The 72,089-nt window shown below is 34.7% G+C and overlaps 1 long non-coding RNA gene across 1 annotated transcript; it reads left to right on the top strand.

Moving 5' to 3' along the window:
- The first annotated feature begins 33,204 nt into the window (after positions 1-33,204).
- LOC118500437 lies at positions 33,205-50,284 on the top strand. Its single transcript, XR_004902997.1, has 3 exons — positions 33,205-33,216; positions 33,827-33,828; positions 50,198-50,284. It is a non-coding gene; the product is annotated as an uncharacterized LOC118500437 (long non-coding RNA).
- Positions 50,285-72,089: the final 21,805 nt, after the last annotated feature.

The raw sequence follows: 72,089 nt of genomic DNA, 5'->3' as shown, positions 1-72,089 counted from the left end.
TGTTACTTATTCTGAAGCCACCCAGGCTAAAAAAATAAAATAAAATAAAAAACAAAAAAGCAAAACAGAACACCACATTTCTACTGATTAGATAAGACAGAAATTCCACCTTTGGCTTCTTTGCTCCTATTCTTGTCTTTTAAGCACAATAATTATGTAAGCATTATCAAATTCCTTGCTGATTTGAAAAGCACTGCCAGATATCAGGATGTAAAAGTAGGGCAAGGGGTTGCATTTTATTATAGTCTATTATAATCTCTTTGGGGTGAATGGCAACCTTTCAATGCCACATTGTATAAGGCTCTGAAAATTTTCTTTTATTTGCTGAAAACGGCTTGCCATATGTTTTAAAGGTCTAAAAGAGTAAAAAATATGCTTTCTTTCTATATGAAGATAGTTTATTTTCCACTGTTTTGCCCAAGTGAATGTTCACTGGCCAAACTACTTAGATATTATACATTTTCAAATGTTTTATCCTCAAACACTTGATTGCTATAAATACAACCCCTACACTGAATCACCCCACCTGAAAGGCATTCAATTGACCAGAAGGAAGAAATGAGAATGTTCTGAAACCACTACTCCAGGAACCTGACTAGTTTACCACAGGTAGACAATTTGTGTTATTTTCTCTTTTTGTGGAGTTCACCCCATGCTGCTCCTTACAATCTGAAGTAGCGTTTTCATTTTTTCTGATAGTGCTCCCTGATGGATGCTGAAACACTCTGCCACCTCCACTCTCCTGATGTGTGGATTTTGCACCCCCCTGTGAATTACCTGTGTTGAATTTTATTTTGCTTTTTTAAGGCTCCTGCTGACAAAACCTGCAGACAGCAATGTACATCCTTAGCAGACAGAGCACCCTGCTCCCAGCAGGGCAGCCTGGCTTCACAGCTCATACACGCTGTTCATCAGGTGCTCCATAGAGAGCGTGGTGTGTGTGCCACAGGCAGAAGGTGAAAAACCTGCCAGATTCTCAGAGGACCCACACGCTCACTTCTGCTTAGTTTTTCAAAGTGGCAAAGAAAGCATAAAATCCATGATATTCTAATGTAAAGATCTATTCAGAGACTTTGATTCTTTAGGCTAAAATAATTTGCGTTTTAGGGTGAGGCATTAAGAACTAAAAAGGCTTAATACAGTATAAATTTTAGTTCATACCTAATTGCATCCCCACTCTATCATTCATTGGACAAGTATTTTTGAATCCCTACCTTCTGTCAGGTGCTGTTTACACACCTAATCTGTCTTTAAAGTTTGTCCTGTCTTCTATTTTTAAACATGTTAATTTTCTTTCCTGTTTTACTATACGCATCTCCAGAAAAACAAATGTAATTGATCACATGTGGTATTTGTTGTGGTGTGGTACCTCTGAGAAGCCAACCTTGAGCTCTCTGACTTTTTCAACAGAGATATTCAAATCAAGAGTCCTACATAGTGCTGAGTGGACTCACTGTAAATACCCATGACCCACTGCAATTTAGTTTAGTGTCCCCTCAACTCAAAAGTCTACTTAAATGATGCAGGAATTATCTAATGGACCTTACAGAAACAGAAATAACTCATAATGTGTTCAAAGATTGTTTATATAGATTTATTTAAATATAACTGTATTTTAAAGCAAAAAATAATACACTTATGTTGGCAAACATTATGACTGCAATTTGCTATCCTGCTTCTTACTTAAAGTTTAGTTCAAACGCTAGGATTGTTTACCATTGCACATTTTTATATGGCCTCTGTTTATCATTATGGGTCTGTTTGCATAACACCAAAACCACCTATTAACACATTGGGAAAAAGAAAAACAGGTAAAATAGTTTTTTTGCTATGACACTTCTTTCAGAAGAGCTATTTGAACTGTTTTGACTTCAAATAGGAAATTGAAAAATCTACTAATGCTATAGTGAAAGACCCAGGTTACAACACAGTAAGACGATGTAGAGTATCCTTTTGATATTGCAGAAAAACTCAGACTTTTGACTTTGCAATCACACAAAACTGCTGGAGTACAAATCCCCGTCCAAGAAGGTATTGAATCCATTGCTTTGATCTATCAGATTATGCATCCTTGCTTTCCTGTATATTTAATGTATCCCCTTCTACATTGTGTGAGGTTTTAAATGAGATATCATAGTGAAAGGAGAAGAGCCGCAAGTTCAGCTACACCACAGAAACTAGAAAACGTTATTTTTATGACCTCATTTAAGAAATAAAATAGTTTGTACTTTTATTTAATTGCTCTCCTTTCCCACTCCACCATGAGTTTTGTGGCAATAACATCTATGTCACCATAAAGCACAGTGGGACATTATCTTTCCCAGAAGTCTTGTATAGGAGGAAGTGAAGGCATCGTAATTTTTATTTTCATAGGTGAAGAAAACCAAAGGCTAAGAAAATGACGTCTTCAAGACCGTGTAGCCAGAAGTGAAACTCAGATTCAAGCTGCCTGATACCTTTCTTCACCATTTTATGAATTCAGTTTTGTGAAATTGTACCCTTAATCACTTTCCAAATTTTACTGCTTTTAAATATTCAGATGATTTATTCAAGGATGATTGAACACATGTCTATTTCTTAATTTACTCATACCATCTTAATGAAAACTCAATTTATGTTTTGTGATTGAATGGATGATAAAATTAGATCTTAAACAAAACAAGTTAGTTCTTTTTCATTTGTTAGGAAGAGCCAAAGCCTTTGTGTGAAAGTACATATCCTTCAGCTACAGAACAAAACAAGGAGTTTGCATCTTCATGGATTCAGTCAGAGATGGAAAAAAATATATTTTCATCTGTATTAACTCTAGTCATTATCTGTTTTGCTTCTAGGTGGCAAGCTTCTTGTTAGATACTCTGCTAGCTACTGGGAGAGTACTAATAATAAAATGGTCTTATTATTTTATTTAGTAAACACAGGGATATTTGTGATGGTAAAGTTCATTATTTACTCTCTAGATGGTTGAAACAACATAAGATGGCATGTGTGATAACTACAATATGCTTCAGGCTAAACTGAATGCAACAAAAATATTTAAGATAAATTTGTGAATTTAATCCAGTTGTATTTTAAAAAGCTATATTCTTCAGCTATGATGATTGGAAAAAATGAGAAAGTAGCTCTTTAAACTTACTGTGAGAAGTTGTCTGGAAAGTCATTTGCATTCAAGGGGATCTATAACTACTTATACAGAAGCATTGAAGGATATTTCCAACAGGCAGAAACATTCAGCCAAAGTATTTGATCTACATTTATGTTTTTTTCTTCAAGGATTAATTGATAGATTTAACATTAAAAAGGTTAACCTAAAACAATATAAAATTACCTAAAATTAGGGAAAATTCTCAGATGTGAGTCTGCTCTGTTTAACTATCTTGAGCACCGACCTAGGATTACTTCAAGAAGATATCATTAATATCCATTGTGGTGGCAGAGGCAGGTGGTCTGAATCACCATAATATTAAAATGGAAGGTAGTACCACATATGGAACTGTGTAGAGTTTATATCCTTCACATTGAGAAAGATAATATTAAATTAGAAGGATTGAGAGAGACTGTGAATTCATGTGACATAAACATTCATTGAAGGAATTAGAGAATATTTGACCCTGAATTTTAAAAAAAACATGGTTAGAGATGGCAATTGAATTCAGACATTTAAAAGTCTATCATGGGGAAGGAGTAAATATTATGAGTGGTTCCAAAAGATGATCGGTAAACATTCTGAAGAAGGCAGTTTGGGGTCAGCATAAGAATCTTTTAATTAAACATGTTGAGTCAATGACATGGGATACATGGTATTTTTACATCCAGAGGTAGATTCATGGTGACACTAATCAAATTACATTTCACTCCTCTGAACTTTATCTATTTAAAGAACCTGAAGTTAATTGTTTTTACTTCTAATTGTATATTTATTACTTCAAAATTGTTATTCAAATACTGATGTTTCAGGTTGAACAAAACTTGAATCATTCTGTATTTGGGTTACAGTGAGTTCTTCATTTTCTGTATCATCTTGTCCACCTGTAAGTAAATTTTAAAATTATGCTACTACTCCTATTTATTGATTTGATTTATTCTCAATCATGTATTGATCAGACATTATTATACATAGAATTTTAAGAATCAGCACAATTAGTATATTTTGCCTCCATTTCATTGTAGACCATGCACCCTGACAGAGAATACTGGAGAAAGACGCTAAAAAGGAGCAGAGAGGTAAAATTTGACAGCTCTCTCCTCAAACAGTATCTCCCTGAGTATACACAAATAATGATGAGAACCACATTTACTTTAATCTAGGCTTAATCAAGAATTTTAGACAACTGTGAAAACAGTGAAGACTATAGCAGTAGATTCTCTGGGGTTTGAGCATAATCACAGATGCATTTGCATAGTTTGCCTATGGACATAAAAGGGCACAATGATGTTCTGTATGTTTTCATTAATTTTAGTGCATTAGATGACTTCATTTTATGTCTGCTATAATTTTAGAAAGAAAATATTGACAAATATTAAAAACACAAATCATATTTGTTTTCTAAATAAGACTTTTCAAGTCTTCCTAATGTTAACAAAGTACACCAATGTACTTTAGAAATTAAAGAGCAAAGGGAAGGCTGTTAAATATGTTGAAGGAGTCTGATAACTAATTCATTAAATTTAGATATAATTTAGAGATGGATAGAGTGGCAAGTTGAGTTCATCACAATATAGCATAAGAAATCAATATAGAAAATTAGTAAGTTAAACTTAAAAGTGCTATTGAGGAATATAGCAGTAAAAAAACTAAGGAAATGATATTGGGGAAAGTTTTATTTCTATATTGCTTTACAGTATAAAAACACATTTATAAATATTAGATAATAGGAAATGTATTAGAAACAAACACTAACTAGAGCACATTAGATTTGTGAACTGAAATTTTAAATCCTTTCTTACTATAGACTTCCAAATAATAGACCAGCATACTCTGTATATGGATGAGGTAGACATGTGAAGTCTGCATTAGACCAATGTAATAAATCAATGGGCACCAATAAGAAAACATGATGGCTGGTCCATAAGGCAGCAAACTTTAGGTTTCATTTATGCATGATTGGAAGCAATGAATAACATGGTTCTGCCGAGCAATGTTTTGAACAAATAATGGAATATCCATGAAAATGGAATATACAAAATCATTTCTAGTGAGATAAAAGTATGATGTAAATGATTAAGAGGTATGAGTGAATATGATAACAGAAATTAAAGGAAAAAAGGTAAAGCATATCTATTTTTAAATTTATTTTTATTGTATTTTTCATTACTGATTATCCCCCTTATACCATATTCCACCTCCACCCACCTTCCTCCCCACCCAATCACTACACTGTAGTCCATGTTTGTGAGTCCATTTCTTATTGCTCAATCCCTCCACCACTTACCCACTCACTCCCAAAGCTGTCAGCCTGCACCCTATCTATGAGTCTATCTCTATTTTGCTTGTTAGTTCACTTTGTTCATTAGATTCCACATATGAGTGAAATCTTATAATATTTGTCTTTTTCTGCCTGGTTTACTTCACTTAGCATAATGTTCTTCAGGCCCATCCATATTGTTGCAAAGGGTAAAATTTTCTTCTTTTTATGGCTGAGTACTATTCCATTGTGTAAATGCCCCATAGTTGTTTTATCTACTCATCTACTAATGAACACTTGGGCTGCTTCCATATTTTGGCAATTGTATATAATGCTACAATGAACATAGAGGTGCTTATATTCTTTCAAATTAGTGTTTTGGGTTTCTTCAGATAAAGTCCCAGAAGTTGAATTACTAGGTCATAGGCAATTCTTTTTTAATTTTTTGAGGTATCTCCACACTGCTTTTTACAGTGGCTATGGAAAGTCTACTAACCTACATTCACGCCAGCTGTGCAAAAGGGTTACATGTTCTTTCTCTACATCCTTGCTAGCACTTGTTGTTTGTTTATTTGTTGATGGTAGCTATTGTGACCAGTGTGAGGTGATATCTCATTATGGTTTCAATTTGCATTTCTCAAATGATTAGTGACATTGAGTATATTTTCATATGTCTGTTGGTCATCTATATGTCCTCTTTGAAGAAATGTCTGTTCTGGTCCTTTCCCCATTTTTATTAGATTGTTTGGTTTTTTTGATGTTGGGTTTTATAAGTTTTATAAATTTTAGATATTAACCCTTTATCAGATGTGTCAGGGAGTATGTTCTCCCATTCTGTGGATTGTCTTTTTATTTTGTTGATGGTTTCCTTTGCTGTGCAAAAACATTTTAGTTCAATCATATGTATTTCACAGAACTAGAATAAATATTTCCAAATTTGATATTGGAGGGACTTTTGGTCCAGATGGAGGCATAAGTAAAAGGATCACAACTAACCTCAAAGCAAAAATCCCCCAAAACTGCCAGAAAATTGAACTATATGGGAGTCTGACAACCAAGGATTTAAAGAAGGCATATTCATCCAGATGAGTCAGAGGGGTGGAGATGGAGAGCCTGGGCAGAGAGGATCAGGTGAAGTGGTGAGGAAGAGGTGTGGTGGTGGCAAGGTTGTCGTGGAAGATGGCACAATAGGAAGTTCCACGTCCATAAAAATTAGGAAGGACACCTTGAGAGCAAGCAATCCCAGGCCCAGGCCAGACCACAGCCTAGGAGTTCTAGTACCAGCGAATAAAGCCTTATAACTTCTGGCTGTTAAAAACAGTGGGGGTTAGGATGTCAGGAGAAACTGCCAGTTTCTCAAGAGAGTCCATTTAAATGGCCCTCACAGTCCTAGAACATATGCAAACCCACACACTCTGGCAACCACCACCAGGGTGGCAGCTAGAGAGGGTGCCAGTTGCATATGAGAAGGGGGTGAAGTGACTGGAAACAGGACAAGTGCTGAACAAGCTTCTAGCAGCTGGCAGAAGCACTGCCCCATCTCTGGCCCCTTCCCCACATACAGAACCACAAAGTGGTGAAGCAGGTTGCTCCACCTAGCAAATACCTAATGCTCTGTCCCATACAACTTAACAGGCGTGCTAAGACAGGGAGTTAAAACATCTCTACCTAATACATAGAAACAAACACAGGGAGGCTGTCAAACCAAGGAGACAAAGAAGTATGGCCCAAATGAAAGAACAGAACAAAACCCCAGAAAAAGAACTAAGCAAAATGGAGATAGCCAACCTATCAGATGCAGAGTTTAAAACACTGGTTATAAGGATAATCAGAGAACCTGTTGAGTATGGCAAAAGCATTAGGGGAAAATGAATGCTACACAAAGTAAAATATAGAAAAATCCACAGGGAACCAACAGTGAAGGGAAGGAAGCCAGGATTCAAATAAATGACTTGGAACATAAGGAAGAAATGAAAAATCAACTAGAACAGAATGAAAAAACAAGAATTCAAAAAAATGAGAGAATAAGAAGACTTTGGGACATCTCTAAAAGTGTCAACATCCAAATCACAGGGGTGCCAGAAGGAGAAGAAGAAGAGCAAAAAATTGAAAACTTATTTGAAAAAATAATGAAAGAAAACTTTCCAAATTTGGTGCAGGAAATAGACATATGATTTCAGGAAACACAGAAAGCCCCAAACAAGTTGAACTCAAAGAGGACCACACCAAGCACATCGTAATTAAAATGCGAAAAGTTAAAGATAAAAAGAGAATCTTAAAAGCAGCAAAAGCAGAGTGTTATCTACAAAGGAGTTCCCATAACACTATTGGCTAATTTCTCAAAAGGAAAATTGGAGGCAAGAAGGCACTAGCAAGAACTATTCAAAGTGATTAAAAGCAAGGACCTACAACCCAGATTACTCTATTCAGCAAAGCTATCATTTAAAATGGAAGGGCAGATAAAGTGCTTCCCAAAGCAAAGCTAAAAGGAGTTCATCATTACCAGGACCTTACTATATGAAATGTTAAAGGGACTTATCTAGGAAAAAGATAAAAACTTTGAACATTAAAATAACAACAAGCTCACAACTATCAAGAACAGAATCTAAAAAATAAAAACAAACAAAGCAAACAACCAGAACAGGAACAGAATCCTAGATATAGAGATCTTGTGGAGAGTTATCAGTGGGGAGGGGAAAAAGGAAGAATGGGAGGGAAAGGTACAGGGATTAAGGAACATAATTTGTAGGTACAGGATAGATGAGGGGATGTTAAGAATAGCATAGGAAAAGGAGAAGCCAAAGAAAATATATGCAGCACCTATGGACATGAACTAAGGGGTGGGGGATTGCTGGAGGGAAGTGGGGTACCAAGTGGGGGAAGAAGGGGGAACATTGGGACATCTATAATAGCATAATCAATAAGTTATACTTAAAAATTTTGTATGGAACCACAAAAGGCCCTGAATAGCAACAGCAATTGTGAAAGAAAAACAAAGTTGGAGGAATCATGCATACTACCTAATATTAAATACACTACAAGGCCATAGTAATTGACACAGCATGGTACTGGCATAAAAACAGACACACAGATCAATAGAACAGAATAGAGAGCTCAGAAATGAGCCCATGTCTTTATGGTCAATTAATGTTTGACAAAGGAAGCAACCACATGCACTAGAGTAAAGATAGGTTGTTCAATAGAAGGTACTGGGAAAATTGAACAGATACATGCAGAATAATAAAAATAGACCACCTTCTTATACCACACATATGAATAAATTCAAAATGGATTAATAATTTAAATGTTAGACCCCAAAGCATAAAAATTCTAAAAGAAAACATAGGCATAAAATCTTGGATATTGCTCATTGCAATATTTTTTCCCTGATATATCCCTTCAGGCAAGAAAAACAAAGGAAAAAATAAACAAATGGGGAAGTTAAATGTATTAATGAGAAAGAATGCTCTTTATAGCAAGTATTTAATATTTATGAAATAGGGAGAAAAGCTCATGAAGGACAAAATTTCTCATTGAAAATGCCAAGATCTGATATTCAAAGACATCTTTGAAGGTGTTCTGGTAAATTAAATCAATAATAAAAGTTTTCAAGACAGTTGACCCTATTTTGAATGCATTTTAGAAGTATTTATAAAATTAAGTGCACCTATTATTGTCACAAAAGATTTACTTGAAAATGAACACATTTTATTTCATCCTAAATAGAAAATTTCTTTTAAAGCAACAACTTATGATGGAACTTTCATATTTAAGTGCTTAGTTTCACTTATTTCAATATGTTTTAGAAGGCTATATACTGTGTTTGATTTTACAAATTTCTTATGATGATCAGTATAATGAAAGGCCTAAAATTAAGGTGCAATGCCATGTACTACCTTGATGTGTGGTAAAATGGATAGGATTGTGCTTGTCTAACTGCAAGTTATGGTCCTATAGCCAAACTACCCTTTTATCAAAGGGAACTTCATAGTTGTTGTTTACCACTGAGTAGTTGGCTTGTAGTTTCTTGCCAGCCCCCTGACTTGTTGAAAAAGGCCAATTAGGTCTTCCCTCAGGAACCAGGGTGTCACCTGACTATTTTGATATTCTAAAGCCTGCTTGCCACACCCCCTGGTTGTTTACTCTGTTTCCAAGGACAATCACTTTGTAGTCCTTTATGATTTTCAGTGTCCTTCTCTGTGGCTTGTGTGTGGATGTGAGTAATAAGCTGCTGACAATTCCACCTATTTTTCAGGTGTCATGTGTTTGGTCATCTCCATATCCCTAGGGTAGAAATCATTCCTTATCAATGGGGTGGGAAAAAAGGCTATAAAATCAAATAAGAAAAAATGAAGTTATTATTTTCATTATATAAATTTTATTTTAAGGTATAGAGCCTCAGTTAACAACCTTATGTATATAGGATAAGATTTAAGCTTATTTTGTAATTTGTAATCATTCTCTAGAAACTATTAGACTCTAGGGCATGGGATGCATTTTATAAATGGAAGTACTGAGGCATAGTTAATATATGAGATCAAGTCACTTACAAAGTAAATTACAGAGAAGGACATAGATAACAGGTCTCTTCAAAGTTTGTTTTCTGCCTATCATACTGAATTGTCAGAGTATTATAAAGACTTAATATAAGAATCTATATTTGATAATAATTCAAATCCAAAATGTGTTCCACATGTTCCTCTAATGTTTTATCCTTCTTTTAAATCTTCTCAACATTATTCATGGAAAATTCAACTGCAGTTTTGTTTCATTTCTAAACTTATATTTATTTATTTTTAGAGAGAGGGGAAGAAAGGGTGAAAGACTGGGAGAAAAACATCAATGTGAGAGAGTAACATCAATAGGTTGCCTTGCACATGTGCCTCAACCAGGAAACAAATGTGCAACCCAGGCATGTGTCCTCACTGAGAATTGATCCAATGACCTTTTGCTTAGCAGGACAATGCCTAACAGAGCCACACTGGCCAGGACCAATTGCAGTTTTGTTTTAGTCAGGAATGTCTACTACATATGATTTTCTTTAGACAAAGAGTCAAATGGAGTCTTGGTATAGCTATGCTCTTCTTTCCACCATCTCTTCATTATGGCTTCACAACAGTAGCATTGGTTACCTTTCAAGTATTCAACCAAGCTATACATAGAACAGTCAGTGTCGAGTGCAAACGACTCCTAATCCTAACTCTGTTTCCGTGCTTTTCCAGTATTTCAGAATCCAGTTACTTGAAGGGCAGAAACTAGAAATGTAGCTTCTATTCATGACACACACAAAATGTGGAGTGGCAAATCAAGTATACTAGTTACATCATCTAAACAAAAAGTTTGAGATATCTTAAGTTTTCATTCAAATGGAGCACTTGTTTTTTGCTTTCTTTGATATTGATGTTACCCAGATATTACTGTGAAAGTCAGGGTAGAAAAAAAGAGCAATGAGAAAAAGACACAATTAAGCAAAATGCAACTATTTTTTGCTTTCTCTATTAAGAAAAAACGTTGTGGCTTTATGATTGGATAATATTATAGACTCTTTTGCTTGTATGTCTTTCTGAAATAATATGTTTTTTATGAATGCGAATAGATCACTTGGTTATGACATTAGAATTTACCTTAATAAGTGTTTGTTTGCTAATAATAATTTATTTGAAAAATGTTATTAACTAGTCTAAAATTAACATTTATTGATGTATGATATTCAATATTTAATTATTTATACCAAATAATCATAGATAATCAGAGTAAAATTATAATTACCTAAAAGTACAGTTTATATATCCAGTTCTGATTATGGAGTTCCACATACATTTAGGTTATAAAATGTGTTATATTATTGTCTTTTTTATAGTTGCAATGGAAAACTCATTATATCTGCTTTAAGTATTTCCAGCATAAAGTTATTAGAGCTATTCCTAAAATAAGAGTCTTTGGTTGTTGAATGTCCATTTGCCAGTGTGTTAGACTGGACCCAGAGCAGTTATCTGAAGCAAGTTTCTACTTACTCATATAAATGCTGTGTGTACCTCCTTGTGCAAAATGTTGGTTGCTTTTTATTGAGGCACCTGTTCTAGCTAGTGTTCTCTTCAAGCACAAAGTAACACCTCACCTAGCTGTCTAACCATACAAATTAGCAATTATTTGGTTAAAGAGAAATTGTAGACTCCAGGTGCTTAGATGATATAATCTTGACTTCTCTGCTCTTTAAGTTTTTCTTTTCAAAAAAATTTTTTGTGAGTAATAACATTCATGGAGTTTTCCAAAGTCATATGTACTTTATCCACTATTTTATTCATAATATTTATCCTAAATAATGTCAATTCTTTAGAGATTTTGCATATTTAGAATAAATTATTTTGAATTTTTAAGAACTGTTCTTTGCTATGTAATCATAGGGCTATGGTATGTTGATGAAAATGTGGTGATTTACATAATACATGCTCTCATAAGGATCAAACATTTTTAAAAATTGTTTGCTTTTCTTGTGAATGTGATTTTTTAAAACACTGCACATACTTGCTTGTATTCTGTCCTCTTAATTATGCACCCACAGAACTGAGTTCTATGCCTGCTCTCCTGACTATATTGACTAGGTCCTGAAGCTCTATTTTGATATACTAGTCACACCCCTCCCTATGAGGTCTAACATGTCCTTGTGTTGGCCATGTTGTTGAGACTTAACCTTAGTTATTGACCGAGGGCTCAGTGAGGAGGTAGTGGGTGCATCCTGTGAATGTTCTAGCAAATGCACTGGTAACTTATGCCTGGGGCTATTCATGTTACCCTCACCACCAATGATGGATTTTTTTTCCTTTTATTACCAGCCAGATGGCAGACTAGTTCCCTTATCCCATTCCATTATCTCCATTCTCAGACCATGATTGACACCCACTGTTTCAGTTGAGTCCCTGGAAGCAGCTAGAGATTAGAAAACAGGAGTTGTATTAGGAAATTACTCCTAATTGGTTCCACTGAAATCTAGGAGAAATATACTTAATCATCCTGTTTAAACCATTATACTATACCCTATCATGTTTATAAACCTTTTTATGATTATTGGCTATTCAGGTACTTTTTTCTATAAATTATAGTTTGGATTTTTTGCACATTTTGAACTAGTTTCTTTTTTTCATATTGAATTGTAGGAATATATACTATCTCTACATTGTCTCTGCAGTATTTATGTATTACCTGTCAATTCTGATTGTGTGTCTTGTTTCTCACTTTGACTTTGTTAATTCATTAAACAGTTTAAAGAATTTTTATTCTACATCTATTAATTCAACCATCTAAAACTCCTTAGGAGCTGAATTCTGTTACAGTTCTGTTGAATAGCATTTATTGTGACATATTTACTAAAATGCTTTATAATTTGGGGCTTTGAATGTAGTTTGGTAGTCTTTTTCTATGAGAATCACATGGAACCATAGTTTGGGCTATATTTTAAAAAATAATATTTTAAAGCATATGGCCTTTGGAACTGTCTGTCCTTAACTCATAATTATATTAATTTAGCTGCATACTTTTCTTCAAAGTACATAGAGTAAATTTGATCATCAAAACCCTGATGTGAGAGCAGGCTTCTATTTATGAGTTTTTGCAAACTTTTTTTCTACCACAGCACAGGCCAAGCCAGATAAGTAGACTTGTCATGTTTATTTATTGTCTTTTCTTTTTAAAAAATCTTTCTCAGGATATATAGCTCTTTCCTGGTCTGGGAAATGGGGTTATGGGGGTGTTTTAATTCCACCATCTCCCCTCTCCACCTCGCATTCCAATTGCATAGGCCAAAGTTCATGCCTCTTTTCCCCATTAACATTTGATTTCTGACATTGATGGAGATAGAGCTTTTAGCTTACTATTCTGGCTTTCACCTTTCTCTTTTACTTGGGACCTTAGATTTTTTTTTAAAGTAAGGTTGGATTGGCTTAACTATACACCTATACATTTAAAATAATGTTTATTATATGTTGTCCAGGATTTCTAGCTGTACTATAACGAGATATTTTCAAGATATTTATCTTGCCATAGTGCCAGAAATGTAAGCATGCAGTCCAATTCATGTTCTCTTTTCTTTATGCGCTGTAGTCACACTTTATGTCTTTCAGTGACTACAAAATCCTTATTACTTTCCACCTCACACTGTTTTAGTTAGGGTAACATTAACCACACTACAGCTGTGAAAATAAACTCTCAGGTTTTAATGGCTTTAAAAAGAATTGGTGCCTCTTGTTTACTCATCTAACAATCTGAGCTGGTGTCTCTTGTAGACTAGTGACTTCTTCATGTGCTACTTCATGTATCTAGCTCCTTTCATCCTGGGGCTCAATAAGGGAGGAGGGATAACACACACTACTTCTGTTCAACTTCTTGAATGAAAATTAGTCACGTTGTCACCTGTTGATGCAGGAGGAGGATAAGAAACAATCCTCGTCTGGCCACAGCTACCCCTGGTGAAGACAGCACATTGCAATGGAGGAAGCTTTCAGTGTTGGTGTACAGATGCTATTTCTGTCACAGATGCTTCTAGGTATGATCTTCCATGCACCTGGATGTTTTCTCTTACTTGATCCCCTTTAACTCACAACCTTTTGCATATTTGCTCTCAATCTCAATCTGGGAAAGCCTTCCCAGACAAAATCAGGGCCTGGTTTTATAAGAAGGGCCTAGTAAATCCTTCACTCCTTAGTACTTACAAAGTTGTAACTGATTTAATATCTGTGTAATTGTTTTCTCAATCTCTAATTCCCACACTAAAACATTATCTCTGTAAAGGAAGAACTCATCTTCTTTCTTTCTCCATGATATTTTTAGTTTCCAAGTGTCTGTCAAATCGTGAACACAATAAATATTTTTATTGAATAAAGGAAATATGTATGAAAGAATCATCAAACTTATAGTAGAAACCATATTATTTAGTATCATCAAACTTTCAAACGAAGAGCTTTTTAAAGTTAATCAATCCACAAGGTATTTATGAATATTCACTCAACAGAGCAGGTTTTGTAATATAGTCAAATACATAATTTGGGGCATTTAATACCTAATTTGGGGTGGGAAGCAGGGAAGCATCACCAAGCTGGATCTAAAACTCTCCTGTAAAAAAAAAGCAAAATTAGTAAAGTATAAGTTATGTTTATGCCAAGATATGCTAGTCTTGGTGTTGCCACCGATGATTATTTTAGCTTTCCTATCGGACACTCTGAATATAAGATCCTCGAGGGTAGATTCTATCCCCTGAAGAGTGTTTTTTCAGCAAATTACTCAATAGTTTGCTGAATAAATGGCATACTATTGGAATATACTCTTACTTTGTACGTTAGGGCAGCAGGGACTTGTCCTGTGTTAAAAAATTAACCATAGCTGTTGTAATATGTGTTTCTTCTCCTTCTTTCACAGAATAATCGCTGAGGTCAGTGCTGCTAAAGCCACAGGCCAGCAATTCATATCCTGAAAAATCTACTTGCCATCAGTAAACCAGAAGGAACCTGTGCTTTATAAATAGCTGGTGGCATTACCAACAATATCACAAATATGATGTTAGACATTATGACAGTGGTGAGACTCACAGATCAGTAACAGCTAGTTAAGAATAGAAGTTAACTTTGACAGTTTGGTAAAGGGTGGCTCACATGAGGCTGGTTGGGAGGGGAAAGTTGGTATCCATCCTGGCTTTCATTTTCGCTGCTGTCAGGACTTAGCTGTCAAAGGAAATTGGACACTCTTCTTATTTACAAATGAGTTTTCTTGAAGACATTTCAGAGGAAGACTGATACTAATAACCTTATAATAAATCATCATAAGGTAAATTTAGGTGCTGGACATACACGTTTGTTTTTTCTTACCCACTTACTCTGAGAACATATTTCTTGCCTTATTTAAAGAATAAAATTTATTTCATCTAGACATCCTGCACAAGGAATATAATACAATTAACTATGCACTTGTTCCCACAGTCATTATCTAAAATGATCCAGCTGAGAATTTTTATTTGCCCATTGATTCTAATTTTAAGTATTAAGTTCTAAATTTTTCCTGTAAAGTAAAATAAAATGAAATTTCATATATGTAAAGCAAATTAAATGAATGTTGAAGTGTGTTGTTTTATTAAAGATAGTCACATTTTTGTTGGCTTTTGTTTTTGACATTCTGAACTTTTTCTTTCGGTCATTTCTTTTTTCAGTAGGTTTCCTGGCTTCTCCAAGAAGCTCCTTAAGTTCATGCTGCTATACTCCAAACCAGATAAAAAGGAGGCAATAAACTAATTTAAACTTTCATGGTAAAAACTTGGTGGCACTTGTAAGCTGAAACATAAAAGCACATGCTGTCTGGATGCTCTACATACATTAACCACTGTTTACCAGTGTTCTTGTCTCCACCTTAAACTAGTCATTGCATTAGTGAATACATGTTCATTGCTGCTTCAGTTTTTCACCTGTGTGGTTTTGCTTCAAATGCTTTCTCTCTTGCTTTTTTTTTTTGCTTTAATCATTCAAATTGTGCTTAAATTATATTAGGATGGCAGCCTTTTAATAATCAAGGTCAACAGGAATCTCTAGTTCTAATAAGTCATATAAAACCTTTGCTGCATGCCAGTCCACAGAACAGAGTAGAGGCTGTTTTATTGACCATCCTTTCCTAAGGGGGCCTTGTAGCATTTGCAATTTTTGCCCTAGGGGGCTGGTAGAGGAGACCTCTGCTGCTCTTTTAATCAGTACCAGAATCAGCAATTAACCTATAACTGTAGCAGGTGTCCTAGAAATGAGGCAATGTAATCTTTTCTCATTATTTCTTACAGGAAAATTGCTTTTGACATATGTACTTTAAGGTTGCTCACACTTTTCAAGAAATATCCCTTTAGCCTACATCAATCAGTACACATATTACCTCTTCCATAGATAGTCATGCTTTGGCCTTACCTGATCTGAGCTGATCTGCATTATAATTTTCCTTTATGCTTCCAAGGGCATCCTGTGCACATTTCTATAATAATACTTAGCAGAATGTTTTATAATAATCATTTTACTCCATTGCCTGTAAATCTTCTGGATTAGAGAGCATTTATCTTGATAAACTCACTTCCTAGTAAAAGTGACTGATTCTTCATTGATAATTGCATTTCAGATCAACCTTAGCAACTAATATAGTATCTCTGTACAATGAAGAGTATGCAGCATATAGTAATCTGTCAATAAATATTTCTTGAATAAGTTTCTTAATAATGACACTTAACACACAACACTTCTTTTGTGGTAGGCAGAGTTCTAACTTTATATATATTAACTCATATAATCTCAAAATCACCCTAACAAGTATGGCTAGTATTTTACTCATTTTAAAGATGCATAACTGAATCAGGAGAGTGTGAGTAAATTTCCAAAAAGTGGTGGTGCCATGACTCCAATCTAATCAAAACAGCATGGCTGCCAGGTTCATTTTCCTAACATTCCTGTAGGGAAAGTCAGTCTGAGAAGAAAGAAGTGACCTATCAATGAAACTTCTTCACATGTAAGAGAAAGAAATATTTGCACTTATATAAAGGACTAACACTAAGTGTAAATAAATTCTCTTATATGAAAGGAAAAGTCAAATTAGTTATTTGTATATATACATAATTTTATGTAGCAAAATATGTCATTTTTTAAAGAAGTTTATGAATAAAATGAAGTCTCTTTTATGTTTTATATCTGGAATTAAAAGACCCAGTATATAATTAGAAGTGATAAGACTTTCTATTTTTAATTTTGAATTACTATAAAATTTTGGTAATATCTAAATTAATATTACTTTGATAATAAAATACTATAACAGTATAAAGATATGCACTATCAACATTTTCTTATTAATAAGTAGTATTTTAAGTTCTCATACCAATGAAAGGGGACTTAGAGTAATGACACATCTGGATATAGTTAGTCAGTTTACTCATAATAAAAGATCTATATAATGGGCGTTCATGTTATATTTTATATTTCATTTTAATACTCTCTATTTTTAGAAGGCTAACATTAAGTTAGGAAACATTTACAAAGTTTACTTTAAAATTTAACTTAAAATTTATAATGCATCTCAAAATACTTCAACAACAACAACAACAAAGAGCAAAGCTTATAGACATACCTAAAATTGGGTTTAGATAAAGTATGCAAATGTGACATGTACATGTTCCTATTAAATGTATTCTGGTTAAAAATGATTGACTGTATAAGTGCATTCTCTTTATAGTAAATTGTAAGGAAAAATTTCCTCTTTAAGTTTGGTTTTGGAGATTATTACAAGTGATTTCACCTTGAAGTTAAAATAAGTATTTTGTTCTTCCACTGAAATTTGAATTTTTGTGTCCAATAAAATGAGTTTCCTAAATTTTGAAGATAAAGCTACTCTAAGTTGAAACTAATTCTTCATGTTAGTTTTTAACAACACATGGTTTTTGGTTTGTTTTTAAATTTGGTTAAAATTAGCTACTTATATTACATTACCTTATTTTATTTTTTAGATAAACATAAATACTTGTAGATATATACACAATTAAGATAATCCATCTGTTCAGACGTGACTTATCCTTCAGTCTTTCCCCAACACTGGCTAGCTCTAAATGATCCTCTCTTTTCATTTGTATTTTTTTGAGCTTTTATTTTGGACTGATGAGATTTTGCATCAAACTAATAGGATAATATATTTTTAGTTATGGGTTTTTTGTTTTGTTTTGTTTTGTGTGTGTGTGCATATGTATTTGATTTTAAGCTACAAAGATCAGGTTCTATGGCACCACTAACACCACCATTTTTAGATTTCAGTCTGAATTACATATCCAAAAACTTTCAAGTGAGAACTAAGCTATGTCTCTTTTTCTAATAATTATCAACTCTGGATGTTTCTGTAGAGATTCTTTTTTAGCATTTTGAGATATCATAGACCCTGAAATTCCTAATATTATGTTCTACCATTACTGGACATATACTTCTGGGTCATTGTACCTTTTAGATATGTTTTGCAGTCTCATCATAGATTAACAGTGAAAAAGAATAGAGATTCTTTGATTTGACCATTATGGGTAACAAATGCTACTCTGGTAATATAAGAATAAGTTACAATCTCTTTTACACCATGTTCATTTTCATAACTCCTATACTTTTATTTCCTTTAAGCAAAGTATAACTGTATCCTTTATTCCTGAAAAATTAATTTCTCCTGTGATAACATTCTTGGAACTTCCTCCCATAGAATCTTTCATGGTCTTTAAGGATATCATTATTATTGGACCACCAGAATTTGTTAAAGTCTTATCTTTATGGAAATTGTGTGGATTAGGCATAAATACCAAAAGTTCACTAATTTTGATTCAATGGGCACTGTCTAAAAAGAATACAGAAAAAAATTTTAAGGCATGGTTTGGGGTCATGTGATAATGCTCCACAGATAAAAACAAGAGTAATTCCTAAAATCATGCATCTAAATATTAGTAGCTCATTGAGATTCTTTTTTTTTTAATGTATATATATATTTTTTAAGCGTTTTTTTTTTAAGATTTTATTTATTCATTTTAGAGAGGGATGGGAGGGAGATAGAGATGAGAGAGAGAGACAGACAGACAGACAGACACATCAATGTGCGGTTGCTGGGGGTTATGGCCTGCAACCCAGGAATGTACCCTGGCTGGGAATCGAACCTGGGACACTTTGGTTCCCAGCCCGCGCTCAATCCACTGAGCTACGCCAGCCAGGTCATTGAGATTCTTTAGAAACAAAATAACTTAATCAGGATGTCCTCTCGGTTGTAGCAAAGGTAATGCTTTTTAACATAATCTGAGTCAATTATTAAATTCAGTTAAATTCAATACACTATATCATGTTTTTATTCTAAAATGCTCAACATTGCAGATGATAAACAGATAAAAGTGAAATGTGTGTGTGTTCTTTGAACATTTTTGTAGATTTGAGAATGTAAATAAAAATTTAATTAGTACCAAAACTACTTTAGGTTAATATAAGCACTTTAGTAATAATGAATAAAATTTACAATAGACTAGAATTTAAGAGTATAGGGTTAAATACTTCAAAACTACTTAGTAACTATGTAACTTTCACCAAAACATACAGATATTTTAGTATTTTTGCTTATTTTTAAAACAAAAGTTATACTATTTACTTCATAGGATTTTTCTAAAATTCAAATAGCAATAATAAGACAATTGTGAATATTAAATAAATAAAATAATGCATATAAATCACTAAGCAGAATAACTGTCATTTGGTATAGGCTCAATAATTATTTGTTGTTATGATATTTCCATATACATTTATAATGCATCAAGTATATATACTTTATATTAGTGAATTATCTCTTTTTAAAATATTTTATTTATTTATTTTTAGAGGAGGGAAGGAAGGAAGAGAGGGAGAAAAACATCAATGTGTAGTTGCCTCTCATGTGCCCCCTCCTGGAGACCTGGCCTACAGCCCAGACATGTGCCCTGACTGGGAATCCAACCTGTGACCCTTTGGTTTGCAGGCTGGCACTCAATACACTGAGCCACACCAGCCAGGGCTGATTTCTCTTAACAAAAAGTTTGGTAGCACTCATATTTTATTTATTATACAGTGTAACAAACTGAGGTTCAAAAAGTTAGGTCAATTGTACTACATCACATGACAGAGCTGTGACTTCAACCCATTTTCTTATTATTTTAAAAACCATGCTGGGACAAATAAAGAAATTATGCATTTAAAAATGTAGCCCAAAGAATATATACATTACAAAATAATCTTGTAACATAAAAATATCTCAATTTGATTTCTTTTAAAAGTTTATCTTCTTCAGAATCACATATAAAAATTATAAATTATCTTAGATATTGATGTCCAATTTATTCCCATTGTACTCTGTTGTCTTGACAAATTTCTGAGAGCTATCTCTTGGTTTGTTTCAGCTCCTTACAGACCTGGTTTTGAATCCTGGTTTTCCCATGTGTGCTGGGGATACATAGAGAATGAGGTAAAGCAGAGTCGCTGCTCTCCTGGGGCTTCATAGTGTCTTGCACAGAATAAGAGATTAGAAGTTACACTTACTTCTATCATTGGAATATTTCAGTTGTTGAGCAGGAGTCATTCATTTTATCCAGGTTTCTAAGTCATTTCACTATTGCATTGTTTGTGTAAATAACAAATGGCTGAGATTATCTAACTCAGCCTTTAGCACTTTAAAATTTTTAAATCTTCAAACTAGGAACCATCCCAGTGACACATAGCAAACTCACTGACTCCTTTCAATCGATGGTGCTTTCTGCTTAGAACTAAATGGATATCCCCATAGGTTTCCTAGATTATTTACACAAAATGTGTCTATTCCTTCTTTAACTTTCTACTTTCTAAGGTAAATGTCCTTAGTTTCTTCAATTATTTTTTGAGACCTGTTTTGAGAACCATCACATGCTGCCTATTCTTTTGCTAGCAGTGCTTCAGTTTGTCTATAAGATTTTCACTCTCGGTTACCAGCCACTGAGCCAAGGGGCAGCTGTGACACTGGATGTAGATTCTTGACATTTTCTGAAGTCTAAGTAGTAGTAGCAACTTTCAAACCTCAGAATACAATTTAAAAAGACATGACTTAAATAATAGTAGCATTCCTGGCTTTTCCATTTTCAATCTGACCATTGACTTGATAAACCCTTAAGTTCTTGAAAGGCCTCCCTTTTTCCACTGTACCCTGAATTATCAAGTCGTTAATTTTTTATAGTGTCCAAACCATAATGTTTAGCACTTAGTACATTAATTGTGGGACTTTAATAATTTAGTTTCACTTAATTTCCTTTGATAAGCATCCCTATTATAAATCACTGAAAAAAAATATTGGAAGTGCATTTTTAATATGATATTCCAAATATCATTGGAAGTGATCAGAAAAAATAAGTTTAAGAATGACATCATCTCTTATATAAATGTATTTCAAAATATTTATTGAAGACTTACTATGTTCTGGAAATTGTGAACATGATGGTTTCAAAACAGGAATGGATCACTTCTCAATAGTTCTTTTCATTTTAGTTGGAACATGCACTCTACAGAAACTGAAATAAGTGATATAGGGACCCATTTTTCCTTTCTGATCAGTATTATATTGCTCTTTAAAAATCTAATGAAACTCATTGACTTTAAAAGAATATCCAAGTGTGTCTTTTTGTCTGTCCAGTCACTGCATTCAGATAAGGTAAGATATCTTTTCTATTCTAGATGTTGCCAAGCACTATCATACAGGCATCCATGAGCATTGCAGAAAACAATTTCTTTTGACAACCCAACAGATCCACAGTTTTTTATTTCACAAATGTAAAGATGACTTTTTCATGTTTTAATGACCTTTCATTGCCTCTTCTTATTATGCATATCACTTAGCACTATCAATGATGCTACCTCAGACTTCCTGATCAAAGTTTCATGGGTTTTCTCTTCTAGTGATTCTTTGGAAGCCAAACAAGCTCGTATCCATTCTCCTTCCCCATCTCCTGTTCTACTGGAGCAACAACACCCATTGTCTTGGAAGCTGCTAAACAGCTAGAGCTTTTCTTCCCCATTCCCTCAATGAGGGGAACAAGTCTTTTCAACCTTCAGGTAATATCTGTGTTTTTTTTTAGGATCAAAGAGAATCTGGTTTTCTGAACACTTGGGACACATGGTTCATGTGTGCACAAGGCAGCATACTTAGAGTTCAGTCCCACTTGGAGATATTTCACATATAAAGTTAAATCAGCTTTTATGACCTTGCTTCAGAACCAATGACATTTTTGCCTTTATTTTTATGGATGTTTTGTTTTCAAATTAAAAACAAACAAACAAGAGACCCAAAATGCTATTTAAAAGTGAAAATGGTTGGATTTGACTAATTTTTTAATTGCATATTGCAAGTGTGCCCAAAATACTAATTTTCTGAGTTTTACAGAGGTTAAGTCATTGAATCTATTTCTATAGTCTATAGTTCCAAAGTAAAACTATCTCAAATTAAGCGAACACAGATAAATGGGGATAGAACAGTTGTATATATACAGAAAAAAAAACTATACTTGAATATTGAACAGAAAGGAATAAAAACCAAGAATTTGATTATTTTCCCAAACACCCCTAGTTTGAGATTATTTAATCTGATATATTTACTCTTGCTTTAGAGAACTTTTTTTTCATGTTTACCACCTGAATAGTTTAATTTTTTCCCCTTCCAAAGGAATATTTTTTGTCCTTTTTCCTACTTATGCAGAGCCCAAGGTTTTCATATAAACTTAACTGCATTGGGAGTTGAATATCAGTATTTGAGGGTGGAATTGGGCCCTCAAATTAGTTATCGAAATAAAAAAAATAATGAATTGAAAACCTGTGTACTTAAATGTGTTTCCCATTTCTGAGTGAAAATGCTGCTCAAATGAAAGCCAATTTTCTTTTTATGAACTGAACTCATAATTAGGGACCTGAATTATAATAGTCATAGAAATGGTAGTTACAATGTAGACATATTACATTTGATTAGATTTTGCACAAGGGAAATTTTCCTTTGTATTAACTAGGCATTTAATTCCAAGTCCACAGAAGGTAACTCTGAAATTGCAGGCTGTGGACTGTGCAGGCCCTGACCAAGTGCAGAGGCTCAGGCAGGGTGGCCTGCAAAGGATCAGGGGCAGCTGCTAAAGACTGTTTGACTCAGAAATTGTCGTTTCAATTTTTCTGGCTTTCATTTTAAATTCTTTTTTTAAAAATGGTGTAGTTGTATTGTCCATGCCATAAATTTGGGAGCAGGATTTGCATTTGAAAGCTATAAAATACATTGTTCCGCTGGGTATACTAAGGAGGGTACCCTCTACCAATACACATACATCAGGATAGGAATACTAAAAGCAAAGCAATTTGATTAGGTACTAAATTCAAAACATTACAAGATTGTGGTCTAAGAGCCATCAGGAACTTAAGTCATCCTGCATCTATAGCATTGTCTAGTGTGGAAAATTAAAACGACAGTTTTAAAAGATAAAGTCAATCTTGTTCCTGTTGAGCTTTAGGGTTCTTGCCAGCTTATCTTGGTTATGAGGTGTAATATAATATTTTATACACATCTACTATAAACATTCAGACTTTTATAGACATGTAAAAGGGTACCACTTGATGTAAAATAAAGTGAATTACAACCTTATAAAATGTTCCATGATTTATTCTAACATGGTTACACTCTTTCTTTACCCTCCTACCATCTTAAATCCCCAGGGGAAACTGAAGAGAAACTGTAAATTTTACTTTAAAAATTATCAGCAACAACATAGTTTTCCAATCAATGACCTTTCCAAGCAAGGTCATAAAAGCTGATTTAACTTTATATGTGAAGTTATGTCAGGGGTCAAAATCTACCTTTGCTTTTATTATGAAACAATATCATCAAAGTTTATGCATTACAAAAGAATAAATTCTTTGAAGATTTCCAAGCTTATATTTATGTAATGTGCCTCTATAATTTTATTTTTAGTAGTCATAGAAAAATCTTACCTTTATTGAATTTGCCACAAAATATGTTTTTTTAAATTTCAAATGATACAATTTCCTTGATTTTCTAAAATAAACATAGTAAAACATACATCTCGAGATTAAGAGGCTTCCTTTTCCTATCTGTCCTATTCGATGCTATTTTTTTTCTTATTTTGTATTCCGCCAGTGACATTGCTATGAGCCTTATTTTTATTTTTTTTTAATGTATAAGAAACGTTTGGCAAGTAATAGCATTTCTTCCCTATCAAATTTTACAGCTTTTATGTAGCCAGCATTACCCATTTAAACTCATATTCATTCTATACATACACACTTTTGGTGATATTTCTTCTTTGTATGCCCTCTTATAATTAGGAAGAAAGCCCCAAAGGGCCCAATTAGCCAACACTTGAATGTAATTATAACTTTTGACTTTTATTTCTTTTTTCTTCTTGTTTGTATGTCTGTGTAGTATATAGCATATCTATTTGGGAAAAATTTCAACCAGGAATAAATGAGGTATTGAGTTTTCTAGCTAATCTATGGCAAACATTCATCACAGTTGCCTAAAAGACACTGTTTCCTTTCACCTATATTAAGGACAGCAGAAAGAGTGGAACTGCCTTCTTTAGCTCCCCTTGCATTTGGAAGTTGAACCAAACAATCAATCTTCCAGTCAGTCCTGTGCCTGGTGTCAAATCACCATGTAAGTCTGGCTTTACCACCTGATAGATTTTTAAGAGGGCTGAAGTTTGAGTGACAAATTAGTGAAACACATGTGATCAACCAGAACCATTTTAAAGGAGACATCTTTTACTGATAGGAGATTAAGACCTGAGGGCAACAATTGAGATTTTACTGTTCCAAGTTTCCCGATTGTGATAGTGCCATAATTATGAGTTCTACAAGGGCTATCCTAGGCTAACAGACACCACTATGAGAAGGCCCCCTCTCTTGTATTGAAGAGTTTCTTTCTTTTCTTGGGACATCTAAAGTTGTTCCCAATGCATGGTTCATTTCCAGAGACCATATTTCTCATTATGAAATAATGTATTTTCAACAGATTTGGCATTTTCAGTCTCCTACTTCAGTCTCGGACATGCTAATGAATCACCAAATAAATGTTTTGTGTAAGTACTTTTGTTTTTATATCCTAGAAGTATAACACATTAATTAATATTAGCATATTGTACTAGTACCACTAGGTACTAGTTGTACATAGTCGTTGTTTGCTATATTAATTTGGGAGGTCCTTTACACACAAACTCTGCATGTTAATGATAACCTTTAGAATTCTAAAAGGTGGAGACCTGGGCTTCTACTCAATGACCTTGCTTACTAATGGTCTTGTTTTATTCCCACTTAAGACCAACTATCTTAATCTGTTACTATCTAAATGTACTTGTTCACATTTATATTCTTATCTTTTCTGTCTTGGATGGGTTATAATTATTTGACTGGATTATAACACTTAATCCTTATAACGACTCTAAAGCAAATTTTATTACTACCCTGATTTTATAGATGAGAAATCAAAAGCTTTCAAGGACAGCACTCTTAAATTTGGAGAGGAGAGTTTAACACACATCTTTCTGACTTTAGAGCTAGAGAACATCGTCACTAATTCATAGAACAACGACTACTACATTTAAACAACTGCTTTGCATAAATAGAGAATTTCCTCTGCCACATTATCTCCATTGGCCTAGGTCACCGGCTTAGCTCCTTTGTTGTCTGCTTTGACCTCCTTCCTACTATCTGTTACCACTCAAATTTCCCATGTATCTGCCTTACTCTATCAACCCTTAGTTGTGTATATTTTAATAGATGAAGGTATTATGGAGAGAAAATGCTTACATAATTCAATCCTATCCTGCCAAGTGAAAAATTAAAAACCATGTCAGAGTTTATTTTTCCCTAAGACAATATCTATGCATCTTAGGAAATATGGACCGATATTAATTAGTTAAATCTGTTTACAATGGGTGCACCCATATCTGGAATGATTCAGTTTTATTTTACTGTAACCTATGAGTATGTGGCCGAGTTATTCTTTGTTTCCTTGCCAGTCAGACTCATTGATGCAGATCATAATAATCTGCAGAGTAAACATGAAATTCCTACAATTATTGAAGGATCTTGGCTTCTGAGTGAAGGCTCCTTATCCAGCTCTCAAAGTATAATATTCACCTAGCATGGTCATTTTGGCTGCATACCTCTTTTAAATTTTGTATAATTTTTGTTCTTTATTAATGATTAAAACTCAATAATTGTTGGGGGCTGCCCTGCCTGGTATCAGAAGCTGTAACCCCCACCAAGGCTAAGGCTGAGGGAGTGATCTTGGACCATAAGCCAGCAAGGAGACAAAAGCTTATCTCCCTGGCAGGAGCGCTGCTTCTGCTGCTTCATTCATAATTGACCCCCAATGCTTGGGTGGTTAGCCAATGACGGGTAAGATTCCCCAAGCGGGGAATGATCTAAGATAGGCACTATCATGTGGGAGGTCCCCAAGAAAGGACTTTGGGGGCTACAGCGAAAGGGGGTGATGGACCCTTGCCCCTCGGCTTTGACATAGCCTGAGTCCAGCCTGAGTCCTCTTCGTCTGGGAGAAAAATCTCCTTATCTCTTGGTTGCCTTATTTCCCTTGCTCCACCTAAGCCTGAATCAATGACAGGGTGGTGCAGCTCTGTGCTGAAAAGGGCAGTTTCCCTGAGTGATCAGGCCTAAGAAAAATATGTAAAATCCTGTGAAACCAGCTTTGTTTAGAATGTTCTCAGTTGAATCATGAGGGTCCAGGAAAGAAGTAAGTTTGTTCCTTAAAGTTTTTTATAGCTCTTTGACCCTGGCTCAAAATAGGCCCTCAGACTTCCTTGTTACCTATTGTTTGATCCTTACTTTCTGTTAATGAGTAATAAGCTTTACCTAAATTCGTATGTAAATGAAACCAATAAAAAGCCTCTCAGGGAACAGGGAGCTCTCCCCACCAGAGAGAGTGGCCATTTTGTTCCTACTTCCCCACAGTACTTGGTTGTCTCTGTGTATGTTTTTCTCGCATGTTGAAGAGCCATCCACAGCATTCTGCAGTCACTGCAGGTTGGTGTGATCAAGACAAATAATTAAGAGATTGTACAAATGGCTGACAATGCAAACATTAATCTCCCTAGAAATAACATCTAAATATGAATTTTAAAGAGCAGTTTTATAATCATCTGTAACATAATAAGTAGGTTCTGCAGACCACTAATTCTAAGAACCAAAAAAACAAAACAAAAGAAATGGAACAGGTGCATAGGTAAAAATCCCACGCTGATGAAGAGGAAGGAGTCGTTTCAGATAGAAGGACAAGGAGGCTGGTTCTTCTAAGGGAACTAAACACAGAGAATTGATACTAATCTGCCCTCCTTACTTCGCTGCTTGCCTGTAATAGTATCAGTAAAAGTATTTTTTCAGAGGCTGAATTTTAAAGTGTAGGTGTTTGAGTGAGATATGAAAAGGTACGCCCCTTGTAGATAATGACATTATTAAAGGGTACATTTCTATAGAAATCAAGACATCATTGCATCAACCTAGTAGGACTTTACACTTCTTCCCTGTCACTGTAAAATATCATCTTACAAGCAGAGCTAGCATGCCCAAATACACTCAGAAAGGTTTTCCAACACAGAAAGGGAGTATACAAGCATGAATCACCACAACAAATGTAATAGATTATAAGCCAGGAAAAGGAAGATGTGAATCTGAGAAAAGAAATGCTTAAGATAAATTTGCTGTGCAAATAGACTGATAAAATTTTTAATTAAATCCAAGCCCTAGTTGCTATGTAATATTAAAACATTGAAATAATCTGAAACTGAAGTATCCAATAAATAGAAAAATGAAAGTATTAGGACAGGAGAAAGAAGGAAATTGAAAGTTGCTTCTAAAATGAATATATCTAGTGATAAAAAACTATAATTAGTGGTAAACATAGGCTTAAATATGTGTATTAAATATTAAAATATGATCATCATCATAAGAAATTATGTGTCTATCATACATAAATACACAATGCACACACACATTTTAAATGCCCAGAATAAAAATATAAATAAATGCTAAAAAATAAGTCCTTATTAATTATATTATTAGTTCCCCCTCAAAAATGTGAGTTGTCAAGCAACACTTGAAATGACAGAGACTTTTGGAGTTTATGTTGCTGGTAAGGGAGATCATCAATAGCCAACACGACCAAAGGCCAAATAGGATGGATTATAGGCTACTTATAAGATTGAGACACATTTAAGATTATGCAAATATTCTGTTTGATAAGATGAAAACTTATTTATCAGACGAATATCAAAAGCAAACAAAATCAGTCATATCAGAAAACAGAGAAGCCAATATGAAATTCTACCTGTATCTTAAATTCCACAACACGATGTGGGTTTTCTTTTTTCCTCAAGAGTGACTTTTTATTTATCTTTTAGCACAGTTAATTGGTGGCAGATTTTCTTGGTTTTTGTTGATCTGAAAATATTTATTTTGCCTTTGTTTTGAAGGGTATTTTTGTTGGGGATAGATATCTGAGTTGTCATTTATTTTCTTTAAACATTTATAGGCCTATTGTTACCTGACTTAATTTTTGTTGAGAAGTCACCTGCAAATTGTGTTGTTGCTCCTTTGGATGTAATGTGTGATTTTTCCCTCCTTTGGCTGTTTTTTTTCTTCAGTTTTAAGCAGTTTTGTTACTGTATGTCTAGGTGTTGTTCTCTTTTGTATTTATTCTTTTGGAGACTTACAAGGCTTTTACACAGTGTTACTGTCTTTCATTGTTTTTGCTTCTTCTGTTTTTTAACTGATGGGCATTATTTCTTCAAATATCATTTCAGTTCCATTCAGTAATGTATTCAATTATTTATTGGCTATACTTTGGAGAATGTCTCACTTGTCACTTATGCTCTTACTATTTTAAGTTTTTTCTCTTTATAATTTATTCTTTCCTTTACTTCAGTTTGTGTAGGCTTCATTGATTTATCTTCCAGTTTACTGATCTTTTTCTTATTCTGCTGTGTTGAATCTACTATTAAATCTTTTCCCTGAGTTCATAAATTTAGTTGTTATACTTCCTAGGTCTAGAATTATCATTTTATTTTTTTTCTAGATGCTATTCTCTAGTTAAACTTCTGTATATTCCTTTATTTTTGTGCATGCATATACATCACACAATATTTCTATGATACTCTCTTTGCTCCTCTAGTAATTTTAACAATTAAATATTGGATATTATACATGGTCTATCCAGAAAGTATCTAGCCATGTAATTTGAAAAATAGACATTTATTGAAGATACAAGATAAAATAAATATCGTATATAGGACAATGACACCTCAGTCCCCTTCAAAATAGGCATCTTAGGACCTTGGGACCTCACACAGTTCTCCTAATCACCATCAGCTGCCCAGTCGTATTTCCCTGAATCTTGACAGTCTGAAATCTCTTCCCTTTCAAAGGTGATTTTAGTTTTGGGAAAAGCCAGAAGTCACAGGACACCAAATCTGGGCTGTGTGGGGCTGAGTCACCTGGATGATTTCATGTTTCACCAGAAGTCTCTGCACGAGATGTGATGTATGCCATGAGTGGATGTGTTGTTGTCTTGATAAAGTTGCTGGTCACCAGTTGCCCATAGGTGCAGCCTTCTGAATAATCTGAATAGTTTCTGCGGAGGAATGTTCAAGCTTAACGCAAAATTTGGTCCAGATTTGTTGTTGTACTTGCTCATTTTAAATGCAACAGCCACACAGTACACATGCTCACTCAACAGCATCTAGTGTACCCATTGACCAGTGCAGTGAAGTCACCATTGTTCACTCATGAACATTCCAGTGCACTCTCCTTACCTATCAAGTTATATAGATATCATGCAAGCCATTCTCGTTATATTAACAATGGTTGAATTTTTTCCTGACAGGCCTCATACATAAAAATCACAGATGATTCACATGATATCACTGTCCTCTAAACAGTTTCTTCCCTTTCTACTGTTAGGCAGACTGGAGGCTGATCACTGAATCCACGTAGAGACTGAGCTGAGGAAAGGCTGAGGTATGGTTTTGGTTCTGGTTTGAACCAAACCAGATGAGACTTCATCTAACTGGCTAACAGGTGCTTTCTCCCAGAACATAATCATTCAGAGCATTTAACTGAGATCTTTTGTGTTTACTGGAGATCCTCAGTTCCTTTAGATACCCAAACCTAATCTGATCTCCTTAGAAGGAAAAGGGATTTTCTAATTAATTTCTTGTTCTGTTGTCGCTCCAGTTTTAGATTTTGACAGATGTCTTGGGAGAAAGCTGCCTGTCCAGCTCAGTGTTCTGCCCACCAGTCTTAATAGGACAAAAGACCCTGTTTTCAGTCTAGAGCTAGATGGACCCCATGAAGCATGACTAACTCTTGTTTTATGTACTGCTATCCTCAGAACTAGAAAAATTATGGGAAGTGCCCTGAAGGTATAGAGGCTCCAGGGAACTTAAGCAACAGGACATGCCAGACCTCTATGACCAGACTATACACCAAAAAACAACATCAAAACAAGCGTCAGCCTTTACAAGACTGACTGAAACACGCTGCTCTACAACCACCCCAATCACTTAATAAAAGCTCAAAGCCCCCACCCCTCAGTGCTGGTGTATCTCTCCATGCCAAGCTCCTCTCGCTTCTTGGAGAGTGAACACAAAACTTTATAGTCTGCACTTTCTTCTCTTTCTGAATTCTTTCACAGCCTGCATCACTGACCACCCTAAAAAGTCTCACTAGTCTTGAATATTGGCCATTGTTGAATATATTTTCAGCTCCCAAAGATTATCATAAATTGCTGGTTTCTCTGCCTCCCTGGCCATTTGAACAAGCAAAGTACATCAGTGCACTCAGATTTGGCAATCCCTCTTCCCCCTGCAAGAAATGCAGCTGCAGACTCTCAGTTCAATTCATTCAGCCCTCTTCTCCTTAGGACCTTGGTGCTATAGTCGTGATTATTTTCACCAGCAATGCTTTCTGCCTTCTACTGGCTTATTTTTAGTTGCTTCTGTTGGAAAGTTTGTCTACCACAAGTCCCTTTAAGCTAAAAAGAACTTTTTGAATATGTTTTTTAAAAAAATTTATAAAGAAATATTTGTTGAATGTCTTCTAAATTATAGTTTATATTATTCTTCACAATAAATTTAGGAGCATATGCAATCTTTTCCATTTTAATAAATAAATTAAAATCACATAGTCTCCCCAATTCACATAGTCTCTAAGAAGCATATTCTTAGATCATCTTTTCTGTTTTCTTTGGAGGGAAATGCTATACTTTTCTACCATATTCAATTTCCTGATGCTGTTGGAAATGAAAGAAAGGTGGGGCACCTTCAGAAGCCTCAAATGAAAGAAATTCACAATTCTCTAAGAAATTTGCACTTGTATCAAGGAAAAATTCTGCAGTGTCATTTTCTGTAATCCCTATTCAGATCAATGTACTAGAGTAGTTGTAGCCAACAAGCCATAGGGAAAAAATATTGTGGAAAATAAATCACTATAATATTATTATATATAACATGGATAAGAAATGTTTTTTGTGCCAGGCTCTCAACATGTATTAACATGTTTAGAACTCCAGGCAACCCTGTTTTCCTGACCCCTTGTGATTCTGTTTTACCAAGGTTGAAACTAAGCTTCAGAGAAGGTAATGACTGAGCCAAACCTCATAAGAAAGCTCAAACACTATTATGTACTGTGCCTCAAAAGTGAGAAGGCATTCCCTTTTTGTCGTATGAGAAACTAACATATTCCAACTTAGGAGAACCAAAGAGAAAAATTTTTGTTGGACTCTTCCAGTGATTATATCTCAAATAATTTACCTTTATAGCTAGAAATCTGTGCTGGGAAATGAGTAACTCATGTCTAATTTATCTCCACTTCACATTATTAATGGTCTCTTTCAAAAACACAACATTCTTAGCACACCTGAATATAAAAATATTAGTCACTATATGTAAATATTTTGAAGTCAGTTTGTGAATGAGCAACATATTAACCTTTTCTACAATACAGAATACAACTCTAAAGTGATGGGAAAATGGTCTATTTATGGGATGATATATTTCCATTTCCTCTGTTTTTTATTATTGCAAGTCGGTTGCAATAGATTCACTATTTTATGGAAAAACATAATTCTGGCCCCCAAATTTGAGTAAAACAAATAATAATTGTTGGAAAAAACTTAGTTATGACTGCCCCTTTCCATTTTCATTACAAATGAAGCTCTGTGGTAGATGATCTTCAAAACTATTTTCAAGATTTAAGTGCTATAATGCATGGGAGCATTCTAATGCAAACAGTTCCTTTAAAGTACTTCAGTGCCTACAGGGCTGTGGGAGGGACATGCAGAGGTCCCTTAATCCTGCGTAGATCTTTCCATTAATGTAGTGCCATGCAATTACCTTAAACATGCATGAGACAAGTAGTCTCACTGGGAGAGACATGGCTTCTTTTCACATTATCTTCCTCTTAACTAAAATTTTGCAAACCATTCTAAATAAAGAAATAACTCCAGCTGCAATGGATGAGTTTTAGTTTAGGATTATTTTATTAAATATTGAATATTTTATTCTTTGAAAGCATATGGCATGCAAATGTTGAGAATTTCCAAAGAAGCCAGCTTCTTACTGGAATAGCAATCCATTTGTTAGTGCATAAACAATTAGTTAAAGTTAAGTGTTTAAAGTAGAAATATGTTGTTAGAATTTCAAAGTGTAGATGTATCACCACAAGTTGAGTTTAACAAAGTCAATGCATGCTCACTATAGTCCGACTAAGAATTAGGGTGGTTCCAATGGTGAGATCTGAGTTGATAATCTTCATTACATATAGCACTGGTGTATGGACAATCCACATGCTGTATGAAAGTGAAGAAAAAGAATTTGGGTGACCAATTAACTAATTCAGCCTAAACAAGGAAACTGCTCAAGAAAAGTGGACAAATCTATCATTCCAAGTAATCTGTATTTGTTTCATGATAAAATTCCACTTCTCTTTTACCTCTTTAGTTGTGCAAAATATTGCAAGATAGTTTCATATGTTAATTAGCTCTTGGTAAATTTTTGTATTTAAGAATTAGATTTTTAGATATTAGCTTCTATTTTTATATTTTTACTCTAACCATTACACAGTTCAAGTACAGAAAATTCAAATCATAATAAAAAATGGAAATGAAGAAATGCAGCATTCTGTTTATAAGAGAACTATGTTTTCTGTTTTTCTCTTATTTCCATTCCATCCAATTTTTTAAAAAAGTTTTTATTTATTTATTTTTGGAGAATAGGGAAGAAAAGAAGAAAGAGAGGGAAGAAATATTGATGTGTGAGAGAAACATTGATTACCTTTAGCACACTACCAACCAGGGACCAGCCTGCAACCCAGGCATGTGCCCTGACCAGAAATGGAACCCACAGCCTTTCACTTTGTGGGACACTCGCAACAACAGACCCATGCTGGTCATGGCTCATCTAATTTTTTATTAGAGAAAGGGAAAGGGAAGGACAAAGAGAAGAAGAGAAACATCAATGTGTGGCTGCCTCTATCATGCTCCCTACCAGGGGCCCAAACTGGCCCCTCAACCCAGGCATGTGCCCTGACTGGGAATTGAACCAGTGACCCTTTGGTTCACAGGCTGGCACTCAATCAACTGAGCCACACCAGTCAGGGCCCATCCAATGTTTTAATGAAGAAAAAGTATTCTGTTAGTTGTTGACAAGGTGTCAGTAAACAATGTGGCAGCCAGAAAGAGTAGATTTGATATATCATTTTGAGCAGGTTCACATTCTGTTCACATATTTCAGCTATGACCAGCATGGTGAAATAAATTTCATCCCAGACTGTGCCATTTACCAGGTAACCTTGTAGAAGTAACATATTTAGGATACATCATAGTTTGTGTCTGCCATGTGAGAATAATTATATGTGTACTGTAATATATTTGTAGAAGTAAAATTAGTAACATTTTGAAGAATTTTTAAATGATAAATTTCTATACAATTGTTGGTAATTACTTTTACATTGTTACTATTAAAGGCACTGCTGATACTGGGTCATGGGAAACCGTTCTCCCTCCCCCTGCAGTATATAGCTAGACATCTTTACTCCCTCTATTTTATAGAGAGGGGAGTCCAGCTCTGAAAGCCTACTCTAAATTACATGCATAGAAAAACAAAGATCAAGAATGATGTTCTCATTCCATTGTTGCCACCCACCCAAGTTATCCTCACCATCACCCTGTATTTATAACAACAGTTTTACTTGATGAAGTGCCCCGTAAATCAAATCAAGATTTTACAAGGTCTTTTTTTTATTTCACAGATTTAAACGTAGATTGAATGCTTGTATAAATATTGTACCATTTTAATAAAATACTGGCTTAACCAAAATACCATTAAATAGCACAGAACCAATAAATAAACCAACATTCCAATCCAGACATATTATTAAGGGAGGAAGCATTTAGATATATAAAGCAGTTCTACATTATAGGACAGTTAACTCTTAGAAACCAGATGTTTTAATCTGTGTGTGTCCTTTGTATGATACAGAATGTTTTAAGATACTTTGTAGTCACTAATTGGAAAAGCTTCACTTAAGTATTTTTGTTCATCTCGATTTTAAATGATGTATACAATTGAAAGTGTTCTAGCATTGATCTTTAATGCCTCAAATGAATAATGTCCATTGGAAATTTATGATTTCTTGTGATATCAACAATGTCCCTACAGTAAAGCAATAACATTTTCCCTATTTAATTGTTCATGTGCCAATATCTTGTTTGTTGATGCATATTGAAATCTCAGAGTTCTTTTCAACATTTTGATTCTCTTCTATGTATGTTGCTATTCCTAATCCTTTATAAAGAAGGCTTGATGTGTGCTGTTTTCAGACATTTGTTTTACTATAGTTTTACTTTATGTTGGTATCTTTGTTAGCTGTTTAGAGCTGAGAAGTAAATAGAACAGCATGTAGAGCCACAAAAGCATCAACAAATATTTACTGAGGATTCCTCCTGAACTTACAAAGCCAGAATTATACTGGCTTCTGCTGTGGAGGTAGTAACAATCTAAAAACACAAATGGCCGTGTGTGAGCATTAGTCAGTGTGAAGTAGGAGAGTATAAAGAAAACTGGCTTTGCCATCTGGGCCCAGTTTAGGAGTTTTGCTCTCTGAGTCTGGTAAATTATGTAGCATCTCTTGACATCAATTTCCATAAATAAACAAAAGCTAGCATCGTTGATGAACTATGCTGAATAGGATTAAATTTGTTTCATTTGATTATACATGTTAAAGTCACATGCTCTGTGACAGGGGAAATCATCCATCCACTCTATTTTCCTATCAGTGAAGTGCTGTGAGTTCCCTTGAAGGAGCTGTAAGCTTGCAGGAAGGAATGTGATATGTAAGTCTAACTGTTGGGTATCGAATGATAAGAGACAGTGCTATTAATCTTCAATTATAATAATAACAGTGGGCATGCACTTTTAGAAAAACAGAAGACAGTTTTACCAGCCATGCAAATTAACAAGGATCCAAGAGACGCTTCTGCTTAAAGAAAAAAGAAAAAAACGTGTATTTGTTTGCTAGGGCCGCCATAACAACATATCATAAACTGCATGGCTTAAATAACAGGAATGTATTTTCTCACGTTTCTGGAGGTTAAATATCCAGGATAAGGCATTAACAGGTCTGGTTTCTTCCAAAGCCTCTCTTCTCAGCTCAGATGGTCATCACCTCACTGTGTCTTCATATAGTCCTCCCTTGGCCAGTATGTTGTTTGTGTCCTAATCTCCTCTTGTATATGGACACCAGTCATACTGGATTACAACCCACACATAGGACTTTACTTAACATTGATTATCGCATTAAAGGCTCTATCTTCAAATACAGTCACATTCTGAGATACTAAGAGTCAGTACATCAATGTGTACATTTTAAGTAGTAACTATTGGGCCATAACGAATGGTTTCCCAAGAAATTCTAAAGCCAGTAATTTGGGGATGATCTCTTAAGTAACCAAATATATAAGGTGGGTGAGAGTGTGCATTGTAGGGGGGGACATATTGTAAGTGAGGGCAGTTGGATAATCAGAGTAAGCAACCTGTTCTAGGATTTTTACTTCTTGATATTACTTCAGCCATTTATCACTGGCCTGTATTTATATTAGCCATCATGTATTTTTTTTTCTTTCCTGTTAATCCTGTTGCTCCAAGATAATTGAAGTAGTACAATGCTTGATATTTCTCTCACAGGAGTTAAAAGAGAGAGAGAAAGAGAGAGCAAAAAAAGCACAAAGGGTACAAATGTATACAGAAAATGGAAAATGCTCCCAAAAGAAGTTCTGGTGGACCAATGAAAAATTTTATAATAACAAAATGTGGATATTTTTATATTTTAAAAACAAAAACTATAGTTACATCTTAGCTATTTGACATACATGGATGTGAGGACAACTTGAGAAAATAATGCATGTGGTTATACTTTCTCTGAACATAGATTTAAAACAAAACAAACAAACAAAAAAACTTCTCTAAAACATTTGTTTTAACTTTACCGGTATTGCATTGACCAATGACAGTCTTTCTGTTTGTATTCACAAGTGAATTAAATTATTTCTAGTTATGAATTTATGGTGTTTTACAATGAGTGATAACATGACAACCATAGTGTTACAGGTGGTAAAGTTTTGGTTCTTAAACAGAAGAACTATGAAAAGGTAAGCTGAGAAATTTATTCTGTTAAAGGAAGTGACTCTCACTATGTAAAATGCTATGGTATGCCTATGATTATGGATAAGTTTCAAGTCTTTGAAATCTAGTTCAAAGTAAACATAAAAAGCACTAAGCAAGAACTGTCATTACAAAATGTATGGGAAGCAATAGGATATAAAAGGAATATGCTGAAATCAAATTTTAGAATATGATTAGCTATTTATTCATGTGAATAAATCATTAGAGATATAAGGGCTCTTTAGTTAGCTTGATAAATCAAATATCTGTGCTTGATTTCATATGTGACTTATTTGCATTTTTAATTTTTTCATATACCATTTTAATCAAAGGTCAAAATAAAATCAGTTCAGTGTAGCTATTTGTAAAATGCAAGACAAGAACATTTGAACCATAGAGATAATGATTCATAATTAGAAGCCTGACAAATTATAATTTTGCATATTTTAAGATACATCTTTGGAAAAGTTTTAAAAGATATTCTAAGCAATTTCATTTTCATAAAATTACCTTAATATAGAATCTCAACATGCACCATGGTTTCTCTGAATTGGTCTTTATGACTCTGTGGCCATGTGTTATGAGGTGAGCTGTCCCTCTCACAAAATTCATATGTAGAAGTCCTAATCCCTAACAGGTCAGCATATGATCTTCAGAAATAGGATCATTGCAGGTGTAATTGGTTGAGTTAAAATGAAGTTATACTGAGGTAGGGAGTAGACCCTTAATCCAGTATGAACTTGTGTTGTTTTGAAAGGCAGACATTTGAACACAGGCATGCATATAAGGAACGCAATGTGCACGTAATAATGGCCATCTCTGTAAGTAAAGTATACCCCACAAATTGTAAGAAATAAATATTTGTCTAAGAAAATATAAATTTTCAAAATTGTGCACCAAAACAGTGGAACACCTAAACTGACCTAAGTGACATGAAAAAAAAATTGGATATAACTATCACAGAGATGCCAGCCACAAAGTACTGATTAGTTACAAAACGATCCCGAGAGAATGTTAATAAATGTTCATTGGCAGGTATTTTCAATGTTCTTAGATGTTTTCCACAAGAAATGTAAAGAAGAGGGAACCTGCCACACCTTTTTATAAAGAAAGCAGGGCATTACTCTGAACAAATGAGAAAGAGTGTCATGAAAACCAAAACTGCTGACATTCAACTATGACTGTCCATATATTCTAAGATGGTAAAGAAAGATATTCATATGTTCATTTCAATAGATCAGGAATAAAAATTTTAAACATTTAATATATATTCTTCATTAACATTTCTAAGTAAAATATAGGGAGGAAGGCTTTAAGATTATGTAGGCATGCATAATATGATAATCATAGGGATGATTCTAATTTGAACTAATGTTAATTTTTAATGTATTTTCTTGATTATGCTATTACAGTTCTCCCATTTCCTCCCATTTATTCCCCTCTGCCCTGCACCCCCTTCCCACCTGCATTCCCCCCTTAGTTCATGTCTATGGGTTGTACATATAAATTCTTTAGCTTCTACATATCCTCTACTATTCTTAACCTCCCCCTGTCTATTTTGTACCTACTATTTATGAACTAATGTTAATTAAATGCTTATTGTTGTGTCTAGCACTCTTCTAACCAGCCTATCACATACTGTAATACCAGATCACTAGACAACTATTATGATTGTCCCTATTTTACAGATAAGAAAGCAATGACACAGGAGTGTCAAGTAAACTCTCCAAGGTCGATGATGTTAGTTAACTGGTGGAATTGAATACAAAGCAAAGTGGTCTGACTCCAGAACTTGTCTATGTAGCAGAGATCATCTTTTAGAGTGGCCATACAGCATTTCATGTACAGAGACCAGTATAAAGACTCAGCTCTCTCCTGAGAAAGGGGCAGAGAGGTAGGCTTGAATAAACTGAAAAACATTTTGTTTTGGGTAAGAAAACAATATTGCACATGTACACAAGGCTTTTTATACAATATTTATTATTGAGATGCTTTCAATAGCAGTGACTGGAACTATACTTAAGATTATGTCTGAAAATAGTTCAATAAATTCAGTATATTCATACAATAGGATACTATGCTATAAGTATTTTGTAATGGATTCATTAATACACACTAATGTGAAAAGATAGACATGCTACATAGGTAAGTAAAATAAAGAAGGTGCAGATTAATACATATAATACTCTGATTAATCTAGAGAAGATTTATAGACTACATTCACCATAGATATGTATGCATATACAAAATTCTGTAAGGATATGCAACAGACTAGTAATGTTGTTGAGTTCTGGGAAGTTCACCTGGGGCTTGGGGGCATGGGAAGTAGAGAGAGATATATATTTAAGAATATTTTTCTATTTAAAAAAATCATGTTAGCATGTTATATATGTTATATACTTAAAGTATATATCATATGTAATATATAGATAAATGCAGATTAGATATAATTATAGATAGATCTAGATATAATATAGATATAGATACACATACAGATATATAGATATAGATGCAGATATATATCTATACAGATATATAGATATAGATTAGATAGATAGATAGATAGATAGATAGATGATAGAGATAGAGATGGAGATAGAAATAGAGATGGAGATAGAGACAGAGTTTGCCCAGATGAGGCTGTGGTGGGAGTGCAAACAGCAATGGAGAGAGTGTCTGGAATGGCCCTGAAATGAAGTGAATCAGAGTTAATACAGAGGTTAACAAATACACTGATAGTCATTTGTAAGTTGACCAGCATTTGACCCCTCACGGTGGCTATAAAATAAGCTCTATAGCCCCAGAACAGTTCTATTCTTTTCCTAAGAGAGATGACAACATCTTAATAATTTACCACTAGTGTTACAGTAGAAAATTAAATGCTTTCATGATCTATAAAGATAGTTTTAATATAAAAAATATAACCACCAAAAAATCTATTTTTAGAGTGGTGACCTTATGCAGACTGCTCTAAACCTACCACAGACTTCACATAGAATAAAACTTTATTAAATTGTACTTGAGAGATATATACAGTATATTAATCTATTGAAGGAATTTCTAATTTTATAATGATACCAAGCACATATAATAACCAATAAGTTAATAAAATGTTTCCTGTTAGACATTCTAGTAAATATATGTGTCTGCTCTCTGCTTACATTTATTAGGGCCTCTTTAAATATAATTCTGTCATGATAAATGTTCAAATGAATGAAACTTAATTTTTAAGGGTGCTTTTGAATTATTAAACAAAGTGTTTTTCTTTTGTTATAGATTTTATTATATGTGAACACTGAGGATTGTTAACTTAATCTTGTTATATATGTTACTTTTCATGCAAATCATTTTATTAAATGATCAGATAATTGGTCTTCCAAGTATGAAAGTCATCTTTGTGATTATTGCATATTTCTTATATTGAAAGAGAAACTCGTAGACTATAAAACTTTTCATACCATCTTTTAGAATTGAATATGTGCTAATTAATTGAATCTTCTGGAAAATGTAGTTTAATTCTGAAATACTGAGAAGATAACTCTATAATTCAGTGTCTCAAATTTCCTCCTAAATGAGTCAGGTCCAATGATCATAATGAGATCTAAGACCTCTAGGTTTTTTGAGACATTGGTGATCACCCTCAGTTGTGTAAATGGAGATGTAGAAAGTGCAGTAAAGTAAGAATGTATTTTGACAGCATAATATGGTCTGGAAGATATTTTTCTGAATAAATTCCAAAAGTTGCCCAGGGGTATTTTTGTTGACTCTTTCTTTTAATAGTTGGTGCTGAAAAAGCAAAATAAAATAGCAGTCATACTAAACTAACAATTGACTTTTCTGAGAGATTCAGTTTTTGTTAATTATAGTTGAATGGTACTTGGAGTTAGTTTATTAAAAAAATGCATAGATGCATCTCTTTGGTTTTTGTTTGTATGGTTCACCTCTTTTACAAGCCTCATTTTATGCTCTTTGCTTCAAAGAAGAAGTGGCAATCCAATTTCTCAATTCTAAAAAAGTGCATTTTGATGAAAAATGGCTTTCTTTTTTTGCTAAAGTAAATTAAAAATTCCAAGCTTATTAAACTTCTTAGGTAACCATTTTTCAAAGATTGTATTTATTTTTATAGAAAAGGCTAGGGAGGGAAAAGACAAGGAGAGAAACATCAATGTGAGAGAAAAACATCTATTGGTTGCCTCTCCTATGCTCCCAGATCTGACCCCACAACCCAGGCATGTGCCCTGAGCAAGAATACAGCTGGCAACCTTTTGCTTTACGCAATGGTGCCCAACCAGCTGAACCAGACTGCACACAGCTGGGTAAGTTTTAAAATATACATTTTTTACTATTTATTGTCATTTTGTCAATAAAAGAACAATGTAAGTTCATAGAAAGTTTTGAAAATATGGAACATGGAATATGTATATATAGATACAATTTTATATACATAATTATATATGTGTGTGTGTATACACACACCACACACTGTTCTATGGACCTCATAGACTAAATTTTAAAGTTTTTTTTAAATCACTCTGAAGGAATTAATAATAAATATATTTTCAGGATACTTTTTCAGGACTAAACCTTGTGGAACTCCAGTACTGACTGGTCCAAGGGCAAGAGTAACCAGTTATGTGACAACAAAGTTCCAGGACTAGGACAAAAGCAAAACAAGTGATTTTATTTATGTGCAATGTATTAAAATACTTGTCCATTTATTCATTTATGAATTTAGCCAACAAATTTTACTGCATACCTAATATAAACCAAGCAGTAAACTCAGTTCTGGTTATGTAGTGATGAGAAAGCAAGTATATGTTTGTGCCAACTTGGAGCTTAGAATTCCCAGGCAGAAACAGAGATTACAAAATAAAATCAGTACATATTCCATTATACTCTGTAAGCTGTAATGCTTATTTTTAACTGCTTGTTTTCTACTTAATATATCATGAATGTTTCAAAAGCTAGGTCATTCTAATTTTCTACTCAGAACTCTCCGGTGACTGTCCATCCATCTCTGAGTAAAGCTTTACACCATTCCACTAGCCTGCAGCAATGATTTTCAAATGGTGTGCTATGAGAAATTTTAAAACATGCAATACATGGCTTAATAGTCAGGGGCACATACTTCTTTTCCTTTAGGTTGTCAAATAAAAGAATGACAACAGGGGTGGAGAAGATGTCTGGCGACCAAGTAGGTGGAAGCTGAGCCCACTTCTTCATGCCCCCAGCATAGATTTTCAGCTGATCTGATGTGACCTGAAGAATCAATGGAAATTTAGCTGATATGAATTTTTGAAGCCAAGGAATACAGAGGAAGCTTTGCACTGTTCCATAAGAGATTTTTTAAGTTGAAAAGGAAACTTCCTGTGTGAGGTGCCTTCAGTAAAGGAGAGAACAGAGAACTAGGCTACAAAAAATATAGCTTGGTTACTCTTGCTCCTCCCAGGGCAGGGCCCTGGCCCTACACAGGGAACCTCCAACCTTTATTAGGAGAGACTTGGGAGGATATACAGAGTCTGGAAGACTCTTAGGCTGCACACACACAGTGAGCAGTACATCCATAGCTGCAGTGACAACTGGGAGAGTCCAAGAGGCAAATTCTAGCTCCTAAAACTGTTGGAGTCACTGGCAGGTAGTGGCCAACACTGACAGAGAAAAACTTTTTGCCTTTTGGGGAAGTGGAGTGCAGAGAGAGCTGGGCAGTGGCTCAGAGCTGCAGTGTGGTTCAAAGTGGGGACTGTTTTCAAGAGAAGAGTGGAGGCCCTTCTCTTTGATCAGAAACTCACATGCATGCAGCAACCCTGTCAGCAAAGAGGTCCAATTCAAAATGTGGTTCATGCCCATTGAACCCAGCTGGCCAGGAAGAGTAGAAGGCTATATAGTGAAGGGATTGCAGGGCCCCACCCAGCATGGCTAGTGAGCAGGGAGCTGCATGTAGAACTGAGAGTTTGAGTCAGCCTCCTGAGAAAGCAGTGAGCTAGGAACTGGATGGTTTAGAACCAAGTGCCTGAGATTCTTTGCAGGCAGGCAGGGCCACTCAAACCATAAAATACAAACCTCTTGGAAGGGAAAGGCATGCCCATCCCCTACCTGCAGGATTGCAAACTCCACAGAACAGTAAGGCTAGGCTCAAGAATCCTCTTCTGGGCACATGTCTATAGGGGAAAGAAAGAGAATCTCCAAAGAAGTCCTTTATGGACTTTTATCAGACACTATGCTGGCTCCTTCTTGGGTCCTATTCCACTGAAAACAGCAGAGCAGAGAGATTAGAAATTGGTGCAGCAAGAGGTATTCGAGGCCCCACCCAGCCTCCACTGTCACACAGAGCAGCTGTCAACACCAAGCAGGAAAGGGCTTACCCTTTTACACAGATTGGTCCCTCACATGAAACAGACAGATAATTCATCAGAAACTATATATTAGTGGAAATAATATGGGACAGACTAAGACATGCAGGGTCTGGGAACACACCCACCATCTTTTTTGAAGGCTGAATATATGTCTTCCTGATCCTTAGATCCCAACCTCCTAATTTCACCAGAGGCCCCACCTGGAGGCAGGTGGAAGTGGTACATGTGGTACTGTTGGACATTAAATGAACCACCCCTGGGCCTTGTGCAGGTAAAAAGCCAGCAGGGCAGAACAGCGAGGACCAGCCAAGCCTGAAGGAGATAGCCACAGACTGTGGATCACTTGTAGACTTAAACAGGCTGCCTAAAGCTGTACTGGGACACCAGCTGATTGATATAGGGACGAATCCTGAAGAAAAAGACAGTAGACTCTGCTGATATGAATTCCACCTCGTTCTTTTTCACTACTTTGGCTATTTTTTCTCCTGCATAGCTTTTAACATTTTTTTCTGTCTTTAATTTTGTTCCTACTATTTCATTATTTTTATGTTTTATTTTAGATATATTTTTATTTGTATTCTTTTTAATTTTTATTTCAGTTTAAATTCCAATCAAATCTTTTTTATTCTTCTCCATTTTTCCTTTATCCTTCTCCTGCTTATTTTTGTTTTAAATTTTATTTTTCCCTTTCTATGCCTTGTTTCTATTCCACACTCTTACTGTTTCTCCTCCCTTCATCCTTTCAAAACCATCTTTCTTTCCATTAGTTATCTCACATTCTTTTTCTCTTATAATATCTTTATTATCAGTCCATCTTTATTACTATTTACTTGGCTGTCATAATATTGACATTGTTGCATTTATTTAATTTTATCCCCAGTTCACTATTTTTTAGGTTTTAAATCTTATATTTTACTGCGCCCCCGTACTACTCCACTTTGTTTTCCACTTGCCCTGTTTTATTTTTGTTTTATTTTCTCTCTTCCTTAGCCTCATTCCTATTCTTTACACTTATCTCCTCCCTCAGTATCAGTTTTCTTTCCTTTAGTTCTCTCACAGTCTTTTTTTCACTTTTCTTTCCTTTTCCTTTCTTATAATATTATTATTTTATTTCTACCTGTATTAATCTTTGCTCCTTTCTCATGGATATGGCTGTGGTGGTTGTTTTTCTTCAATTTGGTTCTGATTTTTCCACTATGTTTTCCCCAAACCTCATATTACACTCTTCTCTTTTCTTATTACAGTTTGCATTGTTTCCTCCCTATTTTATTTACATTGTACACTCCATTTTCTCTTTTTCTTCACTGTGTTTTTCCTCTATCTTTATTTGTCTTTCCACTACCCTCTAAAAATCATTTTTCTTTCTATTAGTCACCTCATATTTTTTTCCTTTCTTATGCTTATAATATTCTCTCTTTCCACATTTATTAAGCTTAGCTTATCTGTTGTTGACATTGTGGTAGTGGTTGGGGGTATTTTGGCTACTGTGGGTGTTGTTTGCTTCTTTTGTTTGTTTTGTTCTGGAAGTTCCTGTACAAGAGCATATAATACCCACCATGGGGGTTGTGATTCTCAGTCAGCCAGCCAGAGGGGAGAACTCATCAGTGAATGACCCAACAACAACAAAAACCCAATCACAACAACAGAGCCCATATAAACTGCATAAAGGATGTCCTTTGAACTCAGGAGTTCAAGGAGCCTGCACCACTGAGTCCCACAAGACTTCTAACATAGAAGTCCACCCCATGAGGAAAGGGAGTCAAACCAGATCAATCTAATACACAGAAACAAACAAAAAGAGCCACCTAAAATGGGGAGACAAAGAAACAACTTCCAATTGAAAAGAAAGAAAGAATCCTCAGAAAGAGTGCTAAATGAAATTGAGGCAAGCAATCATTCAGACATAGAGTTCAAAATAATGGTTATAAGGATGCTCAAGGAGCTCAGTGAGAACTACAAGAAACTCTCTGAAAGTTACAAGGAACATATTGAGAAATATATCAGCATGAAAAAGGACATAGAAACTATGCATAAGAGCTAGCAGGAAATGAAGAAAACAATATCTAAAATGAAGATTACTCTAGAAGGAATTAAAATTAGGTTAGATGAAGAAGAGGATTGAATCAGCAACTTGTAAGACAAGGTAGAAAGAAATACACAATCAGCAACAAAATTTAAAAAAGACTCAAAAAGAATGAAGATAGTTTAAGGGAGCCAGAGGACAATATGAAATGCAACAAGATTCACACCATAAGGATTCCAAAAGGATAAGAAAAGTGGAAAGAGATAGAAAGCTGGTTTGAAATAATGATGACAGAAACTTCTCTAACTTGGTGAGGGAAAAACGTCATGCAAGTTCAGGAAGCACAGAGGGTCCTAATCAAAATGAACCCAAAGAGGCCCACTCCAAGACACATATAATTAAAATGGCAAAAATTTGAAGACAGAGAATCCTAAAGGCAGCAAGGGAGAACCAGTTTGTAACATACAAAGGAGCTCTGATAACACTATCAGCTGATTTCTCTATAGAAATATAGAAGCCAGAAGGGAATGGCAAAAAATATTCCAACTAATGAAAAATGAAGATGTATAACCAAGACTACTCTACCCAGCACAGCTATCATATAAAAAGAAAAACAAAATAAGGAGCTTACAAGATGAAAAATGGCTAAAAGAGTGCATCTTCACTGAACCAGCATAGCAAATGATGCTAAACACACTGCTTTAAGAAGACAAAGATGGGAGTGTGGGGTGGGAACACATGCCCAAAAGGAAAACATGGCAATGAATAAATCCCTATCAATAAAAACCTTAAAATATACATGGGTTAAATGCTGTAATTAAAAGGAAAAAAAGTGAATGAATAAGAAAAAATGACCCATATATTTGCTGCTTACTAGAGACTTACCTCAGAACAAAAGATCTACACAGGCTGAAAGTGAATGGACGGAAAAAAATATTTCTAACAAATGGACTGGAAAAAAGCTGGGGTGACAATACTTACATAGGGTGAAATAGACTTCAAAACAAAGGCCATAACAAGACACAAAGAAGGTCACTACATAATACGTAAAGGATACCAACCAGAGAACATAGCATTTGTAAACATATAAGCACCCAACAAAGGAGCACCTACATACATAAGAAACATCTTAGAGGACTTTAAGAAAGACATCAACAAAAGTGCGGTCATCATGGGGAATTTTAACACTCTACTGTCAACAATGGATCGACGGGTATTCTGGGATTGAACAATACCCTAGATCCAATGGATAATTAATTTGTGCAGAGCATTTCACCCAATGAAGCAAAATATACGTTTTTTGCAAATGCACATGGATCATTTTCAAAGATAGATCACATGGTAGAACACAGAAAAAGTCTCAACAAATTCAAGAAAATTGAAATCATATAAAGCCTCTTCTCAGATCTCAATAGCCTAAAACTAGAAACTAACCTCAAGGAAAAAACTCAGAAACATTTAAATTCATGGGGACTGAATAACATGTTATTACATAATGAATAGCTTAACAATGAGATCAAGATAGAAATTGAAAAGTATCTAGAAGCAAATGGAAATTAACACACCACAACCAAAAAACTATGGGATACACTGAAAGCTGTCCTGAGGGAAATTCATAACAATACAGGCCTACCTAAAGAACATAGAATTTAAAATAAACAACCTACACTACATCTAAAAGAACTATCGGAACGACAATAAAGAAAGCACACAGTGAGTAGAAGGAAGGAAATAATCAAGATCAGAAGAGAATTAAATGGCATAGAGACTAAAAGAACAATGAAAAGAATCAATGAACCCAAGATATTGTCCTTGAAAAGATAAATGAAATAGACAAAACTTTAACCAGGAAAAAAAAGAGAGAGGACCCAAATACAATCAGAAACATACGAGAATTAACAACCAACACAAAAGATTGTAAGAAATTACTATGAAAACTATATGCCAGAATTGGACAACTTGGGTGCAATGGATACATTTTAGAAACATACAGTCTGCCAAAACTGAATCAAGAAGAAGTAGAAACCCAGAACAGACCATTAACTAGCAAAATCAAAGCGGTAATCAAAAAACTCCTGGCACACAAAAGCCTTTGACTGGATGGCTTCACAGAATAATTTTACCAGACTTTCAGAGAAGATAAAACTCCTATTCTGAAACTATTCCAATATATTCAAGAAGAGGAAAGATTGCCAACCTCTTTTTCTAAGGCTAGTATTATCCTAAGTCTAAAATCAGGTAAAGACACAACAAAGAAAGAAAATTGCTGGCCAATATCACTGATAAACATAGATGCTAAATTCCTCAACAAAATACTGGCAATCCAGATCCAGCCATACATTAAACAGATCACAACACCATGATCAAGTAAGATTTATCCCAGGATGCAAATATAGTACAATATTTACAAATCAATAAATGTAATATACCACATAAACAAAATGAGGGACAAAAACCACATGATCATATCAATACATACTGAAAAAGCATTTGATAAAATCCAGCATCTGTTTATTATAAAAACAGTCAACAAAGTATGAATAGAGGAAGCATACCTCAACATAATATAGGCCATATATTAGAAACCTTCTTCCAACATCATACTCAATGGACACAAACTAAAAACTTTCCCTTTACAATCAGGAATAAGACAAGTGTGGCTGTTTTCACCACTCTTACTCAACATAGTATTGGAAGTTCTAGCCACAGTAATCAGACCAAAAAAAAAAAAAAAAAAAAAGAGAGAGAAAGAAAAGACATCTAAATTGGAAAGAAGGCAAATGACATTATAGTGTACATAGAAAACCCTATAGTCCCCATGAAAAAACTACTTGACCTAATAAGTGAATTTAGCAAAATATTGGGATACAAAGTCAATACTCAGAAATCAATGGCATTTTTTGTACATCAATAATGAACTATCAGAAACAGAAACTAGGGGGAAAATACCATGTGCTGTAGCAACAAGGAAAATGAAGTACCTAGGAATAAATTTAACCATGTAGGTAAAAGACCTATACTTGGAAAGCTACAGAACACTGAAGAAGAAATTGAGGAAGATACAAATAAATGAAAGCATATACCTATTCATGGATTGGAAAAATTAACATCAATAAAATGCCCAGCTCTGGCTGATGTGGCTCAGTGGATTGAGTGTTGCCCTAGAACCAAAGGGTCACCAGTTTGATTACCAATCAGGGCACATGCCTGAATTATGGGCCAGGTCCCCGGTAGGTGGCATGTGGGAGGCAACCACACATTCATTTTTCTGCCCCTCTTACTCCCTCCCTTCCCCTCTCTAAAAATAAATAAAATGAAGTGTTTAAAAGAATAAAAAAATAAAATAAAATGTCCCTACTACCCAAAGCAATGTAGAGATTCAATGCAGTACTTATTAAAATATCAATGGTGTACTACAATAATCTAGAACAAATACCTCAAAAATTTATGTGGAACTGAAAAAGACCCTGAACAGCTTCAGCAATCTTAAAAAGAAGAACAAAATAGGAGGGATCACTATACCACATATGAAACCATACTACAAGGCCACTGTAATCAAAACAGTCTGGTATTGGCATAAAAACAAACACATAAATCAATGGGACACAATAGAGAGACCAAAAATAAACCTATGTCTCTACCCTCAATTAATATTTGACAAAAGGGGCACAAACATAGAATGGAGTAAAACTGTCCTTTTCAGTAAATGGTGTTGGGAGAACTGGACTGGTAATGCAAAAAAAAATAATAAAGTAGACCACCTACTTATACCATACATGAGAATAAACTCAAAATGGATACAAGAGTTAAATATAAGATGTGATATCATAAAAGCCCTAGAGGAAAACAGGCAGTAAAATTTTAGATACCCCACACAGCAATATTTTTGCAGATATATCTGCTAAGGTAAGGGAAATAAAAGAAAAATAAGCAAATGGGACTATATCAAATAAAAACTTTTGCATGGCTAAAGATACCATCATCAAAACAATAAGGGAATTGACCATGTGGGAGAACGTTTTTGCCAATGATGTCTCAGACAAAGGTTTGTTCTTCACAATATATAAAGAACTCACATGATTCAACACCAGGAAGACAAACAATCCTATTGAAAAGTGTGCAAAGGACCTGAATAGACACCACTTCAGATCGCCCATAGTTGTATGAAAGGATGCTCTACATCACTAGCTATCAGAGAGATGCAAATTAAAAACTCAATGAGATATCACCTCACACCTGTTAGAATGGCCATCATTAATAAATCAACAGACAAGTCCTGGTGAGGATGTGGAGAAAAGGGAACCCTAGTGCACTTTTGGTGCAAATGCAAACTGGTGCATCCACTGTGGAAAACAGTATGGATATTTCTCAAAAATTAAAAATAAAACTGCCTTTGACCCAGTGATTCCACTCCTGGGAATATACCCTAAGAATTCTAAAACACTAATTCAAAAGAACCTATGTACCCCTATGTTAATAGCAGTGGTATTTACAATAGCCAAGTGCTGGAAACAGCCTAACAGCCCATCAGTAGATGAGCGGACCAAAAAACTGTGGTACATTTACACAGTGGAACACTACTCAGCAGAAAGGGAGAAGGAACTCCTACTTTTTGAGACAGCATGGATGGAGAACATTATTCTAAGTGAAATAAAAAACAGTCTGTGAGATCAACCAGCCTATGATCTCACTGATAAGAGGAATCTAATGAGTAAAATAAACTGAGGAGCAAAATATAATGATAGAACAGGCTGACAGTGGCTAGAGGGGAGGGGAGAAGGGGTAGAATGACAATGGTGGAAAGAAGGGGAAGTGACTAGTCAAAGAACATACGTGAACCATGGACATGTACAATGGTGTGGCAGTTGTCTGTGGGAGTGGGTGTGGGCTGGGTGGAGGAACGCAAAGGGGGAATAATTGGAACAACTATAATAGAATAACAATAAATTTTTTAAAATGATAGCAAGACGACAGCAACAGCCCTGGTGTGAATGCCTTGTCTTGAACTATGAATATATACCATATAATAGAGTTGCATGCTATTGGTCATTTCAAAATAAGAAGTTGTGTCTGGTTGTTTAATTCTTGGCACCAGAAATCCTTATGTGCAAAATAGGCACCTGACTTTTAGAAAAGTCACTTTGAAGCAAAAAGGATAGGTAATTATTATTAGTATTATTTTCTAAATCAATCAAAAGCATACCTATTTTTTCAGATTGGCAAAATATATATTTTTGTTGTGCCACAGAATTTTAGCAATTCATATATATGTGTGTGGAAATGAAAAAAGTTGAAAATTGTTGGCCTACAAGCATTCAAATGTGGTGGCTCCTCTATGTCTTTTCCTTGATTGCTGCCTCCTTCCTCATACACTGTAGCCACACTGGCTTCCTTGCTGCTTCTCCATCATACTAAGCCACCTACCCCCTAAGGTATTCTGATCCCTAGTCATTAATCTGAAGATTCTCTTTCACCAAATATCTTGAGGTCCAGCCTGTTAACTCTCCAAGGTCTTATTCATTGGTCACTCAGCTGAATAACTCTATCCTCCAATCTATTCCTTAATTTACTTAATTCTTCTTTATATCTTTTAATACATTCTGGCACATTATGTCCTCATGTGGTTATTGTCAGACTCTCCATTCTAGAATGCTAGCCTCAGGAAACTGGAGCTATTTTTCCCTTCACTCTTCCATCTCCAAAATCAAGAATACTGCCTAGCACTTAATAAGCATTTAATGAATATTTGTGGCACAAATGAATAAATCAATGAATAAAATAGATGAATAAACAGTTTCCTAGTCATTGAAGGTTTTTAGTTGCAGCATTAGAATTTTAATGAAATAAATACATCATGATGTATTTAACAAGTCTCTTATTTTTAGTCACTGAACTAAATTAATTTCATTTTTTCCTTTTATAAACAGTGTTTCCAGAAACTACATTGTGGTTAAATCGCCTGGTATTATTTCTTTAGGAAAATTTCAGGAAGTGGGATTTTTAAAGGCTGTAATTGTTCAGCTAATATTAAATAATGAGAAAATATCTATTATTGCTAAAGAATGTCTGTGTCTGAAAAAAAATGAAGTTCATTGAGGGGGTGCTGCTAGGCCCTCTGTTCAACAGCAGGCTTCGACTTAAATTATTTTGGGGTTTTTCTATGCCTCTAGTCATAGTTTCTGTTGAATTCAATTTTAAGTTTTCTCCGGTCACAACTCTTAACCATAGTTTGTCTAGGTAGGAAACACAGATCTGAGTTTTAACATGTATAGTATACATGCCTAAGAAATTTTTTTTTATTTTAATCATTGTTCAAGTACAGTTTTCTAAGAAATTTTTTAAAATCCCACTTCTAACAATCCAATACGTTCATTTTAACAGTCAGAATAGAGAACATAAATAAGGACACATATAGTGATTCATCCACAGCTGTTTGGGAAGTAGATTAAAATCTTAAATTATTGCTGAATTTACCTAAGTTAAAAAAGACTGAAATATAAGAAATCAGGGTTTCTTATGTCAGCTGCACTATTTCCTATGGTGATAATCTATGCAGGTAGTATTTATCATTTCAAGAGTCCTGTTTCAAAGACCATTGATGATGTTATATTGCCAAAAGAAATAACTTCTGACAGTTTATTCAGCAAGAGAAGAAAAGGATGAAGGGGGCTATTTGCATTTAGCTCAGATTCTAAAATAAAGAGAGAGTAAAGAGAACAGTTTCCCAATCTGACATCACCCCTCCCATTTCTTTCTGAAGCTCTGTTTTAGTTTAGAAAGAAATTCTAAATTGACATTTAAATGGTGGCAGGGCAATCCTCCTCTGCCTTGTGAAATGGTCTCTGGAAATGTACAATTATGCTGTCATCTTTAGCACTCCACATTGGACAGAGTTTAATTATTAATGTGTTTCCCTCAGAGAATGACTCGATCATGTCACAACTCTAGACAAATACAGCTAATGCAAAATCATAAAATATTCACTTGAATACTGCTGAACTGACAGGAAATTAATTCTATGAACACTTTTGATATTACCAGAAAATTAGATTCAAACGCATAAGACTGAAATAAATGTGTTCATAATTTGCTCAAGGGTAACGCTCATCTTGCAATCAGCTGGTATCTTTTTATAAATGTTACGAAATTCAACATGGCTTTATGATAAAGAGGACAGCTAATGTAATGTGTTATTTGTAGACGGTGTTTTCTTGTAAACAGCAGGGAGTGAAGAATTTCTTCCTCAAAAATATTTAAACTCCAGTGATATTCTGCTGTTTATCATTTTGTAGAACTGAAGAAGTGCCATCAAATGTTTTTTCCAAGACCAGGATGCTTATGGAATGATAATGGGATTTCAAACTTTTCACTTCAGATCACTCTCCCAAGTCTTATAAATGATTTGAAAATGATTAGTACCTTCAGGCTACTTGGTGTCCAGCATTGGACAAATTTGAGATTTTATGTTTTTTGACAGTTAAAAGTATACCTCAAAAAATTTACTTCCTTCTCTGTTTTTGTCCAATAACTTGCACAAATTTTAATATAATGTTTTGTAAATGTTTGTTTACATATTTTCACACATATGCAACTAAAAACTCCTCAAAGGTAAGAACTTTATCATTTACCTCTATCTGTAATGCCTATTCAAGTAAATGATGCTGTCTATATGCATAAGTTGTTTCATGTATGATAGAATAAGTGAAAAAATGGATAAATAAGGAGAAACTCATTAAAACATCAATGGGGGAATAAATGCATTTTACAATTAAAAAGAATCTTGAAGACATTTTTAATTGTGTCTCTGAGAGTGGCTTTTGAGCTGTTACTGATTTCTGCTGTTCTGGGAGCTACTCCTGACACATAAAGGTAAGCTTTAAATGGTCAATATTTGCTACTTGTCTATAACTACTTGATGATGCAGGTTAGGCTAATGAGATGTTATCCTCTCAGAATTTAAATCTTGGATATTTTTAAAGGTAAATCATATATGATTGTGTTCTAGTGAGAAAGCCCAGTTTTATGTGATGAAGATCACACTTCCTTCCTGTCATGAGTTCCAGCTTCTCTGTTTTGTTTTGTTTTTGTAATAAATGTTGCTTTTAGCTTCAGCTAGCCATAGTCTGCTTCTATTGCTAGAAACCAAACGAAAATTGATTTACATAACAATGTATAATGAAACATGTTTTGACAGGGTCCCGCTGTACTAATTTTGTGTTTTTAAACAAGCAAAATAATCTATATTGCTAGGTTTTCAGGTTTTTCATATATTTTAAAAATTTACTTAAATATTTTATGTGATGTAAAAAATTATTATAATTATTGGATATTCATTTTATACCATCTGCAAAGATGCTGTAATAAATTATTTAAAGAAGCATGGTTATTAATAAATCATACAAATGAATTTTAGTTTAAGTGTTAACTTATTTTAAAAATTGCAGGAAATGAGGTTGTTCATTATACCATAAAGCTACTTCTTGTAATGACAAATTGAATGAGGGTCTGAGTTAAATATGACTATATAAATGCAAAAAGGCAAAAGAATCAAAATGAATATATTCATAGAAAATGAAATAGAGCAAATTAATTGAACAATGAAAATCTTAAAAACAAGGGTTGAATGTTTTTTAAGCTCAACATTTTAATATTATCCATATAAAGTTTAATTAAATACTAAATTTTATGCCAATTTTTTGCCCTTTTTGGAGTTGTTATTCATTCAACAAATAAAAACTATCATTTTTTATTCATTTCTCTTGCAAACCTCTTTTAAAACCTACTCTATGCAAGTCATCTTGCTAGGTGCTAAGATTGCAATGATGAGAAAGAAAAATTTTCTATCTTCCAATAGCCTTCAGTCTGGCAGAAATAAGAAGAGTAACAAAAATTAGCATATAGATAAAAATATGATTGAATGCTAAGAAAAGTATATATTTAACCAAATATGAAATTTAGATGAACAAAAAAGAGAATTATGTAAGCACACTTAGGAGAGAATTTATTAATAAGATAGATTTAACAAGATGGAATTGGGCAGGTAAGAACATTTTTTAAATATGGAGATAACTCTAGTTATCCAGAACTATATGAGCAAAAAAAGTTTGCTGAGCTATATGGCATATTAAAAGACCTGCATCCAGATATGAAAAATTGAGTCTGTCTAGGAAAGAGATTATCCCCCTCAACCAATAATCAAATCTGTTCTTTATATTTCCAAATATATTGTGTATTCTACAGCAGACTCATGGAGTTGTTTACACCTTTGTATAAAATACCTAGTCTCTTGCTATTTATTATCTCTGAAAAACCATTTCAATAAGATTTTAGTCTCTATCTTTTCACTGTCACCAATAACATCTACATTTTTAAATCCAGTAAACAATGGCTTATCCAAAATTTACTATTAGCAGAATCTGAACACTCGCTCATTCTCTCTTCCCAGAAACTGTCATCACCCGCCTTCTGGATAGCCCCACATCCTTGGCTTTTCTCCAGTGATGATGCCCACTCCTCCTTCTTTTTCTTCTTCTCCTTTTCCTCCTTCTCATTCTGCTAACTCAGTTTCATGGATTAAAACACCAAATATAAGTTGAAGACTCCAAAACTTGCATCAAATTAAGCATACTTAAATCTAGACACACCAACTGCCCTCTCAACATCCCCATTTTAGTTATCTAGAAGACATACCAAAGATTCACCTCTAATTTCTTCTTCAATCTAAACCATCTTTACTCAGAACCTTTCACAACTTAGTTAAAGGCAACTGTCTAGTCACTCATATGAAAATTATGGAACCATTTTTACTACTCCCTTCCATACACTCTTCCTCGATCTTGCTGCTAATTACATATTATTTTCAGAGTTTGATCATTTCTTAGTATCACTTCTACCACCTTGATAAAAGTCTCTTATTAATGTGTTCGTTTCGGCCCTTGCTATCCTTCAGTCTATCCTCCACATAGCCACATTGATCCTGGATCATTGATCCTAGGATCATATCCTAGCCCCTTCTATTTAAAAATGATAAAATACATTTTCATTTCTTTAGAGTAAACTCATTCCTCCCCCTCTTTTTTTTTCAAAACTGCGATTAATGTATTATCTTAAGCAATAGTATCTGAGGGGAGAAAAGTTCTCTATCGGGACAAAACCAAAATTATTTAAAAGGGCTCACTGGCTGTTTTTTATCTAGAATACTCTTTTCCAAATATCTTCAGATTTACGACTCATCATGGTCAGTTTGATGTGTTAACATCTTAGTCTATAGTACTGTTTTTCAATCAAACACTAATCTAAGTGTTGCTGTGATGGAATTTGTAGATGTATTTAATATATAAAGTCAATGACTTTAAGTAAAGATTATCCTCGATAATCTGAGTGTACCTGATCAAATCAGTTGAAAGGCATTAACAGCAGAACTGAGGTTTTCCTAAAGAAGAAGAAATTCTGCCTTTGCCTGAAGCACCAGCTCCTGCCTGAATGTGTAAGCCAATTTCTTGCAACAAATCTCTCTCTCCATATATAGATATGTATGCATATACCTATATATATATATGGAGAGAGATATTACATATATATAAGTAATAACAGAAGATATTATCTTCTGTTTATATATATAATCTGTTTTGAGCAGTGGAAAAAATTCTCAATAGGTGTATTGCATCAAATGGAGATGACTTGAAGGTGACTGAAGTTTAAACATGTAAGAATACACATTTTTAAAATAATTAGGTTCTGGTTTTTGTGTGTCCCCCTATATATTATATAACATGCTATATGTTACATATATTTAATTCTTTATAAAAAAGATTTTATTTATTTTTATAGTGAGGAGAAGCTAGGGAGAAAGAGAAGGAGAGAAACATGGATGCAAAAGAGAAACATCAACCAGTTGACTCTCACTCATCCCCAGTCCAGGCCCTGGCCTGCAACCCAGTCATGTGCCCTGACCAGAAATTGAACCAGTGACCACTCAGTTTGCAGGATGATGCCCAACCCACTGAACCACACCAGTCAGGACTATATATTTGGTTCTTGTTACTGATGGCAGTGATATTCTATTAGAATTAATGAATACTGGACCATTGTTTCTAGTGAAGATAAAGGGTTAGTTCTAGTTACAAAGCTTTGATCAACTGATCAACACATAACCTTATTTTATGTGCATTCCTGTTTAAAGATGCCTTATTTAATATATATAGTTGGTTTATTAACACTGAATTTAGAGAAAATAGCACTATAACTCATTCTCAAATACAAATTATCCAACACATATATTTTTCAACAAAGTAGATCACAGACTTTTTATACTAGGGAAAACTAAATAGTGCCTTAATACTACAGATCATTTTAAACAGTTAAATCACTAACAAAAAATCCCAAAAATGAGGGTGAGGGGAAAGTGGTACTGTATAGACCATGAAAAGTAGACTTGTTTATAGCTTGAGAGGTAAAACAAGAATTCTAAGTGTTGCTTTGTTTGCCTTTAGCTAGGAACATGTGTGTTGGGTGACTCAAATTTTTCACTGTTCTATGCATGTCTGTGAATGATCACAAAAGTGCCATAATTATTTATTTGCAAATATGGAATCCATGAATAATGAGGATTATACACATACACATCTGTGAATAATATATACATATATTCATGAATATATATGCATTCATAAACCCATGAACAAGGGGGATTTTATAAACACATATATGCACACACACACATGCACACACACACTGGTTTCTTCTCTGTCTCTACCTTTCTCTCAAGATTAGGGTATACCAAATCTATTGTTTTTGTTTTTTTGGTAGAAACATATCTGGTATACTCCTCATTTATCTACTTTAACTCTTTGCTTTAATTTTAGTTCTTTTTTTTATTGAGGCTCAACCGGAGCATGATAGTAATTCCAATCCTCCTTTGCATGCTTATTTATCTTCTATAATGTTCTAACTTTGTATAGTATGCTTATCATGTACTATAATCTTGTTCTAACATTACATAGTATGTTTATGTTGTATATGTATTCGCTATTTATTCTGTTTATTCTTTATTATCTATTCAGATTCAATGTAAACTTCTCAAGAAAAAAAATTAGATATGTTTTGTTTACTGATGTATCAGCCTTGCTTATAATGACATTTACAAGGTAAGTGCTAATAAGCATTTTTCAGTGGATGAATGAGGTATTTGGTATGAACATTGAGTTTTAAAATAATTTGCTTGCTGGTCTCCTCACTGAACTTGAAACCTCACTGCTGCTTCTAAATTTATTTATTTATTTTTGAAAATTCTAGAGTAACAGCATGGGTTAGTTAAATACAGGCAACAACTACCTTTTAACAAGTCTATCTAATTCATGGGTAGCTCAAATTTGAGAAACAAGCAACAGAACCAGGTGGGGTATTTAATAAAAATTTGCCTTCTTTTTATTAAAGGGGGGGTAGGCTGGGATGGGGGTACAGAAAACTGTACTTGCACAACGATTAAGAAAAAGAAGAGAAATAACAAAAGAGATTAAGCTAGAGATGATTACTTAACATTTTTATTATGTTAGTTTCATGAGTATACCCCAGTGATTAGACATTATACAACTTACTAAGTGATCATTTTAGTAAATCCCATACCCATCAGACATCATACATATATGTTTGAATATTATTGACTATATTCCCTATGCTGTGATTTATATGCCGATGACTATTCTGTAACAACCAATATGTACTTCTTAATTCCTTTAACTTTTTCATTCATCCTCCTACCTCTATCCCATCTGGCAACCATCAAAATGTTTTCTGTATCTATGAGTCTGTTCCTGTTCTGCTTGTTCATTTGTTTTGTTTGGTTTTTAGATTCATTTATTGATAGATATGTATTCATTGTCATTTTATCATTCATATGTCTGATCTTTTTTTCTTAAATAAGACTCTTTAAAATGCTATATAATAGCATTATTATATTATATTATATTATATTATATTATATTATATTATAATATATTATATTATTAATGCTATATAATATAACAAGTTATATAATATAACTTGTTTGGTGGTGATAAACTTCTTTAGCATTTTCTTGTCTGGTAGGCTATTTATATGTCCTTTAATTCTAAACAATATCTTTGATGGGTACAGTAATCTTGGTTGTAGGTGCTTGTTTCTCACCACTCTGAATACTTCTTTCTAATCCCATATGGATTGTGAATTTTCTGTTTGGGTGATTACAGAGGCTGTGCCGCTGGACCCTACCAAACATCTACTACATAAGGCCGATCTACCAACTTGGGAGACATAGAAGCTCTACTTTATTCATAAAAACAAACACAGTGAGGCTGCCAAAATGAGGAAACAAAGAAATATGTCCTAAGTGAAAAAAAAAACAAAACAAAATTCCAGAAAAACAACTAAACAAAATGGAGACCAGAAATATACTAGATACAGATTTTAAAACACTGGTTACAAGGATGCTCAATGAACTTAGAACTTCAAGAGCATAAAAAAGCACATGGAAACCATGAAAAAGAACCAATCAGAAAGGAAGGAAACACTGAAATTAATAATAATTTAAAGGGAATCAACAGTAGAGTTGATAAAGCTGAGAATCAGATCAGCTATTTAAAATATAAGGAAGTAAAACATCCAATCAGAATATGAAAAAGAAAAAGAGAATCCAGAAAAAGTGAGGACAATGTAAGGAAGCTCCAGGACACTTCAAATATACCAACATTCACATCAGGGAGTGTCAGAAGGAAAACAGAAGATATTGAAATTAAAAACAAATAATGACAGAAAATTTCCCTAGCTTTGTAAAGAAAATAGACATTTAAGTCAAGGAAGCACAGGGAGTGCCTAACAAAGTGATCTCAAAGAAGTCCAACCTAGATACATCATAATTACAATGCCAAAGTTTAAAGACAAAGAGAGAATCTTAAAAGCAGCAAAAGAATAGCCGTTAGTTACCTACACGGGAGCTCCCATAAGACTGTAATCTGATTTCTTAATAGATGTAATAAATTTAAAGTGTGTTTAAAGATGATTGCTAAAACTGGATAAATGTGACAACTTCATTTTGGCTTTTATAAAATTTTGTCTTATTCATTCATTGCTTTAAGTTTTATACAGCCTTTCTTTTTATTGAATATTTTGTTGTTATTCTATTACAGTTGTGCTAATTTTTCCCTCTTTGCCTGCCTCTGCCCAACTCAACCCCCCCCCCACCCACAGTCATACCCCACACTGTTGTCCATGTTCATGAGTCATTCATACATGTTTCTTGACTAGCCTGTTCTACTTCTTTCCACCCTTATTCCCCTCCACCCTCTCCTCTGCTCACTGTCAATCTATTCCTCATTTCCACGTCCCTGGTTCTATTTTGCTCAATTTTTTGTTTTGTTTATTATGATTCTCTTGTAGGTGAGATCATATGGTATTTGTCTTTCACCAACTGGTTTATTTCATGTAGAATAATATTTTCCACTTCCATTCATGCTGTCACAGAAAGTAGGAGTTCCTTCTTTATTTCTGCTTCACAGTACTCTGCTGGGTAAATGCACCACAATTTTTTGGTACACTCATCTAGTGATGAGCACTTATGCTTTTTCCAGCACTTGGCTATTGTAAACAGCACTGCTATGTACACAGTGGTGTAAAAGTTCTTTTGGATTAGTGTTTCAGGATTCTTAGTATGTGTTCCCAGGAGTGGAATCACTGGGTCAAAGGCAGTTCTATTTTTAATTTTTTGAAGACATTACATACTATTTTCCACAGTGGCTGCACCAGTGCATTCCCACCCATAGTGCACTAGGGTTCCCTTTTCTCTACATCCTCACCAGCGCTTTTTGTTTCTTGAATTATTAATGATACCCATTCTAGCCAGTGAGAGGTGATATCTCATTGTATTTTTAATTTGCATCTCTCTGATGGCTTAGTGATGTTGAATACCCTTTACTGTGTGCTCCTTGGAGAAGTGTCTATTCAGGTCCTTTACACATTGTTAACAGGATTGTTTGTCTTCCTGGTGTTGAGTCATATGAATTCTTAAGATACTGTGGAGAACAAACCCTTGTCTGAGGTATCATTGGCAAATATGTTTTCCCACATGGTCAATTCCCTTATCTTTTTTATGATAGTTTCTTTAGCTGTGCAGGAGATTTTTAATTTGATGTAGTCTCACTTGCTTACTGTTTCCCTTATTTCCCTTGCCTTAAAAAGTATACCCACAAAAATATTGCTACTAGGGTATCTAAAATTTTACTTCTATATTTTCTTCTAGGACTTTTATGTTTTCACATTTTATATTTAAGTCTCTTATCCATTTTGGGTTTATTCTGGTGTATGGTATATGTTGATGGTCTAATTTCCTTTTTTTTTTTCCGTAAATCAGTCCAATTTTTTCCAACACCATTTATTGAAGAGGCCATTTTTACTCCATTCTATGCTCATGTCCCCTTTGCCAAATATTAATTGACCATAGAAACACGGGTTTATTTCTGGGTTCTATAGACTGTTCCACTGATTTATGTGCCTATTCTTATGCCAGTAGAAACTCTTTTTGATTACAGTGACCTTGTAGTATAGTTTAATATCTGGTATTGTGATTCCCTCCAACTTTGTTCATCTTTTTCAAGATTGTTGAGGCTATTCAGAGTCTTCTTTGGTTCCATATATTTTTTTAAATACTTATTCTAGATCTGTGCAATGTGCCATAGATATTTTAATAGGTATTACATTGAATCTATGGATTGCTTTGGGTTGTATGACATTTTCATGATGTTAATTCCTCTAATACATGAACACGGTATATACTTCCATTTGTTGGTGTCTTTCTTACTTCCTTTCTTCAATGTTCTATAGTTTTCTTTTACCTCCTTTGTTAGTTTTATTCCTAGCTACTTTTTCTTCTTGCTATAGTAAACTGGACATTTTTCCTAGTTTCACTTTCGGATATTTCACTGTTGATGTATGAATGCCCTGACTTACTGAATATTGACTTTGTACCCTGTTATTTTGCCAAATTCACTTACTAGGTTGAGCAGTTTTTGCTGAAGACTATAGCACTTTCTACTACAGTATCATGTCATCTGCAAATAATGACTCTTATTTTCTCATTTCCTTGGGTACCTTTTATATCTTTTTTCTTGTTGGATCACTGTGGCTAGAACTACTAAGTAGTATGCTGAATAAGAGTGGTGAAAGTGGACAACCTTGTCTTGTGCCTGCTGTTAAGGGGAAAGCTTTTAGTTTTTGACCATTGAGTATGATGTTGGCCGTAATTTTCTCAAATACGGTCTATATTATATTGATGTATGATCATTTTATTCCTACTTCACTGAATGTTTTTTATGATAAGTGGGTTCTGGACTTTACCAAATGTTTTTCATCATCTATTTATATGATCATGTGATTTTTGTCTTTCATTTTGTTTATGTGATGTAGTACACGTATTGATTTGTGAATATTGTACCATCCTTGCATCCCTGGGATGAATTCCACTTGATCATGGTGTATGATCTTTTGAATGTGTTGCTGGATCTGGATTGCCAATATTTTGTTGAGGATTTTAGCATTTATGTTCATCAGAGAAATTGACCTGTCATTTTCTTTCTTTGTTGTGTCTTTACCTGATTTGAGATTTGGGATAATACTGGCCCTGTAAAAGAGTTTGGGAGTCTTTTTTCTTCTTGGATTTTTTGGAATTGTTTGAGAAGGACAGAAGTTTCTTCCTCTAGAAATATTTGGTAAAATCTGGTCCAGGACTATTGTGAGTGAAGAGCTTTTTAAATTAATGCTTCAATTTCACTAGTTGTTATTGATCTAGTCAGGCTTTCTGCTTCTTCTTGATTCAGTTTAGACAGTTGTACATTTCTAGAAATCTGCCCATTTTGCTCAGGTTCTCCACTTTCTTGGCATATAGTTGTCCATAGTAATTTCTTACAATCCTTTGGATTTCTGTAGTGTTGGTTTTAACTTCTCTTTTTTCATTGCTTATTTTATTTATTTGGATCCTCTCCTATTTTTTGATGAGTCTGGTTAAAGGTTTGTCTATTTTGTTTATCTTTTCAAAGAAACAACTCTTGGATTCATTGATCCTTTGAATTGTTCTTTTAGTCTCTATTCATTCAGTTCTGCTCTTTTAGTCTCTGTTCATTCAGTTCTGCTCTTATCTTGAGCATTTCCTTCCTTCTTCTCTCTCTGCGCTCTGTTTGTTGTTTATCCTCTAATTCTTGTAGATGTAGAGTTAGGTGGTTTATTTGAAACTTTTTTATCTTCTTTAGGTAGTCCTGTATTGCTATGAGTTTCCCTCTTAAGACTGCCTTCACTGTGTACCCTAGGTTTTGTGTTCATTTTTATTTATTTCCACGTACTTTTTTATTTTTTCCTAAATCTTATTGTTAACCCATTCATTGCTTAAATGCCTGTTATTCAGTCTGCATGTATTTGATTGCATTTGCATTTTTTTTCCTTGAGGTTTGTTTCTAATTTCAAGCCATTGTGATACAAGAAGATGCTTGATGTGATTTCAAATTTCTTGAGTTTGTTGAGGCTTGTTTTGTGAACTACCTTGTGGTCTATTTTTGAAAATGTTCCATGTGCATTTGAAAAGAATTTATATTTTGCTTCTTTGGGGTGAAAAGTTCTGTACATGCTAATTAAGTTCATTTGTTCTCCAGTGTCATTCAGTGCCTTAATTTTCATGTTAATTCTTTGTTTGGAAGATGTATCCATTGTTGACAGTGGGTTGTTAAAATCCCTTATAATGACTGTGTTGCTGTCTGTATCTTTCTTGAAGTCCTCCAACTTTTTTCATATATATTTAGGTGTTCTTATATTGGGTACATGTATATTTACTAAGGTTGTATCCTCTTGCTAGACGACTCCTTTAAGTATTATGAAATGACCTTCTTTGTCTCTTGTTATGACTTTTGTTTTGAAGTCTATTTTGTCTGGTAAAGGTTTTGCTATCTCATCTTTTTTGGTACACTACTTGGAATACTTTTCCCATCCCTTTATTTCAGTTTGTATAGATCTTTTGTTTTGAGGTAGGTCTCTTGTAGACAGCATATATGCAGGTGATGTTTTCTTATCTATTAACTACACTAAGTCTTTTGATTGGATCATTAATCTGTTTACATTTAAGGTTACTTTGATAGGTACTCACTGATTGTCAATTTTCCCCTTTGTACGTATGTCCTCTCTCTTTCATACTTTTTTGTTCATTTTCTTAAAGCAGTCCCTTTAGCATCTCTTGCAATGCTGGTTTGATGGAGATGTATTCTTTTAGACTTTTTTTTTCTTGGTCTGGGAAACTCCTTATTTCACCTTCCATTTTAAATGAGAGACCTGCTGAGTAGACTAGTCTTGGTTGCAGGTGTTTGCTTTACATTACTTGGAATAGTTGTTGCCAGTCTCTTCTGACTTGTAGTTTTTCTGTTGAATAATCAGCTGATAATTTTTTCAGAGCTCTCCTGTATGTTACTAGCTGCTTGTCCATTGCTGCCTTTAGATTTTCTCTTTGCCTGTAAATTATGCCATTTTAATTATGATTTGGCTTGTACTGGGCCTCTTTGCATTACTCTTTATTGGCACCCTCTGTGCTTCCTGGTCTTGCCTGATTTTTTACCTCACCAAGTTAGGGAAGTTTTCTGTCATTATTTTCTCAAACAGGTTTTCTATACTTTGCTCCTCTTCTCCTTCTGGAATCCCCATGGTATGACTATTATTATGTTTATGTTGTCCTGTAGCTTCCTTACACTATGTTAGTCCTTTCTGAGTCTTTTTACTTTCTTTTTTTTAGGTGGGGGAATCTGGGAGTTTTTCTTTCTACCTTATCTTACAACTCTCTGATTCTATCCTTTTCTTCATCTAGACCTGCTTTTTAAAATTCCTTCTAGTGTAGTTTTCATTTCAGATATTGTATTCTTCATTTACACCTGGCTTTTACTGATAGTTTCTATATGCTTTTTCATGCTGATATATTTCTCAATATGTTCCCTGTAGTTCTCATTGAGCTCTGTGACCATTCTTTGAAGCATTATTTTGAGCTCTATGTCTGAATGATTGCTTGTCTCAATTTCATTTCATTTCATTTAAATTTCATTCATCCACATTTCTGAGGATTCCTCTTTTCTTTTCAATTAGGGGCTGTTTCTTTATCTCCCTATTTTAAGTGGCTCTTTTTGTTTGCTTCTCTGTATTGTATTGATTTGCCTTGACTCTCTGTCCTCATAGAGTGGCCTTCTATTAGGACACCTGTGGGACTCAGTGGTACAGTCTCCTTCATGTCCTGAGCTGGCTACTCTTGGGTTGCCCTTTATGCATTTTATGTGGGCTCTCTTGTTATAATTGGGTTTTAGTTGTTGTGGGTCATTCTTTGGTGGACTCTTCCCTCCAGCTGGCTGACTGAGAGTCACACCACCCACCACATCGTGTATGCTGTTATACAGGTGCTGCCAGAATAAAACAAAACAACCCAAGAATCAAAACCCACAGCCAAAAAAATAACCCCCATCCACGATCACACTATCAACAGCAAATTAGAATATATTAATAAAGTTGTAAAGATATTAAGGATATTATAAGAAAGGAAAATGACTATGAGATGACCAACTGAAAGAAAAATAATTTTGAAAGGGTAGAGGCAGAAGAAATAATAAGAATAGTGAATGATGAACAAGGTGAAGAAAGAAAATAGAATTTACATTGTAAATTTAAAAGAGGGGGAAAGAAAGCAAAATGGAGTAATAGAATGAAAGAATATTGTATGACTCTTAAAAAAAATTAAATAGTGAAAAAGATAGGAACCGAACTGGAAAAAATATATACACCACAACAATATCAGTGATAAATGAGCAAAGATTAATAAAGGTGGAGTGGAAATAAGAAGTAAAAAAGAAAGAAAAATAGCTTATGAGATAAAGGAAAGAAAAATGATTTTTAGAGGGTAAAGGGAGAAGAAGTAATAAGAGTTAAGAATGAAAACCAAGCTAATAGATGAATAAAGTAAAATTTAAAACCAAAAAGAAAAGAAAAGAAAAGTCTGGAAGAAGACAAAAAGCGTAGGAAAGGGGCACAGTAAATTTGAGATTCAAAATAAAAAATAATGTAGATCTAGGAGTAACATTGAAGAAATGCAATAATTACCACCATATCAACAACCAAGGAGCAAAGGTTAACCAATGGAAAGAAAATAAGAGTATTTTAAGAATGGGAAAAAATATGACAAGAAAAATGACATACCTAGTGATAAGAAAAATGGTTTTGAGAGGCTGGGAGAGAAATAGTAAGAGTGCAGAACAGAAATAAGTCGTAGGAAAAGAAAAACATTTTAAAGCAAAATTAAGAAGAGGAAGGAAGAAGGCAAAATGGAGTAAGAGAAAGAAGGAGCAGTATATGAGATTTAAAATTAACTAAATTTTTTTAAAAATTAGTAAAATAATGGGAACAAAATTGAAGGAAAAGAAATAAATGTTAAAAGCTATTCAGGAGAGAAAATAATGCAAATAATGAAGAAGACTGTGGTGGAATTTATCTCAGCAGAGTAGTGGCAAACACTGTTTTCACTATTTTCTTTTTCTGGATCTGCCCCCTGGTGATGTCAGATGGTATCCTAGTCTGGGCCTAGGCAACCTGTTCGAGACTGCAAGTGATCCACAGTCTATGACTATCACCTTCAGGCTTGGATTGTTGTCACTGTTCTGCCCTGCCAGTTTTCCTTTACCCCAGGGCCCAGGAGTGGTTCATTTAATGACTCAAGAGGACAGCCATGTACCTCCTCCACCTGCCTCCAGAATGGGCTTCTGGTGTGATTGGGGGAGTGGGAACCCAAGGTTACCCCCTGGGGTGCTGTTCCATCTTCAAGAAAGGTGATGGGAGTGTTTCCCCACCACCTCACCACATGTCTTGGTCTGTCCCAGATTCTTTCCAATAATGTATGGTTTCTGGTCAATTACCTTTCCATTTCCTCTGAGAAGCCAATCTGTATAAAAGGGGCAGCTCTTTCCTGCTTGGCTCAAACATCTCTGTCTAAGCACCAAGTCTGGGTAGGGCCCCAAACACCCCTTGTTGCATGTGCTATGATCTTTCAAGGCCAGACAGGTTCTGGGATTCGAGCAGATGGAAGATATCTCTGTGCTCTGCTGATTTCAGGGGGTCAGAGCCCAAGGACAGTGTAGCTCATAGTGTCTGGTACACAGCGGCCTTTCAGAGCTTTTCCTTCTTTCCCTGAGAATATGGGCCCAGCAGGGGCCCCTGAGCCTGGCCTTATTTTTTTGCAGAGCCTGTAATCCCACAGGTGGGGGCTGGTTTTGCCTGTCAGTGAGGAGACCTGCCTGGCTGCAGCAAATCTCAGGTGTTCAGCTCCTGGCTGTCCAGTCCCCATCCTACCACTCTTGCAGGAGACTCAGGCCCAAACTCTCCACTCTGCATGACACCCTACTGGCCAGCCTTGCTGGGTTGTGCCCACAGTCCATCCAGCATGACACCATCACTGGTTTCTTTGTTGGCAAGGCTCTATGCTTGGGTGCAGGCAGACATGAGCACAGGGTCCTTGCTGAGTCTTGATTCTCACCTCAGCTTCTATTTTAAAAGAGTTTCTATGTGCCTCTCCATTGCAGCACCAAGCCCTAGGGGGCCTCTTTTACATATACTCACACTCCCGCAAAAGTACAAAAAGTCTCAGTCAGGGCTGATCACAACCTGCCAGACCTCTGAAAGTTTTAGACAAAGTTTCTTTCTGATTTTTCCCAAATGGTTCTGTGAAAAGTCCAGCAGCAACATTATAGCATGGGGTGGTGGAGGGGTGCTCTCCCCATTACCTCCAGTGAGTATCAGCCTCAGGCAGGCCTGCTCTCTGCAGCCAGCAGTGCCCCAGCCATATCTCTCCACTCACAGAGTTTGTGGCTCCTGAGCTGATCTGCAGCCTCCTCAGTCAGATTCTGCCCTGTATGCAGTTCCCCTGGTGCCTGGGATTAGGGAGGCGACAGCCCCCTCCCCAATAAGTACCAAAGTACCAGAATCCTGGCTCCTGGTGGAGGCAGGGTACATAGCCCTGCCTGAGGTGGAGGGCACAAAGATGTGTCTGGGTTCCTAGGTGTAGGCACTCTTGAGGCTTCTTCCCAATGAGGATATTTTAAATTTCTCAAAATGGCTCCTACTCCAAATCTTCACAGCCAGAAGTGCCAGGCTTGGCAGCGGAATTGGGAGCTGCTCTACCAGTAGAGCCCAGGCCACCTGCTCCCGACTTCCCTGCAGGCAGGCAGGCTCTTGCCCACTCACACACATGCCCCACACACTCTTCTGTGTACAAACTCATTCACACATGCTCTCACTCTCAGCAGGATTCTCAAGTTGATTGCTCTGTGGTTTAGTTAGAAGATTGGTCTGGGTCTGGGAGCAAGTGGATGGAGCTTCCAGCTACTCCGCAGTCATTTTGGATCTCCCTCAGGGTGTCAACTTTATGAGGAAAAAATGCATAGACAATTCAATAAAAATGAAGAAATCAGGAGGAGATAGAACCAGGAAGATGGAAATAAAAAACAAACTGACAGTAACCAGAGGGAAGGTGGGAGGTGGGTAATGGGAGAAAGAAAGGGAAGGGTTGTCAAGGAACATGTATAAAGGACCTGTGAACAAAGACAATGGGGAGGAGGAGGATTGAATGTGGTAGGTGGGGGAGGGTAGGGGGAAGAGAGTAATGGGGGAAATTGGGACAACCCTAATTGAACAATAAAAAAAAATTAAAAAGAGGAGACTACATAAATTCTAAGATCAAGTATTTTTAAAGAACAGGAGGAGGGATATGAGATAATTGAATATATGGTGAATAAAACATCTCTATTTATTTGTCTACCTACATACCTTGCTATGCATTTATCTTTCCCAGTAGGGAAGTGTTTGATATACCATTAAAGAAAACAGATATATATGCTTTGTTTGAGCCCTGGCTGGTGTAGCTCAGTGGATTGAGCTTGGACTGCAAACCAGGCATTGCAGGTTCGATTCCAAGTCAGGGCACATGCCTAGGTTGCAGGCCATGGCCCCCAGCAACCGCACATTGATGTTTCTCTCTCTCTGTCTCTCTCTTTCTCCCTCCCTTCCCTTTCTAAAAATAAATAAATAAAATCTTAAAAAAAAGAAAACAGATATATCAGAAAACTAATTTCTGTTTAAGTAGAATACTTGACGCTGACAGTGGGAAAAATTCTTCTTCCTTAAAAACACTATGTACCCATCATAACAATTATCATTGTTGCTATGTTACAGGACCGGTACAGGGATTGGAAATGAAAGAGCCACTAACAAAGGCTGGTTATCCTTATGTGACTATTTTAAATTTGGGGGAGTCAGAAGAGGGAGAAGATAAAAGCCAAAGTCACCCTGATGAGGTGAAAAAGAAATATCCTTCATCAAACACACAATCAGTTTCCCTTCATGACATTTTCCAGCTTTAAACCTTTACAAGCTGGGAGGCTAACAAAGCAGAAAGTGAACGGGCAGGATTTTTACTAAACTTTTTACTAAAAGTGGGACTCATTTCTGTCATTGAATTATTTCTGATTTAATAGAGATTATCATCCCTCTCACTCTGTTTTCTAGGGGAGGAAAGGGGGGACCTTTATGGGTTATCCATATTTATATAGGTCTTTTATGATAAAGTATTATTTAAAATTATATGTATGCAAGATGCAAAATTTGTGACTAATACTAAAAAGAAACAATAAAGAAGTGAAGCAGACCCTGACATGGTACAGATTTAGAGTTATTGGCAATAACTAAAATATCAACACTGATATAGATAGATAAGATGGAAAAATAAATGAGATATATGGAGGATTTTAACATATTTTTAGAAATATATAAATAAATGTACATTCTAAAGTTAGTGTTCAATATCTGAATTTAAAAAATTATTGGGTGGCCCTGGCTGGTGTGGCTCAGTGGATTGCATTCTGGCCTGCAAACCAAAGGATCGCAGGTTTCATTCCCAGTCTAGGGCACAAGCCTGGGTTGCAGTCCAGGTGCCCAGTAGGGGGCACACAAGAGGCAACCACATATTGATGTTTCTTTTCCTGTCTTTCTCCCTCCTTTCCCTTCTCATTAACAAAATAAAAATAAAATTATTGGGTGAGGTTTAACAACTGACGTAGAAAAAGGAAGATGAGTGAACTCACAAATACTTCAGTATAAAACAAAGTGAATTACAGATAGAAAAATAATTAAAGAGAAAGCAAAGAGTATAAAAACCTATGGATTGGAGAGAAATTTACTTTTACTGGCTAATTTACTGTAGCAATATTTAGTGGTTTGAAGCAATCATTTATTATCTCTTCACAATTTTGTAGGTTGACTTGTTACAATTCTGTTGGTTGACTGAATGTTTTCTTGGGTTTGAGCAAACTTGATTCTTCTATCCTGGATATGAGTTCATGTATCTGGTGTCATCTGGTGGGTCAGTTCATGGTTACACAATCAACAATAGTTTCCCATGTTAGGACTATGACAGGCTACAAGATAACCAATTGGCTGTGGCATCTCATTTCTCCTTTTCCTGGAATTTCCTTCTCCAGAAGGTTAACTGAAATTAATTCACATGATAGTTTCAGGGCTCTAACCATATATGAGAAGGAAAATTCCAATGCTCAAGTGTTTCTCAATAATGTGTTTGCACCTTAATTACCCAATACCCAAAGCCATTCAAATAGCCAAGACAAGATTTAAGGAGTGGAGAAACAGACTTAACCTCTTGAACAGATCAACAAATTCCCCTTGAAAAAAAGGTATGACTACATGGATGAGAAAAAAAATTGTGACAATGTTTGCTATCTACCATGGCTGGAAATTTAAATTCAAGAAAGGAAGGATGGATGAATTGGATTAAATGCCACACTTACAGAGATAATACCAGATAATCTCCCCAAACTGTTAAAAACACTATATCCTAGATTTTCATAGACCAGAAAACCACTAACAGAATAAATTTGAAAAAAATGATAATCCAAACCAAAACAAACATCTAAATACACATCAGTTCAACACAAAAACAAAGGTACAATCTTCAAAGTAGAGAATTAAGAAACAGTTCTTTCAAGAAAACAATAGTAATATGTTTGTTGATTTCTGTACAAATATTGTAAAATCCAGAAGATAGTACAATAGTATCCTTATAGCACTGAAAAATAAGTATCTATTAGACATATAATAAATGTGTTGTTAAGGATGTGGAGCAAATAGAACACTTGCATATTGACCTAAGTGCATATTGCTAAAATCATTTTGGAATGCTCTTGGGCACTAAATCAATTCAAAAGCTAAACATATAACTTCCCCATAACACAGTAATTTCATTCTTACTCATACATTCCTCCAAAGATGAAGACATATATGACAACCAAAATATATGTACAATAACACTCATTGCCGTTTTCTTCATAATAGTCACGTATTGAAAACAACCTAAGGATCATCAAAAATAAGATAGATAAATACATTCTTATTTTTCATACAGTGGAATGCTATCATTGAACTTTTAATATTCACATATACTAATCCCGAATGTCCACAAGAAGTGATCTAAACTATACACAAAATATTATTTACTTCGAAAGCAAATGTTGACTCTGTGGTTTCCTATATCCTAAGTCTACTTCTTGGATAATAATATGAATACCAGGTCAGATACCCTACATGTAAAAACTTCAGAATCCAAGTTATGGGCAATATATGGAGAAAGTTGATTTTATCTACTATGTACAGGAGATAGAGGAAAATGACTCTCTTCTACAAAAATGGGGGTGGGGAGAACCTTTGCTCCTAGCAGAAGTCATGGAAAGAGTTCTGAGTTCTTTTTGCAAACTCTTGGAATGTAAATACAAATTTCTCCAAGGACCATATATTAATAATTCCAGATATCTTCAGATTATATAACCTAGAAATGTTTACAAAGTCATGAACATCTTTTCTCTTGAAATATAAACACATGCCTCTGGAGTTAAGTAAATATCTCTGGAATTATTTCTATCTATATCATCTATATCTATATTTATATCTATGCCTATATCATCTATCTATATCTGTCTATATTATCTGTATATCATCATCTATCTATATCATCTATATATCTATCTATTATCTATAGTCTATTTCTCTAATCTATCTGTAACTTTAATTTGCAAGGCTTTCTCTCTGCTCAAAATTCCAAGTTTCCAGTAAAATATATTCAGAAAGCTTCCACTCTGTAGAAACACAAACATATTTTCTCTTCACTTCATAGCAACATAGCAATGTGAAAAATAAATACTTCTAAACTCAGCAACATGAACAAATCTCACAGATACTTGATGGGTAAAGATGGCAGAGAAGAAAGGCTCTTCACTTTCTCATTCCATTTGTATGAAATTCAGGAATGGGCAAAACTAACCTATGGCAGTAAAACTCTGAATAACAATCCTCTCTGGAGAGGAAGGTGAACAGAAGAGGCACATGAAAAATTCTGGAGCTGAAAGATTTTATGTTAATAGAGTGGTGGTTGCACAAATGTGTTTATATGTAAAATTCAAGAAATTTTACACAGAATTTATGCATTTGTGCATTTTACTTTATTATAAAGTTAATAAAATATTTCTGAACAGAATAATATTTCAGATAAAGTAAGATGCCATATCTTTTTGTGGATAAGCTTGTTGGCTTATTAAAAAATTAAAAATTAAAAGCAGTGGGATTTATTAAATGATGGGAACTAAGAGATGGAACTTTTTATTGATAATGATTGTTTTTGATTTGTTTGACCATACAATTCATGCTAAGCAAATGAAACTAAAAATAGGAGACTAAGGAAGGCTAAATAAAAGAATTTCTTATAATATGATAAAAACCTCTTGAAAATTACCTCACTTAATCCTATCAAACACTAAGACTTAGGAAACTTTTATATTTATAAAAACTAAAAAAAGTGAAACCACAAAGACTTAAATATTAAGGTTACTTAATTGTGGGTAAGGGACTAGGACTTAGAATAAGGTTTAGCAACA

This window comes from Phyllostomus discolor, chromosome 5 (assembly GCF_004126475.2).
Source record: "Phyllostomus discolor isolate MPI-MPIP mPhyDis1 chromosome 5, mPhyDis1.pri.v3, whole genome shotgun sequence".
Taxonomy (NCBI): domain Eukaryota; kingdom Metazoa; phylum Chordata; class Mammalia; order Chiroptera; family Phyllostomidae; genus Phyllostomus; species Phyllostomus discolor.
The sequence above is the reverse complement of the archived record's forward strand: the minus strand, read 5'-3'. Positions and strand labels throughout refer to the sequence as shown.